This window comes from Dipodomys spectabilis, unplaced genomic scaffold, assembly GCF_019054845.1.
Source record: "Dipodomys spectabilis isolate Male_0828 unplaced genomic scaffold, ASM1905484v1 ptg000164l, whole genome shotgun sequence".
NCBI classification, from domain to species: domain Eukaryota; kingdom Metazoa; phylum Chordata; class Mammalia; order Rodentia; family Heteromyidae; genus Dipodomys; species Dipodomys spectabilis.
Genome location: NW_024870841.1, coordinates 237,268 through 309,356, shown reverse-complemented (window position 1 = coordinate 309,356; position 72,089 = coordinate 237,268).

Here is a 72,089-nt window from a genome sequence, read left to right as displayed (position 1 = left end):
CAGATAGAAGGGTCTTGTTTTTTAATCCAACTAGACAGTCTACATGCTTAATTGGAGAGTTCAGTCCATTAACATTAAGAGATAGGACTGAGAGGTATTTGGGAGTTCCTGCCATGTTATCTACCTTCTTGGGCGCTGTGAAAACTGGGTTCTTCCTATGGTTCTTGGATTCTCAGTTTGGGTGCAGTTTCTTGGCCTTTATTGCAGTCTTGTTGGTTTTCTATGTGTAGGACATCTTTAAGAATCTTTTGTAGGGCTGGTTTAGTGGAGATGTATTGTTTCAATTTTTCTTTGCCATGGAAGGTTTTTATTTGGCCTTCAGTTAGCTGGGTACAGTATTCTTGGTGGATAGTTGTTTCTTTTTAGGGCATGGCATACATCATTCCAGGCTCTTCTTCCTTTGATTGTCTCTGCTGAGAAACCTGAGCTGATTCTAATTGGTTTCCTTTTATAGGTGATTAATCTTTTCTCTTTGACAGCTTTAAGGATCTTTTCCTTGGTCTGAATTGATCCTGTGTGGATTATAATGTGATGGTGGGATGTCCTACTCTGGTCTGGTCTATTTGGAGTTCTAAAAGCTTCTTGTATCTGAATAGGCCTATCTTTTTGCATGTTTGGGAAGTTCTCTGCTAGGATCCTGTTAAACCAATTTCCTAGACCATTAACTTCTGTTTCTAGGTGCTCCTCTATATCCATTATCCTGAGATTAGGCCTGTTGATGGTGTCTTCCAAGTGTTGGATATATCTCTCATATTTCTTGTATTTGTCTTGGATGGTTGTATGTTCATTCTCTATAATATCTAGGCTGTCTTCAATCCCGAGATTCGATCTTCTGCATGGTATGTCCTGCTGTCGAGACTTTCTACGTTGTTTTTTACTTCTTTTTGTTCTAGTTGGTCAGCTTTGATGGCTTCAAATTCTTTGTTGCAGCTTTGTTTTAGATATTGTATGAACTTCTTTACTTCCACAATTTGGTGTTCATTGTTTATTCTCAAATCATTTAGTTGATTAGTTATGGTTTCCTTCTGTTGGGTTCCACTCAGCATTTCCTGGGTGGTCTCCCTGACTTCCTTCAGCTCTTTGTTAATGGTTTCCATAAATGCCTTTAGTGATCTTTGTGTATTCTCATCCTGCATTCTCAATTCCTATATTACTCTTTGATTAGCTTCCTCCCGTTGGTGGGATTCCTGTAGTTCTCTTTGAGTGTTCTCAGCCTGCTCACGCCATTGCTGCCTTTCTCTTTGAGTATTCTCAAGCTGCTCACACAAATCCTGTATTAATTTTTGAGTAGCTTCCTCATACTTATGATATTCCTGTATGAACTTTTGGATTGCCTCTTCTTTCTCCTTATCATGCTCATACAGAGTCCTTTGTATGTTTTCAATCTTTTCTTTTATCATATTTCCAGCAGTATTTGTAGCACTATTTGGGAACTCTCCTCTGGATTATTCATTATCTGTTCTGTCCCCTAGTTATCATGAGTGGGAGTTAAGATACCCGGACTTGCCATTTTTCTAGTGTTTTTCTGGCTTACTCTGCCCATTTAGGATGAAATTAACACCAGTTTTGTGCTAGAACACTATCTTAAGGCAAGCATCAACCAAAGTCTGTATTTGCACAGTCAATAGTCTGCAGATACAATCTAGCTCAACAGATACATCTATTAAACATCAAAAACTGTATATTAATGGGCTACAAACTGCAAAGAAGAATTTGGTAAACCAAAAATTATTAGGTTTAGGAAGAGATGTGGGTAAAAAATAGGAATAGAGTGATGTGGGAAGTCACAGGGTGTGTTAACTAAGTCCTAATCTCAAAGCAGGAAATAGGTTGGATAGAATGAAAGTAGAGAGAGAGAGAAAAAAGAAGGAAAAGAAAGGGAACAAAAATTAAAAATATTATACAAAACGAAAACAAACTATTCAGAGAAGAACATGAATATAATGAGAGAAGGGGAGAGAAATAAAGGAGATGTGAAAAACATAAATAAAAATACTTAAAATATTATATAGGTATAAAGAATTAATACTGCTATTAAGGAATAAATTTGTGGATTGAGTAATAAATTTGTGGATTAAGTGTGTACACAAAGGGGGATAATGTCTAATTATTGACTATGGGTTTATCTGAGGATGTGCAGAACAGCAATTAAGTCACATGAAGAACGGAAGAGAAGAACAGGTGAAAAAGATAAGAAAAAAAAGATCAGAAGTTCAGTAGAGCTTAAAAAAACAAAACAAAACAAAAACAAAAAAGGAAGAAAAACGCACACACACTTATACCCCTAAAATAAAATTCTAAGAGGAAAAAAAATTACTAGAAAACAATTTTTTTTCAAAAAAGGCAAAAATTAAAGATTAAAAAAATTTAGAAAAATCATATTTTTTTTAATAAAAGGTACAACAAAAAAAAAGTTCTTTGATTTTTTTGGAAGGGTTGGTAAAAATCCTGTGTCTCCCTTGTATCCGTAACCAGCCTCTTGTTGGAGTCTCTGGTTTGCTTGTGTGCCTGTGGCTTGGTTGGTTACTTAAGTTAGTTTCTTTGAACAGGCAGAAATAAGCTCTGCAATCCTCCTCCCAGTTTAGTTCAATGGGAGGAGATGGCTTTTTCCTCGAGTGTGGAGATGGTGTAATGAGGCTAGGTTCAGGGTAGAGTTGAGACCTTTCAGCAAACAGTAGCTTTTCCCGGGGGCTGGTTTGTGAGAAACTCACAGAGCCCAGCCTGAAGCCACTCTCAGGGTTTCTGTTTACTGAATTTCAGTTGATTGTCCAGGCTGCTAAAGGGAGGGGCGGCCTCTGGCTCTGATTACTCGATGAAGAAAGCCACTCCTGGGGCTGGTGCCCAAGGTGGGTGTCTTTTCCCTGGGTGGAGATGAGTCTGGCAGGTCAGGTTAGGCTCTTGTGACTGCTAGATAACTCTAGATTTATTTCAGGGCCTGAGTTGGAGCTAGCAGCTCTGCCGAGCTTTGTCGGTATCCAAGTTGGAGATCTTCGGTACTGGTGGGTGGAGGGGTGGCCTTCCCTCCTCTGCTCCCTGAGGAGTGAGGACATCAGGCTTCTACTCATGCTGAGTCTTGGTTCCTGGGTCGTCTCTGGTCTGTGAACTGCATGATGAAGATGTCTGCTCCTTGTCAGTTCTTGCTGGTGTTGAGTGGAATCTGCCCGCCCGCCATGTCTGGCTCCTTCGTCCTGGACTCTCTGTGATTCAGGTATGGTGCCTGCAGTCATCACAGCCACCGCTGCCACTGCCGTGCCGGCTGCTGGCAAGTGCTCAGGGCTGTCTCCATGCCTGTATTTTCTCTCTGTGGCCTAACTCTCTGTCCTGTGAAGGTACACTTGATGTGATTCTCTGGCTTAGGACTGTTCACTGGAACTCTAAAACTGCTTTCTATGCGAGAGCTTGTTTAACCTCCAGCTTCTCCTCCACCATCTTTCCAAAACTTCTCTGTGAATGCCTATTATGTAATTCATTCTATTTCAAATGTGGCATATGTGTTATGGAAAACCTATTGTGACCTAGTAACTATTCATCACCAGGGAGACATCACTTTGTGGCATCAAAATATTATGATATGATATTGGAAATCCCACCATTATTTTTCCCAATCCTATTATGACACCATATTAGAAAACTCATGGCCTTTGGGACTTCAAGGTCCATCTGTGAACCCATAGCCTCAGTGTGAATAATTAGCCATTGTTTTCAGATATGTGATTGTGATATTACAAAATCTTTGTCACATTATTGACACATTGTGACATCATATTCCAATGTGACATAACAATCACATTGGGACATCCCAAAGCTCTTATGATTTCTTAGGTCCTTTGAAAAAAACACTTGGCCTTTATGACATCACAGTTCTTTGTATACACATATCCTCATTGTAATCTAATGACAATGGAAATCAGATATGCCACTGTAACACCACCAGACATTTGACACATCATTGTCAACATCAAAGGTGTTAGGATCACTAGGTAAGGGTAATGAAATCACCAGGACACAGGGGAGGCAGAGTGCAAACAGCAATTGCTACTGCATCCTGTGCTTTATTGCTAGTGCATATTTAATGACAAGTAAGCATTGCCTTTGCCAAGATTTAGTCAGAAGACATTCACACAAAGAATTCCAACGGATACAATTTTGCTTAAACTATGAGACAATGTCTTTGTATATTTTTATCTCAATTGTTTTAGAGCAAGCTCAAACTACTTCCCTGTACTCAGAAAATGCTTGATTAGCTGTTTCTCTATGCTTAAGTAAGCAGAAGAGTTCCTTCCTCAGCTCCCAGGAGTCTGTGACATGTACTTTGAGATAGGGAGAGACAACAAGTTCCCTCTCTAGCCCGGCATGCCAAGAGCTTTCCACATACACAAACACAGTCCTCAGATAATCCTGAGGCTGGAGCCTGCATCATTTTGCCCCTCCAACACAGATGCTGAGTGTTCACAATTTCCTTCTTTTTTCTTTTAAAAGTATAGCTTTCCACAGGTTCATAGAAGCTTGCATTCATTTCATAAAAATCAAATACAACAGTACAAGTACAGACAAAATAATAATGATAATTTCCATACCACTAGCAGTATGTGAAATACATTGTAGTATTCATTTTGCATCCAGCCCTTCCAACAGTTTAATAAATGCAACAGCAATATTACCAGCATCATCATTTGCAAATTGTTTACCAAAATATCATGTACATTAAATTATAACTGAGCAATCAATTAAGAAGCAGTAGAATGTCCAATAAATACTGTTGTATTACATTCCAATCATGAATAGATTCATTATTAATAATGCAAAATTAGTAGAATTCCAATCACATTTCAATAATAACTGTTTTTCCACAACCAATAACTTTTTTCTAACAATCACACTGTCTGTTTAAAAACATTAATCTGTGTTTGTAACCAAGCATCAATTTTTTTCAAAAATAACTGTTTTTCCACAAGCAATGACTTTTTTTCCTAACAATCACACTGTCTAACAACATTAATCTATTTTTGTAACTGAGCATCAATTTCTACCTGTGAGACCCACAATTCATGTGAATCCGGGTGTCAATCTTCCACAATGTGTTTAGTTTATAAGGAAGTGTATAGGGCAATTCCAGACATCCCAGCAACAGTGGTAATAGAAATTAAGCTTCAAATCCCAGCTACAATGGCTCCAATCATATGTTTTTTACATTTTAGCAGTTTGGTAAAAAATTCAATAACAACACTATCCAAGGGATTTTGGGACCACTATCTTCCTAATTTAACAGACAGCAAAACATGAGTTCTTTGTTGTAAAATCACAATACTATTACTGTCATTAAAATCAAGAGAGGAATTAACACAAGAATACAGGTGATAAAACAAGAAATAGTAGGAGAAAATGTAAAATTTCCTTCTAAAAATACATAAGGCAGAGGTTCACAAGCAGTTAGATCATAAGATTTCTACAGAGTAAAAGTATAAGTGGATGCAGAGTTCACCATTCCCAAGAATGATCCATTTGAAAGCATCACGGGTTTCAGTGCAACTGCAACTTTCCAAAGATGCGTCTGAAAAGCAGTAGGTAGAGCTATGAAAGCCCATCGATCATCTGCAATGCCTCCATTTCCTGAGGTCATCAATCGAGTTCCAGTAAGCAATCCATAATGGCATCCAGCATTCTAGTAACATTAGATAAATCACATCTGGCAATATTTCATTCTGAATATGTGTTAATAAACTGTCCAAAAGATCCCCAATCAATAAAATTATTGAACATTTTTCCAAATGGTCCTCTACACTCTTGTCACACAAAAGGCTGATATTTTAAATCAATATAAGTAAAATCAGGGCACAAAGGTAAGGATAATTGCCATCAAAGGTGATGCTTTCCCAGCTACTATTAATGGACCAAGTAGTTAATCCCTGCAGCTGTGTTCTAGAATTGGAAGTGCCTTTTCCAGATAAGACCCAATGTTGCCAATTCATAACTAAACACGGAGGAGGCCCCAGACAAACAGGCAAGGAATAAGGATAAGTAAGTAAAATTTCAAAACTACCATCATCCTTATTGTTAAATGTCAAATTATTCCAAGGAGGAGATAAAACAGCAGGAATGGTATAGACGGTTATATCCATGTCTCCCCAAACAACGGTTTCCAATAAAGGAGGGTTAGGAACAAAGACCCAATAACTTACATTGGCATGGGCAGTTTTTATAGCAAGCAGGGTGCACATGGCCAGGAACAAGTTCTCAGCCGTGACAGTTTTACCAGTGTGTTATAACATCTTTGTCCTTCTCCAGTCAATTTTTTAACCTGCCCCAAGGTGGGCAGCCAGGCAGCCAACTGATGCTGACGGTGACGTCATCCCAAAGCCAAGTGACCCATGGCCTGCATGGGGATTTCTTCTTCCTCAACTGGTGCCTGATTCCTTATAGGCTATGGGGCTGTCCTCTCTGGGCCGTGTCTATATCCATCAAGCTGGAAGCCAGTATTGTCTGCCATCCTGTGTAGACACAAAGCCGTATCATTGCCCTTTATGCAATAATGTTTCTGTTTGCCGTTCTGCGTTCAATGCAATCTTAATCCATACAGGAGCATTTAAATAAGGTGCTCCACTCTAGTTAAAATATCTCCTTGTGGTAAGTTTAAAAGTAAGAACAAAAAGAGCCTGATGTATAATTATTTTAAGATTTTGCATGGAAAACCACAAAATATCGATACCTTCATCCAATCCGTCCTTCCTTTTAATATTTTTAGTTTGCTGTTTTAATGTGCCATGAACTCATTCAATAACGGCTTCTCCTTGGGGGTTATATTCTATTTCTGTAATAAGTACCACATCATAAAGTTCACAATATCTTTTAAATTTGATACTTTTATAGGCTGGTCCGTTATCAGTCTTTATTTTGGAAGGTACTCCCATGATGGGAAAAGCTTCTAATAAGTGTTTTATTACATTGTTAACAGTTTTTTGTTTGTTTGTTTGTTTGTTTTTGGTAAGGGCAGAAGCCCAAGCAAATTTGGAATAAGTATCTATTGTAACATGTACAAAAGAAAAATGGTCAAAGCTTGTACATGGGTTATATCTATTTGCCAAAACTCGTTTGGTTGTAATCCTCGAGGATTTATTCCAGCAGGCACAATTTTCAGATGTATTGGTCTGCAAATAGACATTTTTTTAATAATTTGTTTAGCTTGAAAATGTTATTTTATGTATAAAGCCAGCATTTGAATGTAAATGAGCATGATCCAGTTCAGCAGAAACAAAACTTACTAAAAAAGTGAGCCCTAATATGAGTTACAAACACTTTGGTATTACATTGTTGCAGTACTGCTTGTAATTGTTCAAATAATTTGTTTACATGGAGTTTAGATGAATACATAATAGCAGTGACTCTATTAGTCACAACTCATACAGCATAGGTAGAATCAGTAACAATACAAATATCTCCCACAAAATCTTGCAACAACTTAATAATAGCAAAAAGTTCATTTTGTTGAACTGATGCTAAAATAGTTGTTTGAACCCAATATTTATTTGTCGTCCAATAAACACTCTTTGTTTTGGAGCCATCTGTAAAAACGGTAAGAGCGGTGGGAATAGGGACCTTGGTATTTATATCATTAATGACACATTGTTGTTTCCACAAGCAATCCCACAATCTACCTTTGGGAAAATGATAGGAAAATTGCACAGTAAAATTTATTAATGTTATTTGTAGATTTCAGGCATGTATAACAAATATTCTACTTGATCTTTTGGTAAAGGAAAAATGATTTCAAATAAATGATACCCCAATAGAGTATATACTCATTGCCTGGCCTGTGGAATAATTATTGCCAACTGTTGTTCATAAGGCATAATATTTTTTGTAAATCTATGCCGTGTATAAATCCACTCTAATGGTAGCCCATTTTGTCCGACAATTCCTGTTGTGTATTTCCATTTGTCCAGAATATATAATTTTTTAATTTTTTTTATTGTGAAAATACTGTATAGAGGGGTTACAATTATATTCCTTATCAAGCATTGTAGTCTCCTCCTTTGTTTCCCCTTCACTTCCCATCATTCCCCCACCCCTCACCTAACCCTCCTCCCCCTACTACCAAAGTTGTAAAGTTCATTTTCGACATACGACTTGTATGTCTCATTGTTGCAAAGGGTCCACCTCTATCCCTATTTAAACCATTTGTTTTTTTCCCTTCCGCTCCACAAATTATAAAAACATCAAATACAGGGAAAGCAATGGTTATACCGTGGAGGAGGGACATACAAAGCAACAAAGAAATAATCTTATAAATGTATTATAAACAAACTCATGAAAGAAAAAAAATAAACATTTGAATACATACCTTAGGGTTCATTTCCCTAACATCAACTTATCTGAATTTTTCTCCTTGTCTCAGACATATACTAGTAATTGCAAATAAGGGAAACCATGGAACCCATGTTTCTTTGGGCCTGACTTACTTCACTTAATATAATTTTTTCCAAGTCTTTCTATTTCCAGAATATGTAAATTTATGGGTTGATCCAGACTTACTTGATGTAAAACATTTCTTTTATTCTTGTTCTACAAATTGTAATTCTCTTTCAACCTGTTTAATTAAAATTCTTTTGCTATGTAAATCAGGCTCCCCTAGTAACAATGAAAATAAATTATGTAATTGATAAGTAGGAATTCCTAAGGCCTTCACATCCAATTAATATATTCTAGTAACTTTTGAAAATCATTTAATGTATGTAATTTATCACATTGTAAAGATATTTTTTGAGGTGCCACTGTTTGTCTAGAAACAACATATCGTAAATATTTTACCACTGTATCTTTTTGTATTTTTCAGGTCCTGTTATTAATCCAAAATCTTTAAATAAAGAAGGTAAGCACTGTAACACCATTTCTAATTCTGCCATATTTGGTCCTGCAAATAAAATATCATCCATATAATGAGAAATATATATGTGAGGCTATTCTTTTGTCTAATAAGTTTTAAGGCCTTATCAACATATATCTAACACATGTTTGAAGAGTTCATCATTCCCTCGGGCAACCCCTTCCATTGGAAGCGCTGATGAGGGGCTTGATGATTTATTTGTGGTAAAGAAAAGGCAAATCTTTTACAACCTTTTACATGTAGAGGAATGGTAAAAATAAAAAAAAAAAGCAATCTTGTAAATCTGTTACTATTATTGGCCAGTTTTTAGGAAGCATGACAGGCGATGGTATACCAGGTTGTAAAGCCCCCATAGGGTACATGGATGAATTAACTCCTTGTAAATCAATCAGCAATCTCCATTTCTCTGCGTTATTTTTAATAACAAATATTGGAGAATTCCATGATGACATAGTTGCCTCAAAAAGTACTTTGGTTAACTGTTCTTCAACTAATTGATGAGCTGCATCTAATTTCTCTTTTGATAAAGATCATTGTTCAATCCAAAGAGGTTCCTCAGATTTCCATAATATCTTTTGGGGCTCCATCTAAAAATGTTAAAATTGAATATGAACTTCCCATTGTTCCAGTACGTCTCTACCAATTATGTTAACTGGAACTTCCATAATATAAGGTTTAAGGACAGGTGTCTGTCCATCTTCTGAGGTTATAGTAACATACAACACTGCTTGTCCTATAGAATTTACGGGAGTATTGCTAACTCCTTTAATATTACAGGGGATTATTTCATATAATAAATTATTCGGCCATTCAAATGTGTTGATAATTTTAATATCTGAGCCGGTATTTATTAGTCCTGTAAATATCTTTCCCTGAATATTAATTTTAATCTTAGGCTGCATTTTAGTAATATGAGTAGTCCAAAACATATTTTGTTGGTTAGTACTTCCAATTCCACCAATGCGGTATGTAAATAACTTTCAATAGATATATATGGTGATAACAAAATTTGAGCAATTCATTCTCCCTTTTTAAAGGAAATATCTGCAGCAGTTGATATTAAATTTTTATTTCTCCAATATAGTCAGCATCGATAATTCCTAAATGTACTAAAACTCCTTGCATTAAGACTGGATCTGCCAGTCAATGGGCCAAATGTTCCTTCAGGTAAAGGCCCATAAATTCTGGTAGGAATATTTTGTGGCTTATCACCAACTTTCAAAGTAAAAATCTTCTAAGGCTGGTATGTCCACTGCGGCGCTGTGGGCTGTGGCAGGCACGATGGAGAAAATGATTGCCTGCTCTTGTTATTAATCCTGGGCCCTGGGGCTGGCCCCATGGAGAGTTTCCCTGCATAGGGTAAGCATTTTTTATAGGAATTCCTTTATTGTCTATTTTTGATCTATACTCTCTTGCCAAGTGCTTTTCTTTTTTACAGTTAGGGCAAATTCCTGGTCCTCTCTTGTTAACATTAGTGGCCTCTTTCAATTCTTCTTTATATGTCCCAGTTGACCATATCCAAAACATTTAGATTAGAGGGTTTGGTTTGTAAAGCATGCCAGGTAGTGGCCATAGTTTCAGCAAACAACTGCTTAAGCCGGGATTTGGATGTGATGTCTTTACACACCCTTAAGTATGTATTTACTTCCCTAGATTCTTTAATATGCAATAGGGCTCATCTACAGTCCTCATTAGCATTTTCATAAGTCAACATGTGCAGCAGTTGTTGCCTTGCAGCCTCTCCCACAACAGTATATTCCAAGGTCAATTTCAATCGTGATAAAAATTCAAAATAGGGCTCATTAGGTTTTTGAATTACTTTAGTCTAGGAGCCATAATGATCTCCTACCAGCCTAATCCTCTCCTATGCCTCAATACCTATGTCTCCTAACTTCTCATGGATCTCTTCAGGAGAGTTCACTTGCATATGAGCATCTGCATATTGTTCTGTTCCACTCAACATGGGAAAATTATGATCTGCAGGTGTGGAGTATTTCCCTGTGCATTTTGTCTAGTCCTTTCTGTACATAACTCTTTGCCATAGTATGTATTCATGTTCCTTAAGCAAGGCTCTACAAAGCATCTTCCAATCCTTGGGAGCAAAATTATTGTAATGTCTGGCAAGCCCATTAAGCAATTCCTTAACATAATGAGACCGAGGACCACACAATGTCTCTGCCTACTTAGGTTTACCAATATCATCGACAGCAACAACCTCATATCTGGCTGGTTGAGCTGTACTATTCATAGGGGGTGGTCTCATTACAGGATAAGATAGGCATTTCATCATCAGACTCATTGTTTGAGCCCTCTGTTTTGTAAGGAAGTGACACCGTAAAAATTGAATCCGCAAGGGGAGGAGCCAAAGGCTGTTTTACTTTCACTCAGATTCTCTATTCACTCTGCTATTTCTAACTCCATATGCTGTAATCTTGATAAAAATCAATTCCATTTGCTCAGACATTCTAATTACCCTTTGAGTTTGTTCCTTTTCAGCCTTCTTTACCTCTTATTTTTTCTCTGTTAATTGCGATGTATCCTTATCTATTGCGTCCTTAACCTCAGAGTCCAATTGTAAATCTACAATAGAAGGGGAAGCCACTTTCTTTAAGTCTGCTACTAATCTTTCCTAATTTAAAGCTTTAAAATGGATATATAAAATAGTCCAAATGGACCAAAATCTAAAAGGAATCTTTTTCCCTTCTCGAACATTATATTTTACTTGTTTCCAATTATCAACATCTAATGTCCCTTCATCGGGGAACCGAGGATTTCATTCCCTAACTACATTAATAGTTACAAGTAGCAAGTAAATGTTTTAGCATATGTAAGTACAACTTGGACTTAGCTTCTCCTATCACCCTGTAATTAAAAGTATTTATCAGAATATCCCTTCCTGAATTCAACACTGCAGGATCCCTATTTGAGAACAATTGTCAACGTCTAAGGCACTGGGGTCCCTGGCTAGGGGTCGTGAAATTACCAGGACACAGAGGATGCAGAGTGCAAACAGCAATTGCCACTGTATGCTGTGCTTTATTGCTAGTGCATATTTAAAGACAAGTAAGCATTGCCTTTGCCAAGATTTAGTCAGAAGATATCCACACAAAGAATTTCACAGATACAATTTTACTTAAACTATGAGACAACATCCTTGTATATTTTTATCTAAACGATTTTAGAGCAAGCTCAAACCACTTCCACATACTCAGGAAAATGCTTGACTAGCTGTCCCTCTATGCTTAAGTCAGCAGAAGTGCTCCTTCCTCAGCTTCCAGGAGTCTGTGACATGTGCTTTCAGACAGGGAGAGGGAACATGTTCTAGCCTGGCATGCCAAGAGCTTTTCACATACAAAAACACAGTCCTCAGATAATCCTGAGGCTGGAGCCTGCATCATTCTACCCTCCAACATAGATGCTGAGTCTTCCACACATCATCACCAGTGCGATGTCATATTGACCTTCTGACATGATCAGCTCATTGTGACATTATAAAAAGAGATAGCATTATGACATCACATGGCCATTGTGACATCATAGACACATTGTGATTACCTAGTATATGATTTAGTTCTATTTAAATTGTGGCATGTTTGTTGATATCAGACACATAATGGGACCTCATAACCTCTGTGATGTCACAGTGGCAATCATAATGGCAATTATATTGCCATTATCCTATCATTAACACACTTACATTACAAACCTGTCCTCTTCCATAACGTTTTTGTGTCTCAGTCATGGTGCTGGAATGCTGGGCCTCGGTGCTGTCCCTCAGATCTTCAGTTCAAGCCTACTCTCTCCCACTTGAGCAAAAGCACTACTTCCATTTTTTTTTGGTGGTTTATTGGAAAGAACAATCTCACAGACTTTACTGCCCAGGCTGGCTTGGAACTGCAATCCTCAGAACTCAGTATCCTGACTAGCTAGCATTAGAGGCAGGAGCCACTGGCTGCTCCCAAGTTTTGTAACACAACCCATTGTTACAGCACAAACTATTGTGACCTCATCACTAATACGGCATCACCAACTAATTGTGACATCTAAACATTAATATTACATGATATTTGTTATCACATTGCCACTGTGATATCACAGTCCCCTTGTGTTTTAACAAATGACCATTGAAAATTGGTAACATTTGGGAATTCAAATTCTTTCTCTGAACTCATATCTTCTTTGTCTACTAGTAGCAATTGAAATTGGATATGTGACTGTCGTATGGAGAACTTGTGATATCACTATCCCATGGTGATCTTGGCATTACAATGACATCAAAAACCCATTGTGACTTCACATTGCTTTTGTGACATCATGATCACATTATGATATCCAAGTCTTGTTATGTTCTCTTAGCACGCTTGTTAGAACCCAAGGCAGTTGTGACATCACAATCCCTTTGGGTAACCATGTCACCATTGTGAACTAAAGACAGTTGAGTTCAGATTTGCCATTTTAACGTCACAAAACCTTAGTGACCTCATGACTAGTGTGATATCACATTGTCATTATGACATCATTCACTTACTGTGACATAACCAAACTACAATTATATCATAGCATTATGATATTACATCGCCATTATGCTATTGTGGAAATATCTTGAATGCCTATTCTCTGATTTCGTTCCTTTTCAAATGTGACATGTGGATGGCAGAAACTCACGGAGACTTCATAAACATTGTGAAATCACATTGCCATGGAGGTAACACTAACCCGCTGTGACATCATATTCCTGTCCTCTCCTCCTAACTTTTGTGATATCATAGTCCTTTTATGAGGTCAAAATATGTTTTCAACCTCATAATATTTCAGGTATAATGAGATATGGGAAATACACTGTGATACAATGACCATTGTAACATCAAACTGCCAGATAACATGATCATTGTGTCACTTTGTGACATCACATATATGTTAGGACTTCATCACCTTTGTGACAACACATGCCTGTGGATTCACCATAGTTCAATTGTGGCCTCATATATTCATTGTGAGTTAATGAAAATTGATATCCCCATGCCATTGTAACATCCTAAACCCATTTTGATATCAGAAAGTTATTGTGAATTCAGCATGTTTGGCATAACCAAATATGATAACAAAACATTATGATAACATGGCATTCTGACTTCACATTGCCATTGTGACATCATATTGCCATTGTGTTTTCAAAATCCTATTATGTCATAATGTTTTAAAAAATGCAAGCACGTTGGGAAGAGAAGCTCCATTTGTGAAATTGTATCCTCATGATTTAGTAGCAATTGAAATTATACAAATCATTGTGATATTATGAACTCATTTTGACATGCCAAACACATTGTGGCATCATGAACTCTGACTACACAAATCTATTAAGATATCACATTGCCATTGTGACATCAACATCCAAATGTGACATACCAAACCTATTTGAACTCTTAACACCTTTGAAAATAACATTGCCTTTGTGACATCAGAGGCCCTGCATGTACCTGGTTAAACTCGTTATGAATTAATAGCAATTGAGATCCAGCATGTCATTGTGACATCACAAACATATTGTGACTTCATCACCAGTATGGCATCACCAACTAATAGTGATATCCTAAAATTATTATGTCAAAATATTTTGGCATCAGATTGCCATTAGATTTTCACAAACCAATTATGATTTTATAATATTTTAGACAATTCATGATCTTTAGGATTTCAAGCTCCTTCTGTGAACTCGTATCCTCATTCTGAACTAATAACAATTGAAATTCGACAGGTCATTGGGTTAATTCATACATGAGCATCACCTCCAGTTCTCAAATATTTTGCCATAACTACCCTATCAAAATATTTCAGTATCTATTAGTAGACATGTCCTATCATTTCAACCTACCCTTCCCTTGAGCAACCACTATTTCACATTCTACAGATGTGCCTATTTTTAAAAGCTCACATAATTGGAAAATGTAGTCTACTTTATACATTTCTCCTGTGTAATAGTAGCGTTTTGAAAGTATATATATATATATATATATATATATATATATAATTTTTCTTATTAATACAACATATTGTGTAGTATACATGTGCATAATGGTACAACTTCCTCAATGGACATTTCAATATTTTATTATATGTTATTGTAAAAGATTTTGCAATGTATAGTCTGGTAAATGTTTGTCATTGGACATACTTTTAAATATATTTTATATATAAAGCTGTGACTCAAAATGCTGGATCATAGAGGCAACTATATTTGTAATAACTTAAAGAGTGCCAATGTATTTAACAAATTGAATATATCACATTAAGTGCCAAGTCCCAATGTATAAAGATTTCAATTTCTACATAGTGGTTTTGTGTGGTATTTTTATCATGAAAATGCTGAGTGGTTACATTTACATGGGGAAGGTAATGAGTGCATTTCTTAGCAAGCATTGTTGCCTCTTCCTTTTTTCCCTTCCCATCCCTTCCCATCTTCCCCCACCACCACTGCAACCCCTTCGGTACCAAAGATGTGTAGATCATTTTCGACAAAATATATTGTTTATCTTATTGTTGCAACGGGTCCACCTGTATCCCTATTTTAAAAAAAATGTGTTTTTCCCTTCCCTGCCACAAATTATACCAACATCAAATACAGTGAAATCACTGGTTATACCGTGGGGGAGGGGACATACAAAGCAACAAAGGAATAAGTTATGAATATGTTACACACAATATCAAGAATAAAAAAATGAGTCCTTAACTTGGTGTTCATTTTGCTTAACATCAAAATATCTGACCATATCTGCTTGTCTCAGACATGTACTAATTATTACAAATAAGGGAAACCACGGGGCCTATGCTTCTTTATTGTTGTTTATATTTCCAATAATATATATGTATGCAAAATCTAGGTGTGTTATCTTCTTTTCATATGTTCCTTGGTTATTGTTATATTCCTATAGAAATAGGAATTTGGATTTCTTTCATAATTTATTCAGGATGGTTAATGTTTTTCATTTGCATGAATATGCTCTTGATATATATACATATATATATATATATATGTTTCAAGTTTCTTCAAATAAATATATATGTATTCTCACTATGTGTACATTTGCACATATACCTACTTACATATGTATATATACAAATACCTGTATATATGTATACATATATATGAATATACACGTGTGTACCTATATGCATATAGACATATATGTATATTGATTTCACTTGACCATAAATTTTCATTTTACTTTATTTGCCAAATATTTAAGTCATTTACCTTTTTTATTGTTAAGATTTTGTACAGCGGGGTTACCGTTACACGAGTAAGACAATGAGCACATTACTTCCCTTCCTTGATTTGTCCCAGTATCCCGTCCCTCCCCCAGCTTCCAGACTCCTATCAACTCCTCATTTGAAGCATGAAGCATGAAGTGGTAAAGTTCATTTCCAATATATTGTCCTGTGGGTATCTTTGTTGCAATGGGTCTTCCTGTGTCCTTGTTTTAGCATTTTGTAATTCTCCTTTCCTTCCCCAGATTAGACATATGTATATATACAAGATGCAGCATATCAAAATCGAGTACAGTGATAACACAGCACTATGCCATAGGAGAAAGTACCTGCAAAGGAAAGAGCAACAACAAAAATAAATAAAATCACAGAGTACATTTAAAACATTAACAATAGAGAACATTCAAATATGTCCTTTATTACCAAGGTAATTGTTCCAATTCATGTCCTTATCATTTTTGAAAGTTTGATAAATTGCTTTGTATAATTCCATGTAGACGTATGTGTTCATTTCTTTCCTAAATCTATCTATCATAATATATCTGCGAAGTCAATTCTGGAGCAAAAAAGGCAGTATTCTATAGCTTGGTTCCAAACAATTTTATTTCTTCTTTGTACTAAGAATACTGATGCAAGCCAGGCACTTGTGGCTCACACTTATAATGGTAGCTACTCAGGTGGCTGAGATCTGAGGTTCACAGTTCCAAGCCAGGCAGGGCAAGAAAAGTCTGTGAGACTCTTATGTCCAATGGACCACCAGAAAACCGGAAGAGGCACTGTGGCTCAAGCGGTAGAGCCCTAGTCTTTAGCTGAAGAGATAAGGGAGAGTGTCCAGGCCCAGACAACAAGCCCATGACCACCACCACCACCACCACCACCACCACCAACAACAACAACAAAAACAAAAAGAATACTGACTCAAAAAGCAATAGCATTAAGCAGTCTTAAAGATCGGCTCAAGTCTAACATTTTACTATTTTCTTAGATACCAATAGTCTTCTAGTCTAATGAGCCATAAGCCTTCAGGATGTTCATTTCTTAGTTTACTTATACCATTATTATAGATATGTATTTTCTCATCTATCTTTCATTTCACCACAGAATGTGCATTTATCCTTTATGTCATGCTTGAATACCAATGCCTTTGGAAGATATTTATTAATTGGTGTATATTAATTATATGAACAAACCTTACAGAAATATTTTACACACTCATATATTGATCAAGTACCTGATCAACCTGTTTCTTTCTCCTTTCCCAAAGCCTCTTATTTTTCAACTATTTTCTGTTAATTTATTTGTGCTATCTTAACAACTCATCAAAATGTATTTCAATGTTGTTCACCCACCATCACTGAAAATTATACAATAATGAATATAAAAGAATAAATTGTAATAAATGGAGACATCATTTTTGTGGATTTGAGAATATAATTGAGCAAACATTAATTGTTCCCTTTGTTTTACTGTTCATTCATGTGGCTGGAACTCTGGCACTGGGTGCTGTCCCTCACCTCTTCAGCTCAAAGCGAGTGCTCTTCTCCTTGAGCCACTGTGCCATTTCCTGTTTTCTGGTGGTAAATTGGAGATCAGGGTCTCACGGACTTTACTGTTCAGGATGGCTTTGAAGAATGATCCTCAGATCTCAGCCTCCTATGCACTAGAATTACAAGCGTGAACCAACAGCACCAGACTCAGGGTTTAATTTATAAGTTTATGACAATTTCCAAAAACATCTGCATATCACTCTTTGACATATGAACAAAGGAAAATAGACGAGATTATATTTCTCTGTCCAATATCAAAACTGTTAGTGTAAAATTATCATATTTGTAGAGGAAAGAATATACAGCTCAGGGGCTGGGAAGTTGGCTCAGTGGTAGAGCGCTTGCCTTGCATGCATGAGGCCCTGGGTTCGATTCCTCAACACCACATAAGCAAAAAGAAAAAAAGCCAGAAGTGGCGCTGTGGCTCAAGTGGTAGAGCGCTAGCCTTGAGCTGAAGAGCTAAGGGACAGCGCCAAGGGCCAGAGTTCAGGCCCCACAACTGGACCTCCCCCCACCAAAAAAAAAGAATATACAGTTCAATGGGTTTGTAGGACTCCCGAGTAGATACACACAAATATTGTCAAGGGATATTTAATGAGTGTAAAATCAAACACTTGTGGAATGACATTCTCTTTAATAAGTAGTAATAGGTTAGACAATATTGTGGAGTGACACGTGAACGTTCACTTAGACCTAACAATTTATTCAAATATTAATTTCAAGCAGGATTTAAAGATGGCATATAAAACAGAAAGTGATGTAAATGTAAAATAAAGGAAGATGTCTTAACAGTTTTGGAGTCAGAAACCTTAAATTTGGCGATAACATTATAAGAAAGTAAAACTTGATAAAGTAGAACTCAATAAAAGTGTACAATAAGTTGTTCTGTGAAAGTTCATATACAAGTAGTGAATAGAAACTAGGGGCAGGTGACTTATGTATCTCATATTAGCTACTTGTGAAGCTGAGATTTGAATAGTGTTCTTTGAAACCAACCCAGATTATAAGTTCCTGAGAATCTTACATCTGCTTAATCTTCAAAAAGCCAGAAGTGAGGCATCACTCAAATAGTAAATTGTTAACAAATAGCAACAAATCTCAGGGACCCTGAGTTCAAGCCTCAGGACCATACATACATGTACAAATGTAATTGTGTAATAATAATAGTGATGATGATGATGATCATGATGATGATGAGTACCCATAGTGAAGGATAAAATATTTTCAAATCATATACCTGAGGAATGCTTCAAATCTAGATTCTACATAGAACTCTGCAAACCTAATGTTAAAAAAACTTTAATTAGAAAAACAACAAAATATATCTTGTGAAAAATAAGCACAAGAAAAGCATCATCTTAAGGCTCTCATCTGTAAGTTTGCTTCCCAACAAATCTGTGCTACTCAATCCTGTTATTTTCTCCATGGCTTTTGAATCTAACAAATGGTTGATTTGGTTTGATGTAATCCCATTTATCCAGATATACTTTGAGTTGTTGTGATTCAGAATGTTTGGAAGTTTTGACATGTGCCTAGGAGCCCTCGTGCTTCCCCTAACAATTCCTGTAATATGTTCAAGGCATCTGGTCTTAAATTAAGATCTTTGATATATTTGGAATTTTCTGGTACAGGCGGATGTGCAATGTTCTAACTTCAGTTTTCTGCGTAAAGCCAATTCTACCAATACAATTTTGAAAAGTCTGTATTTCTTCCATCCTGTTTTTTTTGGCTCCCTTATCAAACATTATGTGCCTACAGGAGTGAATTCATCTCTGGGTCTTCAAATCTGTTTTATGGGTAGAATTTTGTGCTTCCATCAGAAAGAATAGCATTACCCCATTCCTGAGGAAATGGAAAGATTTGAAAAAACATTAAGTGCAATAAGCCACAGCCAAAGAAATATATGCTGTATGGTTTTCCTCATTTGTAATAACTAGAATATGTTCATGAATCTACAAGTTAATCCAATAGCTTGTAAAAGACAATTAAATACAATTGGACATGGTTAACTAACAGCACTCTAAGCATTCACATGCTGAGAACAAGGGAAACTATTCTTAGGAAAGGATCACAATGGCTCAATACCTATGTGCATATGACCATATATATTCATAGTTATTGCAATGAACTCTAAGAATCAAACATACATGTAATATATATATATATATACATATATATATATACATATATGTATATAATTTTTAAAATGTAATTTATTATATTTTTGAATTTTATAAATTCAAAAGCAAAATTCTAAGTTTAAAAGATAAAATTGAGGAAACTTTTCAACACATAAACTAAAATAACTCGAGGAAAAAGTGGGAGAGAAATGATGAAAAGTAGAATAGCTAACTATGAAGAATTCATAAACAATTTCCAAAACTATACCAAGAGCTTGGATAAAGCTTAGTTGTAGAACTAGACTAATATGTACAAAGCCATGGGTTCAATCCCAAAGTAGGCCAAATAATCAGTGAAGAAATAGTAAGAAAAAATAAAATAATTACTTGGAATAAATGCTTTCATATTAGAGAGGCCTGAATCCTAAAACAGTAAACAAAATAAATATCAACTCCCTTTTATTACTAAGGTATTTATAGTGTATTTATATAAATATAAGTGTTTTCTGGTGGTGATTACTAAGAAAACAACTGATGCGAAGACAAAGGTAACATGTAAAATGATTTATAGCTGGAGAAAGAAGGGATTAAGGCAGGCGGTGAAGTTCAATGCCATGCTGGGTGCCAGCTAAGGAATGTATAGCTACAGAAGGGAAAGGCAGGAGTGGTTATCAACAAAAGCACTGGTCTGAAGCCTCAAAATAAGGATCCCAGTCTATGTGGACTGGACAGTCTCTAACATGATGTTTCATTTAAATTAAGAAGCATGATTTTAGATTTTTGCAGAGTGGGAAGGTGCATAGTCACAGGCAATTTCTGCTGTGTCAGTTAATCCAATCTACTCATTCATGTGTAACCCAATAGCCAGGTTTCAACACAAAACAGTAAAATAAGATTGTACAAATGAGACTGTGACTTTTCCTCCCCTGAATGAAAATTCTGTGAAAAGATTTGTCTTCTAGAAGTTTACAAAATATTTCTCATGATCTTTTTTTATTATTTTGTCTTCATTGTTGATGTTCATAGTACATTTTGTATTGCTGTCTTGTGTATTTACCATTTGTGGAGCTTAAGTATGCAGTTATCAAATACAAGTTTGAGTCAACTTGTTATAATGTAACTGTTACCAATTTTAACTGTTAAATCAATGAATATTACACATTCCCACAGAAATAAAATTGAAAACAAAAGGCCTATTTGTTTTCTTAAAACAAGTAATGGAACCATGAATTTGTTTCACTTTATGATTCATGTTTTATATCTTTAATTAGCAGACTTCCATGAATAAAAGTAAATATATTAATTGTATACCTCAATAAGCAAATGGATTATAGGTAAGAATAGATATTTCAACACAGCCAAAAGATGTTTTTCAGCAGTCTCACTAAAAATAATATTACAAAAACAACTAATAGATATGATATAGTTTGATCATTACACAACGTATAAATGTACAGGCCTACCACTCAATTCTTCATAAATATGTAAAAAATAATTATGTAGCTAGGGGCCAGTTGCTAATGTTTGTAAACCTAGCTACTATAGAGGCTGAAATCTGAAAATCATGGTTCAAATAAATCCCAGAAAGTCCATAAGACTCTTATCTCCAATGAACCACCAAAACACTGGCAGTAGCTCTGGTGGTAGAGCACTAGCCTTGAGCTGAAGAGCTGAGGGAGAGCATCCAGGCAGAGATTTCAAGCCCTGCACCTAATAAAAAGTAGAATTAAACAGTTAAAAATAAAATGATATTTTGACATGAATGTTAAAATATATATTCTAAAAAATTTAAATCCTCACTGTATATACTAGTTTATATATTTGTAGATATGTGTTTTACTGGTTTTTGTTGTCAGTGAATTGTATAAACCAAGTAGTTCTCACTCAGTTCATATTTATATGTTTATATGCCATAAGTATAATTGTTAAGTGATAGGCAGTGTTGTTTAGGAACCTCCCGTGGCTTTCTAACATTAACCCTTCTAAACAAAAATCGATATACCCTCCAACCTTGTCAGGGTTTTCATTGACAATAAAATCACTCATCTCATTGGAGTAGAAAAGTATAAGCCAAAATCATTGTTTTAAACAACTGTCACATTTTACATGCATTTCACTCAGTTTAAGATCTAAAACACTGAAGTCATCTTAACCATGCCAGTAATAACAAAATGTCTTCTGAGAGTTTCAATCTCTTGAGATGAAACTCTTTAGTTTCATGTATTTTTTTCTCCCTAACATCCTATTCCTTGGGAAAATCTTTTTATGTAACCCTGTGTTCCTAATTAGAGACTGCAACAAAGGCAATAATGAAAATAGCCAATGAAATACTTGAAAACAATTAAAAAGCTATCACAGACCCTCCTGATTTCACTGACAATATACGGTAAAATGTCACATTTTTGTTATCATTTAAAGAACAACAAAAAAAGTTTAATAACCAGTGAAGATGGGAAGAGAAAACTTTTTGAAGACATCAGGACTTTGAAAAATTTAACATAAGCATAATGGATTTATCTTGTTTTTCTATCTAATTGCCAACATAATTGACAGCAGCATCCAAAGGGACGAAAACACCCAAATCATAGCATTAAACTCTTGTCCAATAAATAACTGTGAGGGTGTGACTCTTTCAAAGTCAGGCTTACAAAGAGGAAAAGCGTATTTGCTTTAATGTAAACAATAAAAATATAAAAATCCTTTATTAAGGAGAAGAAGGAAATGAAGGAGAAATCTAGACATTTTGTTCCTCCTTATCTCAATCACAATGTCTGGGTAATGTTTGTGGATATTAGATACCATGCTCTAGAGTGATTAAACTCATCTATAAAAAACATAACTCCACCTGCGAGTGATCAGATGGAGAATGCTTATTGATAGAAAAAAATGTAATAGCATCAAATAGGAAATATTATGTTTTCTTCTTGTTTAGTATTTGTTACATTCTGGTGTGCTATAGTCATCTCTCATGAAGGTATTCAAGGATTGTAAGAAACTAATATTTTAATATCATGTTCTAATATTAGCCTAGTTTTTGCTGTGTTATATGTATGAGGATGTATTTCAGTTTTGCCTCTATTTCAAATGGTTTATTCTTCCAGAATATAATTGAAGGAAGACACCCTCTGGAAATATGCTATTTTTATTGGTAAGGGAAAATAATCAGCGGTCTGTTAGGCACAGATAATGGGATAGAAAACTTCCCTTAGAAATAATCTTTCATCATTTCTGGTTTATTTGTGTAAGCTGAAGTAAATCCCACGACCTATCTTGACATTGCAGATTCAAGGGAAATCTCCCTAACAGGAAGCTGATGCATGTCATACAGTAATGTGTCAAGATATGCAACACTTGAGAAAAAGAGAAAAACGAAGAGAACAATACTACAATCAATGATAGTTGCCATCACATGTGTCTTCAGGAAGGAAGCTATTATATAACTTTGTTCATAAAACTACGGAGAATTTCAAATCAAGTTTTTATGCCTTGGGTGTTATAGGAAGTAGAGAATATTTTTATACTGAGAAAGCATAAAATCTCAAAGAAAGCTGGAGTAATCCTTTCAATAATAGGAAAATAAAACATTTTATAGAGTATTCTTTGTAACATAGTATCTTTTTTCCTATAAATATATTTTGTCAACTATATGTGACTATCCGCCAGAATAAATGTCGACCTTTATCTGCATCTTGTGCAGATAGCATAGTCAATTAGATATAAATATGAGTTAATCAGTAGCACTTTTTTGAAAAGCAAAAAATTTGCAGAGTAAGCTAATATACATATTTTTCCACTATCAACTTCTACATCCTCCTTCTTCCTTCCCAGGAAACACACCCAATCAAAAAAAGGGTTAGGTATTTAGCTCTTGACCTTGAAAGTGGAAGCAGAATGTTATGGATGTTGGAGCTGACTTTTTATGCTATTTTACATAATAATGTCACATGCAACAGTTCTATGAGTCCTGTAGGTATTAACTGTACTTCCTTAATGATGTGATAGGAATGTCAGCCTTTCTGGACTTAGTATTGTTTTCTCCTTCCTTTTCAGCACCTGGCCAAAATTGTGATACTTTGTAATGAAATGAAAATGTAATACTATCTTAAGAAAGTCATTTAGGGCTCTGGAAATGTGGCTTCATGGTACAGTGATTGCCTAGCATGCATGAAACCCTGAATTCAATTCCTCAGTACCACAGAAACAGAAAAAAGAAATTCTGGAAGTGGTGCTGTGGCTCAAGTGGTAGGTTGCTAGCCTTAAGGGTAAAAAGTCTTGAATTCAAACCCCAGTTCTGGCCAAAAAAAGGTCATTTAGTTAGCAAATGCAAAATTAAGGATCCATATTTGGAACATATAATTGCTCCATCCATACTGATACCTGACAAGCGTCCCTAATTCATGTACTTTACGTATATTAGTATACTGTGCTAGTTCTTAACCTATGTGTACCAAGTTATATCTCCTTCTATGCTGTTCTTTCATACCTGATTTCCTTTGCTTTCTAAAAATCTGTCTTAATAAATATTAAATTGTTATGATGTCACCACAGGTTTGTGAAGTCACAATGGGATACTGAAGTCAAAATGGCATGGTAGATCTCAATTATCATTGATTCACGTTAGCAAAGGTATTGTGATGTCTCCAAATGCGTATCTCAACACAAATGCAATAAAGTCTAAAGAGGTTTGTGATGTAACTATGTGACACAAATTTCATGAGGTCTGGTAGTGTGGTATTACAGTGGTCATCTTCTCAGTGGTTTTCTGATATCACATGTCATACATGTTTTATTAGGATGTAGAAAACAGTTTATGATCTCAAAATGGCCTAAGATATCTCAATGGTAACATTTTACCAAAATTATGAGAACAGAAGTTTATGATGTCACGATGGATTAGTGATATCACAATGGTAATGCAGTCACAAAGGGTTTCTGATTACAAGACACATGTCACCTTTGAAATAGAAGGAATTCATATGATACATATTCAAAATGGATGTACGATGTAACAATGCATATGTAATATCATAATACTATTATGATATTATAATATCCATTTTCCTATACTTAAATGAACTATATTTCATTTCAATTGTACTAAAATTCAGTACATTTGATCTCTAGATCACATTGTCCCTGTTTCTGAACTGCATGCAACCTCATCCTGATTCTCATCCTTTCTGATAAGCCACTGGTGTTTTCTATTTCTTGCATTGTTTTCCAGTAGGCTATGACACAAAAATGACATTTTTAACAACATTTTCAATGCAACTAATAGAGATTCATATAGATACTATGTTTGAAAGAATTAAGCACATTGTCCAGATGAAGAATACTTTGATTGCTTTTCTTCATAGTTGCTGCCTAATGATAATGACAACTACAATTAGTGCACATTGTACGCATTGGGAAATTACAACTTGATATGGCAGTGTGAGTAATGAAGAAATAGAAAAAAATCACTGAAGTTGTACTCTAGACAGTGACCTATAAAGATTTATGAACATTTAGAATTTGTGCTAAGAAAATTTGTGCAAAATGTGCACACAAGCTTAGTGACAGGATAAATGATTTAATGAACCTTTGCTTTTGTGGAAAGGATAGAGTCAGAATGACAGGGGACTAGCTGAATATCTGTCTCAAAATGGATTCTCAAAAATCCCAGTTTTCTGAAGTAAACATCGTTGGCAATAGAAAATGTATGATCTCTCAAAAATCTATTAGTACATATATTTCTCAGCAATTATACTCAATTTCTGATTCTTGTACATTAGTTTGTTCCTGGACAACAGCCTAGCACAGTAAGAAAATGTCATTCATATTTGCTCTACTCATCACATACAAGATTCCATTTTCCAGGCATGAACACGTATGGAAAATTCTTGAAATTGAAACCAAAGATATGTTCCTTTTTGGTGTTGGTCTCAGTCTGGAAGGACAGAAATAATTAAACTTTTTATATTGTCATATATTTCCATTTTAATATGCCATGCGATAGGTTTCTCTTTACATTGAGTCCTTGAGGCTCCTATAAACTCTACGTAATCCAGCACGTATAGAAAATGCTTAGGTTGAGAAGAGTTCCGGGAAGATGGCGGAGGAGAAGCTGGAATCTGAACAAGCTCTTGCATAGAAAACAGTTTCAGAGTTCCAGTGAACAGTCCCAAGCCAGAGAATCACACCAAGTGTGCCATCACAGGACAGAGAGTTAGTCAAGAGAGGGGAAGCCAAGCAGACACATCTGAGCAGCTGCCGCTGCGGCGGCAGGGTCGCAGCGGCGACCACCGCCGCGGAGGCATACCTGAGACGCAGTCCGGGATGAAGGAGCCAGACGCAGCGGGCGAGCGGATTCTACTCAACACCAGCAAGAACCGACAAGGAGCGGACAACTTCATCCTGCACTTTGCAGACCAGAGACGACCCGGGATCCAAGACTTCGTGTGAGTAGAAGCCCCACTTCCTCACTCCTTCTCTGGGAGAAGAGGAGGGAAGGCCACCCCTCCCCCCCAGCACCGGTGATCTCCATCTTGGATACCGACAAAGCTCGGAGGAGCGGCTAGCTCCAGCTCAGGCCTTGGAATAAAACTAGTCATTTAGCAGATCACAAGAACTTAACAGCGAAGAGACCTCACAGACTCAGTTCCATCCAGGGAAAAGTCACCCAGCTCAGGCGCCAGCCATTGGAGTGGCTCTCCTCACCGGGTAACCAGAGCCAGAGGCTGCCCCGCCCTCTAGCAGCCACCACAATCAATTGAAAAACAGAAACCCTGAGAATGGCTCCAGGCTGGGTGCTGTGAGTTTTTTTTTCACAAAATAGCCCCAGGGAAAAGCTACTGTTCGTTGAAAGGCCTCAACTCTACCCAGAACCTAGCCTCATCACTGCATCCCCCTCTTTTGTGATTCTCAAAGCAGATCACCCTCCCAGTAAACTAACCTGGGAGGGGGATCTCAAAAACTTGGGTAAAGCAGAGCGTTTTTCTGCTTGTTCCAACAAACTGACTTAAGAAACCAATCAAGCCACAGGACCACAAGCTGACCAGAGACTCCAAGCAGACTCTGGTTACAGACAAAAGGGAGATACAGGACTCTTCCCACCCCTCCCAAAAAAAAAAAAATCAAAGAACTTTTTTTTTTCTTCTTCTTCTTTTCTTTTTTTTTCTTTTCCTTGTTTTGTTTTTTTTTTCATTTTTTGTTACCTTATATATATATAAATTTTTTTTTTTGCTTTTCTAAAACTTTTATTAATCTTTAATTTTTGCCTCTTCTGAAAAAATAATTGTTTTCCATTAACTTTTTCTTTCTCCTCTTATAATTTTTATTTTAGGAATACGTGAATGTGTGTTTTCTTTTCTTTTCTTGTCTTCTTTCTCTTTTTCTTTCATTCTTAATTATCTTTCTGTTTTTTTTTTCTAGCTCTACTGAACTTCTGATCTTTTCTTCTCACTTTCCTATCCTTTCCATCTTTTCCTCTTTGTTCATCTTTATGTGACTTAACTCTTGTCCTGCACATCCTCAGATAAACCCGTAGTTAAACAGTAGACCTTATCCCCCACTGTGTACACACTTAATCCACAAACTTATTACTCAATTCAAAACCTCTGAGACTTAAATTCATTAATAGCAGTACTACCTCTTTATACCTATATAATATTTTAAGCATTTTTTTAAAGTTTTTCTCATCTCCTCTATGTCCCTCCCTTTCTCTCAACATATTCATATTCCTCTATAAATAGATGGTCTTTTAATCTCTAAAATAACATTAATTTTTACGTTTCTATTTTATTTTCTGGTCTATTTTCATTCCCCTTTCCCTTTCTTTTTCTCTCTCTCTCTACTTACATCCTACCCAACCTATTTCCTGCATTGTGATTAGGACATAGTTAACTCCCCCTGTGCCTCCCCACATCAATCTATTCCTATATTTTACCCACATCTCTCCCTAACCCTAATAATTTCTGGTTTTCCAAATTCTTCTCTGCGGTTCGAAGTCCTTTAACATATAGTTGTTTGATGTCGAATAGATGTATCTGTTGAACTAGATTGTATCTGTAGACTATTGACTGTACAAATGCAAACTTTGCTTGATGGTTGCCTTAAGATAGTGTTCTAGCACAAAACTGGTGCTATCTTCATCTCAAATGGGCAGAGTAAGCCGGAAAAACACAAGAAAAATGGCAAATTCGGGTATCTTAATTCCCAATCCTGATAATCAGGGGTTAGAACAGATAATGAATAATCCAGAGGAGAGTTCCCAAACAGCTCTACAAACACTGCTGGCAAACATGATAAATGAGAAGTTTGACAACGTACAAAGGACTCTGTATGAGCGTGATAGGGAGAGAGAGGAGGCATCCCAGAAGTTTATACAGAAAAATCATAAGCGTGAGGAAGCTACTCAAAAACTGATACAGGATTTGCGTGAACAACTTGAGAATACTCAAAGAGAAAGAGAGGAATGGCGTGAGCAGGCTGAGAACACTCAAAGAGATCTGCAGGAATCCCATGAACGGGAGGAAGCTAATCAAAGAGTAATACAGGAATTGAGAGACCAGGTAGAGAACACACAAAGATCACTAAAGGCATTCATGGAATCCATTAACAAAGAGCTGAAGGAAGTCAGGGAGACCACAAAGGGAATGCTGAATGGAACCCAACAGAAGGAATGGGAGCCCAAAGAAACCATAACCAATCAACTAAGTGATTTGAGGACAAACACTGAACACCAAATTAAGGAAGTAAAGAAATTCATACAAGACCTAAAACAGAGCTTCAACAAAGAACTTGAAGCCATCAAAGCTGACCAACTAGAAGGAAAAGAGATAAAAAACCAAGTAGAGAGTCTTGACAGCAGGTTAGACCATGCAGAAGATCGAATCTCAGGGATTGAAGACAGCCTAGATATTATAGAGAAAGAACATACAACCATCCAAGACAAGTCCAAGAAATATGATAGATCTATCCAACACCTGGAAGACACCATCAGAAGGCCTAATCTAAGGATAATGGGTGTAGAGGAGCACCTAGAAACAGAAGTTAATGGTCTAGGAAATCTGTTTAACAGGATCCTAGCAGAGAACTTCCCAAACATGCAAAAAGATAGGCCTGTCCAGATACAAGAAGCCTTTAGAACCCCAAATAGACCAGACCAGAATAGGACATCCCACCGTCACATTATAATCCACACAGGATCAACTCAGAACAAGGAAAAGATCCTTAAAGCTGTCAGAGAGAAAAGGGTAATCACTTATAAAGGGAAACCAATTAGAATCACCTCAGATTTCTCAGCAGAGACAATCAAAGCAAGAAGAGCCTGGAATGATGTATGCCATGCCCTAAAAACAAACAACTATCAACCAAGAATACTGTACCCAGCTAAACTCTCCTTCATAACTGAAGGCCAAATAAAAACCTTCCATAGCAAAGAAAAATTGAAACAATACATCTCCACCAAACCAGCCCTACAAAAGATTCTTAAAGATGTCCTACACATAGAAAACCAACAAGACCGCAATAAAGGCCAAGAAACTGCACCCAAACTGAGAAGCCAAGAACCATAGGAAGAACCCAGTTTTCGCAGCCCCCTAGAAGGTAGATAACATGGCAGGAACTCCCAAATACCTCTCAGTCCTATCTCTTAATGTTAACGGACTGAACTCTCCAATTAAGCGACATAGACAGTCTAGTTGGATTAAAAAACAAGACCCTTCTATCTGCTGCCTGCAGGAGTCACATCTTGCCCGTAAAAACAAACACATTTTCAATGTTAAAGGCTGGAACAAAATCTACCAAGCAAACGGACCGCATAAACAGGCGGGAGTTGCAATCCTAATATCAGATAAAATAGACTTCAAATTAAAATTCGTGAAAAGAGATAAAGAAGGTCGCTACATACTAATTAAAGGATCTCTCCTTCAGGAGGATATTACAATTCTAAATATCTATTCGCCAAACAATGGAGCACCCAAATTTATCAAAGAAACACTACTTTCCCTCAAATCCCATATAGATCCAAAGACATTAATTGTTGGGGATTTTAACACACCACTCTCCCCACTAGATAGATCAACTCGGCAAAAACTCAACAGAGAAACCGCAGATCTAAACAGCTGCATAGATCAACTAGCCTTAACAGACATTTACCGAACATTTCACCCAGCAGCATCACAATACACGTTTTTCTCAGCAGCACATGGAACGTTTTCTAAAATAGACCACATTTTAGGCCACAAAGCAAACTTGTCTAAATTCAGAAACATTGAAGTTATACCTTGCATTCTCTCTGACCACAAGGGAATAAGGTTAGAACTCAACACCAAAAGCCACCAAAGAAAGTCCGGTATCACATGGAGGCTGAACAACACACTGCTGAATCATGAGTGGGTCATGGAAGAGATTAGAAAGGAAATTCAAATGTTCATGCTATTCAACAAAAATGAACACACAAAATACCAGCTCCTCTGGGACACAGCAAAGGCAGTACTCAGAGGCAAGTTTATAGCACTGAGCTCCTACATCAACAAATTGGAGAGATCTGAAACTAACAATTTAATGACACATCTAAACCTCCTTGAAAAAGAGCAGCAAGATAAACCCCAATCCAGTAGACGGAAAGAAATAATAAAAATTAAATCAGAATTAAATGAATTAGAATCCAAAAAAACTATAGAAAGAATCAACAAAACAAAGAGTTGGTTCTTCGAAAAACTTAACAAAATTGACAGACCCTTAGCAAATCTTATCAGAAAAAGAAGAGAACACACCCAAATTAATAAACTCAGAGATGAGAATGGAAACATCACCACGGAAACAACCAAGATTCAGAACATTATAAGGGAATACTTCTCAAAACTTTATGCTAATAAGTTTGAGAACGTGACAGAAATGGACCTCTTCCTAGCAAATATTGACATGCCAAAACTAAACCAAGATGAGGCAAACTATCTTAACAGGCCCATATCAAGCATTGAAATAGAAACAGCAATAAGAGACCTCCCAGCTAAGAAAAGTCCAGGACCAGATGGTTTCACAGCGGAATTTTACAAGGCCTTCAAAGCAGAGCTCACACCAATTCTCCTCCAACTCTTCAATGAAATTGAAAGAGAAAGCTCACTACCGAACACATTCTATGAAGCCATCATAACCCTCATCCCAAAACCAGGCAGGGACTCATCAAAGAAAGAGAACTATAGACCCATTTCTTTGATGAACATTGATGCAAAACTTCTCAACAAAATTTTGGCCAACCGACTTCAACAATTCATCCAAAAAATCATACACCACGATCAAACAGGATTCATTTCAGGGATGCAAAGCTGGTTCAATATACGCAAATCAATTAATATTATTCATCACATCAACAGGAGCAAGAATAAGAACCACATGGTTATCTCAATAGACGCAGAAAAAGCATTCGACAAGATCCAACACCCCTTTATGATGAAGGTTTTGGAAAAATTAGGAATCCATGGAACATTCCTCAATACAATAAAGGCTGTATATGACAAACCTACGGCCAGCATTATACTCAATGGTGAAAAACTAAAGCCATTTCCTCTTAACTCAGGGACAAGTCAAGGATGCCCACTCTCTCCACTTCTCTTCAATCTAGTATTAGAATGCCTAGCTACAGCAATAAGACAAGATGCAGACATAAAGGGGATCCAAATAGGGAAAGAAGAAATAAAACTCTCCCTCTTTGCAGATGACATGATCTTGTATTTAAAGAATCCCATAGACTCCACTCCCAAATTACTCAAGCTGATTCAAAACTTTGGCAAAGTAGCAGGTTATAAAATTAACCCCCAAAAATCAATGGCTTTTCTGTATGCCAACAATGAGAAAACTGTGGCTGAAGTTAGGAAAGCAACTCCATTTGTAATAGCCCCACAAAAAATAAAATACTTCGGAATTAACTTAACTAAAGAAGTGAAGGACCTCTATGATGAAAACTTTAAAATCTTGAAAAAGGAAATCAACACAGAACTTAAAAATTGGCAAAACCTCCCATGCTCCTGGATTGGAAAGATTAACATCGTGAAAATGGCAATACTTCCCAAGGCTATCTACAAATTCAACGCAATACCTATCAAAATTCCACCCTCATTCTTCAAGGAAATAGAAGAGGCAATCCAAAAATTCATATGGAACAATAAAAGACCCCGAATAGCAAAAACGCTCCTCAATGGAAAGAACACAGCTGGAGGAATATCAATACCAAATTTCAAACTCTACTATAAAGCCATAGTAATCAAAACAGCTTGGTATTGGCATAAGAACAGACCTCAGGACCAATGGAATAGAATTGAAAACCCAGAAATGAACCTACAGACCTATAGCCATCTAATCTTCGATAAGGGAGCTAAAACAATAGAATGGAAGACAGACAGCCTCTTCAGTAAATGGTGCTGGCAAAACTGGTTAACTACATGTAGAAAACTAAAGCTAGATCCTTATATATCACCCTGCACCAGAATCAACTCCAAATGGATCAAAGACCTTGAACTCAAAGCAGACACTCTGGAAACATTACAGGATGGAATAGGAGAAACCCTGGGTCTCCTTGGCTCAGGCCGAAATTTTCTGAATAGAGACCCGGAAACACAACAAATCAAAGAAAGGCTGGACAAATGGGATTGTATAAGGTTGCAGAGCTTCTGCAGGGCAAATGACATAGCTAGCAAGATCAATAGAAAGCCCACGGACTGGGAGAAGAACTTTACTAGCCATACAACGGACAAGGGTCTCATATCTAAAATATACTTGGAACTCAAAAAATTAAACCACCCAACAACAAATCCTCAAAGAAACAACTGCCCAATAAGTAAGTGGGCGAAAGACTTAAAGAGAAGCTTCTCTGAAGAAGAAAGAGGGATGGCCAATAGACACATGAAGAAATGTTCAACATCCCTAGCCATAAAAGAAATGCAAATCAAAACAACATTGAAATATCACCTCACTCCAGTTAGAACAGCAAAAATCAAGAACTCTAACAACAACAGATGCTGGAGGGGATGTGGACAGAAAGGAACCTTACTTCATTGTTGGTGGGAAGGTAAACTTGTTCAACCACTTTGGAAAGCAGTATGGAGGTTCCTCAAAAGACTCCACATAGAGCTCCCCAATGACCCAGCAATCCCACTTTTGGGCATTTATCCAAATGATCACAAACAAGGCCACACTAAAGCTACCAGCACAACTATGTTTATTGCAGCATTATTTACCATAGCTAAGATATGGAACCAACCCAGATGCCCCTCAGTAGATGAATGGATCAAGAAGATGTGGTATATATACACAATGGAATTTTATGCCTCCATCAGAAAGAATGACATTGCCCCATTTGTTAGGAAATGGAAAGGCTTGGAAAAAATTATATTAAGTGAAGTAAGCCAGGCCCAAAGAAACATAGGTCCCATGTTTTCCCTTATTTGCAATATCTAGTATAGGTATGTCAAGCGGAAAAAGTCAGATAATGTGATGTTAGGAAAACGAAACCTCAAATATGTATTTTAATGTTTTTGTTTCTTTCATGCATGTGTTTCTAACGCATTTATAAGATTATTTCTTTGTTGCTTTGTATGTCCCTCCCCCACAGTGTAACCCCCGCTTTCACTATATTTGATGTCAGTATAACATGTGGAGGAGACGGGGACAAACAAGTCGTTTAAGGATTCAGGTGGACCTGTTGCAACAATGAGAAGTACAAAATGTCATGTCAAAACCAGCTTTACAATGTCGGAGGGGGGGAGGGGGGGTATGACTGGGTGGGGGGGGAGGGGGGAGGCTGGGAAGGGAGGTGAAGGGTAAACCAAGGAGGAGGCTGCAATGCTTGGTAAGAAATGTATGCATTATCCTGACCATGTAATTGTAACCCCTCTGTACAGTATGTTCTCAAATAAAATAAAATAAAATTTAAAAAAAAAAAAAAAGAAAAAAAGAATAAAAAAAAAAAAAAAGAAAAAAAAAGAAAATGCTTAGGTTTAACCTTAGTCTCTTGGTGTCCAGGATTTCATATAAGTATTAGTCTTAATTTAATCTCAAAAATTGTAATCATGTTCAAATGATTCTACAAAATTGCACTTAATATTTAATAGAATTCAACAGGAAAAACACCACTGTCTTAATATGCACAACATCATAAACAACCTGATTTCAAAACGACCATATCTGATGATCACCTTCTGAATTCACAGGTCTAACTTATATTCCAATTATAGTTCCAACTTTCTTTCACAACTTAGATATTCATAAATTTTACTTATAAACCAGTATATGTAGCAGCCTGAATGTTTGCAGTGTATTATTCTTTCATGAGCAATACAGGCTACAACTGAATTGCAATTTTACAAAAAAAGATATGCATAACACTGGTATGTATGAGCAATGAAAGACTTTATGGGAAAAAGCAAGTATTAAAGATTTCCTTCATTTGTAAAATCGATTATTTGTAAATCGATTGGGAAGTGCTTATGGCACATCAGTACTTTCAAAAAGTGCAGTAATAGAGTTCTTAGCATTTATCCTAGTTGTATATTAGAAGATACTAATTTGTCTTTTGTCGCGACCACCTCGACCAGCAAGGAAGAGAGGACCCGGGATTATTCTCAATGCGGTTTATTCAGGAACCTTGTCTACAAGCTTCTCTCCTGCTGGCTTCTTCCCGCTTCTCCTTTTCCCCCTCCCCCGCGCTCCGGTTATAAGCCTCCTGGATGGCCAATCCCCAAGCTCCACGTGGCATATACCGATAAGGCTGCAAACACGGAAGCAAACTAGGAGCCAAGTCATAGCCATATAAGGAGTTGTTTTTCTTACAGAGAGCACTCCTCACCGGGAAGATGGAAGGCGGGACCCAGGACCATCTTTGGTCTCAGCCCTGCCATGAACCAAGGAGCTACAATGTTGCTTTTTCGGCTGTGCCTTGGCCGCGCTGTCTTTGGGCGGGACTCCCGCAGCTCTCCACAATCTTTGACACAGGGTAGAAAGAATGATCAAAAACATAATTCAAAATTATCATGAAGAAGCATTTTTAAAAACCGATCATTACACTTATCTTAAACTGATGTCAAATATTTATGGTTCCCGTTGCTGTGAAAGAAATAGAAAGTTAGAGAACCTTCCTTTATGCTCTTTCTTCTTCAGATTTCATGTATTTTGCTTGTTGGCAATTTCCATTCCATTTTCATCCTTTTGTTACTATGGGTGGAAATCTCAAAATATTGGTGAGGATAATTCATCTGAAACTAAGCATAACAAAAAAAAAATTGAAAGAAGAATTTGAACTATTAATAAATGTCTTTCCATTCAAATTCATGCCTGTCTTTACACTGTAGAATTCATTATCTCAAACTACTATCAATCAGTCAAACAATATTTGTGTCATTTTAGTCAATTGTTTTTGAACCAAACATATTTGAGTGAAATTTCATGTCTTCAATATTATTCATCCAACATACAGGAAAGAAATGATATAAAAATACATGAAAATATGGCAAAATGAGTGACTTACACTCTTCAAGAAAATTGCATGACGGTTGTATTTGGGCAGGTAGTAATTTACATGCAGTAACTATGCCTCAGTAGGATCTACTGAACCTATTCCTTGAGGCAAGTTTTTACCCTTCCAGTGTAACTCAGGTAATAAGTTACAGAATCATGTTCCTGTCTCCTCTGTTAAGGTTTATACAATTGTTTTCAAATAAGTGATCAATACTCAAAAAATCATAACTGACCATTGGGGGTGGGAAGGTGGCTCATTGGTAGAGCGCTTGCCTTGCATGCACCTCATAAGCAAAAAGAAAAAAGCCAGAAATGGCACTGTGGCTCAAGTGGTAGAGCACTAGCCTTGAGCTGAAGAGCTGAAGGACAGTGCCCCAGCCCAGAGTTCAGGCCCCATGAAGGGACCCAAAAACAAACAAAAAAAACCAACTGACCATTGTGTACAAATGTCTGATTACCCTGTATATGGTAGAGATAGTTGTTATCATATATAACAATTTTTCCATTACAAATTACTTGTTCCCTTAAGTACTCAAATGAGAATATACTGAAAAATTGAGTAGGATGTAAGAGTTGATATATAGACTATGTCATTGGACATTTGCCAGTGGTACTTCCTAAATGCTAAGTCAAACACACTGTGTTAAAGAATTATTACCTGTTTTCTTGTGTGAAGGCTGGGATTGCATTGCTTCATGCAGAAAGTGAAGAGCAATTAAACTGAAATAAAATTTTAATGTTTACCTCATGTTAATTGATATCTAAAATGACTTCTTAGTGCCAGAACAAAATTCTTGTCAAAAATCATTCTGGTTTGAAAAGTGAGAAGAAAAATCATGAAATTAGAGGTCTGGAGAAAAATGGTGGATGATCAGCTGGGAATTAACAAGCTCTCGCATAGAAACCAGGTTTAGGTTTCTAGTGAAAAGCCCAAGTCTAGAGAGTCACAACAAGTGTGTCATCAAAGTACAGCGATGAAATATCCAAGTGCTCATATCCAGATTTGAATAGTTGCAGTGTGGTGGTGGTAGCTCCTACCACTGCTACCATATCAACAGAGAGAGTGCCAGAAAAAGGTGCCAGAAGTGGACTGGAAGTGGATTCTACTCACTGCCATCAAGAACCAACAAGGAGTGGAAATCTCCATCCTACTGACCACAGACAGTAGCTGATTGAAGACAACTCTGAAAGCAAGGGAAAGATGTGTGTACCCACACAACTTCCTAACTACTCAAGTTGCAGTAGTGGGAATGTAGTCCTTCACCCATCAATGGAGAAGATCTCAATATTTGATACTGATAAAGACCTGCAAGAGCAGCCAGCACATAACTCAGCCTTTGGATGAAGACAATAGGAGCCATTCAACAGGTCAAAATAACTTCAACTACATGGGTCAGTTGCCCCAGGCAGAGAGAGCTCAGGCCATGGAGAAGTGACTTTCTTTACTGGGTAAACAAATCCAGAGGATACCACTCAGTAGCATAGGCAGCAGACCTGGTGGCAGAAGGCATAAAAGAAAGGTAATTCAAACTCAGGAAACAAAATTCCTCAGAATGGCTCCAACCTGGGCTGTATGAGTGTCTCACGAACTAGATCCTCAGGGAAAAGCTACTGATTGCTGAAAGATCACAACCTAGCCCCACCACAGAAACTCCAAGTTAGAGGAAACAGGCATCTTCCTCTTTTGTGATGATCAAAGTAGATTTACCTCCCATTGAACTGCTGTTGATGGAGGGTCATAAAGTCTCTGAGAAGGCAAAGTTTCTTTGTGTATGCTCAAACTGATTTAAGAAACCAGTCAAGCCACGAGACATTCAAATACAACAAGAAACCAGAGACTCCACCAAGAGACTGGTTACAAAAACAGGGTACACACAGGTAACCCCCCCTCCACTGAAAAATTCGAGTAACTCTTTTCTACCTAATTTTAAAAAATATTATCGTTTTCTTTTTTCTTTTAATCATTTTATTTTAGGTATGTGTTTTTAAAATTGTTTTTATATATTTCTCTTTTGTTTAACTAGATTATATCTGTTGAAATAGATTGTATCTGTACTCATATTGACTGCATCAAAAAATCTGGGCAACTACAGGTCTATGGTTGATACTTGCCTTAAAATAGTGTTCTAGCATGGAATTGATTTCCTTTTCATACAAAGAAGAAGAACGAATCAGAGGATCACAAGAAAAATGTTCAGGAAACTCAACTCCTCTCATGATAATCAGCAACAGAACTCTAAATGAATAATCCAGACAAGAGTTCCCAAAGTGCTCTACAAATACTTCTGGTAAAGATGCTGAAAGAAAAAATTGCAAGCTTGCAAAAGCTGTTTGCATAATGAACCTAACCAAAGATTATTACAGGAATTATTAGAGCGTGATGAGGCTAATTAAATATTAATAAAAAATTTCATAAGAATGAGGAAGTTAATCAAAGATAAAAAACAGGAATTCCATGAGAAGGATTAGAATAAGCAACGATTAATAGAGGCATTCACGGAATCCACAAACAGAAGACTAGGAAAATGCATAGAGGCTACAAAAAGAATGCTGAATGGAGCCCAATGTAAGGAAAGGGAGTCCAATGAAACTATAAGAACTGAACTAAGGAATTGGAGAATGAACACTAAAAGCAAATCAAGTAATAAAAGAGTCCATTCAAGATTTTAAACAAATCTGCAGTAAAGAATTCAAAGTGATGGAATATGAATGTTTAGAAGGAAAGAAAATTTAAAAATAAAGAGAAAAATAAAAAAGCCTTGACAGTAGGTTAGCTAATAGACCAAATTCCTGGGATTGAAAGAGCCTAGACATTACAAAGAACAGCCAAGTATTCAAGACAAATCCAAGAAAAGTGAGAGATCTATTTCATATTGAGAAGACATCATTACAAGACCTAATTTATGAATTATGGGTGTGGATAAAGGATTATAGGCAGAAGTTAAAGGTCTAGGAAGTTTAGTTAATAGGACCCTAGCAGTGAACTTCCCAAATTTGCTAAAGGATAGGGCCTTCTAACACTCGAAGCTTTTAAAACCACAAATAGACTGGTCCAGAACAGGACATCCCATTATCACATTTCAATCTGCACAGGATCAAATGAGACCCAGGAAAGGATCCTTAAAGCTGTTACAGAATAAAGATCAATCACTATGAAGAGAAAACTATCAGAATATCTTCAGATTTCTAGTCAGAGTTAATTAAAGCAAGAACAGACTGGAATGATATATGCAATGTCCTACAAACAAACAACTAGGAACCAGGAATACTATATCCAGCTAAGTCTCCTTCAATGAAAAGGTCAAATAAAATATATACACAGCGAGTTCCGGGAAGATGGCGGAGGAGAAGCTGGAATCTGAACAAGCTCTTGCATAGAAAACAGTTTCAGAGTTCCAGTGAACAGTCCCAAGCCAGAGAATCACACCAAGTGTGCCATCACAGGACAGAGAGTTAGTCAAGAGAGGGGAAGCCAAGCAGACACATCTGAGCAGCTGCCGCTGCGGCGGCAGGGTCGCAGCGGCGACCACCGCCGCGGAGGCATACCTGAGACGCAGTCCGGGACGAAGGAGCCAGACGCAGCGGGCGAGCGGATTCTACTCAACACCAGCAAGAACCGACAAGGAGCGGACAACTTCATCCTGCACTTTGCAGACCAGAGACGACCCGGGATCCAAGACTCCGCGTGAGTAGAAGCCCCACTTCCTCACTCCTTCTCTGGGAGAAGAGGAGGGAAGGCCACCCCTCCCCCCCAGCACCGGTGATCTCCATCTTGGATACCGACAAAGCTCGGAGGAGCGGCTAGCTCCAGCTCAGGCCTTGGAATAAAACTAGTCATTTAGCAGATCACAAGAACTTAACAGAGAAGAGACCTCACAGACTCAGTTCCATCCAGGGAAAAGTCACCCAGCTCAGGCGCCAGCCATTGGAGTGGCTCTCCTCACCGGGTAACCAGAGCCAGAGGCTGCCCCGCCCTCTAGCAGCCACCACAATCAATTGAAAAACAGAAACCCTGAGAATGGCTCCAGGCTGGGTGCTGTGAGTTTTTTTTTCACAAAATAGCCCCAGGGAAAAGCTACTGTTCGTTGAAAGGCCTCAACTCTACCCAGAACCTAGCCTCATCACTGCATCCCCCTCTTTTGTGATTCTCAAAGCAGATCACCCTCCCAGTAAACTAACCTGGGAGGGGGATCTCAAAAACTTGGGTAAAGCAGAGCGTTTTTCTGCTTGTTCCAACAAACTGACTTAAGAAACCAATCAAGCCACAGGACCACAAGCTGACCAGAGACTCCAAGCAGACTCTGGTTACAGACAAAAGGGAGATACAGGACTCTTCCCACCCCTCCCAAAAAAAAAAAAATCAAAGAACTTTTTTTTTTCTTCTTCTTCTTTTCTTTTTTTTTCTTTTCCTTGTTTTGTTTTTTTTTTCATTTTTTGTTACCTTATATATATATAAATTTTTTTTTTTGCTTTTCTAAAACTTTTATTAATCTTTAATTTTTGCCTCTTCTGAAAAAATAATTGTTTTCCATTAACTTTTTTTTTCTCCTCTTATAATTTTTATTTTAGGAATACGTGAATGTGTGTTTTCTTTTCTTTTCTTGTCTTCTTTCTCTTTTTCTTTCATTCTTAATTATCTTTCTGTTTTTTTTTTCTAGCTCTACTGAACTTCTGATCTTTTCTTCTCACTTTCCTATCCTTTCCATCTTTTCCTCTTTGTTCATCTTTATGTGACTTAACTCTTGTCCTGCACATCCTCAGATAAACCCGTAGTTAAACAGTAGACCCTATCCCCCACTGTGTACACACTTAATCCACAAACTTATTACTCAATTCAAAACCTCTGAGACTTAAATTCATTAATAGCAGTACTACCTCTTTATACCTATATAATATTTTAAGCATTTTTTAAAAGTTTTTCTCATCTCCTCTATGTCCCTCCCTTTCTCTCAACATATTCATATCCCTCTATAAATAGATGGTCTTTTAATCTCTAAAATAACATTAATTTTTACGTCTCTATTTTTTTTCTGGTCTATTTTCATTCCCCTTTCCCTTTCTTCCCTTTTCTCTCTCTCTCTACTTACATCCTACCCAACCTATTTCCTGCATTGTGATTAGGACATAGTTAACTCTCCCTGTGCCTTCCCACACCAATCTATTCCTATTTTTTACCCACATCTCTCCCTAACCCTAATAATTTCTGGTTTTCCAAATTCTTCTCTGCGGTTCGAAGTCCTTTAACATATAGTTGTTTGATGTCGAATAGATGTATCTGTTGAACTAGATTGTATCTGTAGACTATTGACTGTACAAATGCAAACTTTGCTTGATGGTTGCCTTAAGATAGTGTTCTAGCACAAAACTGGTGCTATCTTCATCTCAAATGGGCAGAGTAAGCCGGAAAAACACAAGAAAAATGGCAAATTCGGGTATCTCAATTCCCAATCCTGATAATCAGGGGTTAGAACAGATAATGAATAATCCAGAGGAGAGTTCCCAAACAGCTCTACAAACACTGCTGGCAAACATGATAAATGAAAAGTTTGACAACGTACAAAGGACTCTGTATGAGCGTGATAGGGAGAGAGAGGAGGCATCCCAGAAGTTTATACAGGAATATCATAAGCGTGAGGAAGCTACTCAAAAACTGATACAGGATTTGCGTGAACAACTTGAGAATACTCAAAGAGAAAGGGAGGAATGGTGTGAGCAGGCTGAGAACACTCAAAGAGATCTGCAGGAATCCCATGAACGGGAGGAAGCTAATCAAAGAGTAATACAGGAATTGAGAGACCAGGTAGAGAACACACAAAGATCACTAAAGGCATTCATGGAATCCATTAACAAAGAGATGAAGGAAGTCAGGGAGACCACAAAGGGAATGCTGAATGGAACCCAACAGAAGGAATGGGAGCCCAAAGAAACCATAACCAATCAACTAAGTGATTTGAGAACAAACACTGAACACCAAATTAAGGAAGTAAAGAAATTCATACAAGACCTAAAACAGAGCTTCAACAAAGAACTTGAAGCCATCAAAGCTGACCAACTAGAAGGAAAAGAGATAAAAAACCAAGTAGAGAGTCTTGACAGCAGGTTAGACCATGCAGAAGATCGAATCTCAGGGATTGAAGACAGCCTAGATATTATAGAGAAAGAACATACAACCATCCAAGACAAGTCCAAGAAATATGATAGATCTATCCAACACCTGGAAGACACCATCAGAAGGCCTAATCTAAGGATAATGGGTGTAGAGGAGCACCTAGAAACAGAAGTTAATGGTCTAGGAAATCTGTTTAACAGGATCCTAGCAGAGAACTTCCCAAACATGCAAAAAGAGAGGCCTGTCCAGATACAAGAAGCCTTTAGAACCCCAAATAGACCAGACCAGAATAGGACATCCCACCGTCACATTATAATCCACACAGGATCAACTCAGAACAAGGAAAAGATCCTTAAAGCTGTCAGAGAGAAAAGGGTAATCACTTATAAAGGGAAACCAATTAGAATCACCTCAGATTTCTCAGCAGAGACAATCAAAGTAAGAAGAGCCTGGAATGATGTATGCCATGCCCTAAAAACAAACAACTATCAACCAAGAATACTGTACCCAGCTAAACTCTCCTTCATAACTGAAGGCCAAATAAAAACCTTCCATAGCAAAGAAAAATTGAAACAATACATCTCCACCAAACCAGCCCTACAAAAGATTCTTAAAGATGTCCTACACATAGAAAACCAACAAGACCGCAATAAAGGCCAAGAAACTGCACCCAAACTGAGAAGCCAAGAACCATAGGAAGAACCCAGATTTTGGAGCCCCCAAGAAGGTAGATAACATGGCAGGAACTCCCAAATACCTCTCAGTCCTATCTCTTAATGTTAACGGACTGAACTCTCCAATTAAGCGACATAGACTGTCTAGTTGGATTAAAAAACAAGACCCTTCTATCTGCTGCCTGCAGGAGTCACATCTTGCCCGTAAAAACAAACACATTTTCAATGTTAAAGGCTGGAACAAAATCTACCAAGCAAACGGACCGCATAAACAGGCGGGAGTTGCAATCCTAATATCAGATAAAATAGACTTCAAATTAAAATTCGTGAAAAGAGATAAAGAAGGTCGCTACATACTAATTAAAGGATCTCTCCTTCAGGAAGATATTACAATTCTAAATATCTATTCGCCAAACAATGGAGCACCCAAATTTATCAAAGAAACACTACTTTCCCTCAAATCCCATATAGATCCAAAGACATTAATCGTTGGGGATTTTAACACACCACTCTCCCCACTAGATAGATCAACTCGGCAAAAACTCAACAGAGAAACCGCAGATCTAAACAGCTGCATAGATCAACTAGCCTTAACAGACATTTACCGAACATTTCACCCAGCAGCATCACAATACACGTTTTTCTCAGCAGCACATGGAACGTTTTCTAAAATAGACCACATTTTAGGCCACAAAGCAAACCTGTCTAAATTCAGAAACATTGAAGTTATACCTTGCATTCTCTCTGACCACAAGGGAATAAGGTTAGAACTCAACACCAAAAGCCACCAAAGAAAGTCCGGTATCACATGGAGGCTGAACAACACACTGCTGAATCATGAGTGGGTCATGGAAGAGATTAGAAAGGAAATTCAAATGTTCATGCTATTCAACAAAAATGAACACACAAAATACCAGCTCCTCTGGGACACAGCAAAGGCAGTACTCAGAGGCAAGTTTATAGCACTGAGCTCCTACATCAACAAATTGGAGAGATCTGAAACTAACAATTTAATGACACATCTAAACCTCCTTGAAAAAGAGCAGCAAGATAAACCCCAATCCAGTAGACGGAAAGAAATAATCAAAATTAAATCAGAATTAAATGAATTAGAATCCAAAAAAACTATAGAAAGAATCAACAAAACAAAGAGTTGGTTCTTCGAAAAACTCAACAAAATTGACAGACCCTTAGCAAATCTTATCAGAAAAAGAAGAGAACACACCCAAATTAATAAACTCAGAGATGAGAATGGAAACATCACCACGGAAACAAGCAAGATTCAGAACATTATAAGGGAATACTTCTCAAAACTTTATGCTAATAAGTTTGAGAACTTGACAGAAATGGACCTCTTCCTAGCAAATATTGACATGCCAAAACTAAACCAAGATGAGGTAAACTATCTTAACAGGCCCATATCAAGCATTGAAATAGAAACAGCAATAAGAGACCTCCCAGCTAAGAAAAGTCCAGGACCAGATGGTTTTACAGCGGAATTTTACAAGGCCTTCAAAGCAGAGCTCACACCAATTCTCCTCCAACTCTTCAATGAAATTGAAAGAGAAAGCTCACTACCGAACACATTCTATGAAGCCATCATAACCCTCATCCCAAAACCTGGCAGGGACTCATCAAAGAAAGAGAACTATAGACCCATTTCTTTGATGAACATTGATGCAAAACTTCTCAACAAAATTTTGGCCAACCGACTTCAACAATTCATCCAAAAAATCATACACCACGATCAAACAGGATTCATTTCAGGGATGCAAAGCTGGTTCAATATATGCAAATCAATTAATATTATTCATCACATCAACAGGAGCAAGAATAAGAACCACATGGTTATCTCAATAGACGCAGAAAAAGCATTCGACAAGATCCAACACCCCTTTATGATGAAGGTTTTGAAAAAATTAGGAATCCATGGAACATTCCTCAATACAATAAAGGCTGTATATGACAAACCTACAGCCAACATTATACTCAATGGTGAAAAACTAAAGCCATTTCCTCTTAACTCAGGAACAAGACAAGGATGCCCACTCTCTCCACTTCTCTTCAATCTAGTATTAGAATGCCTAGCTACAGCAATAAGACAAGATGCAGACATAAAGGGGATCCAAATAGGGAAAGAAGAAATAAAACTCTCCCTCTTTGCAGATGACATGATCTTGTATTTAAAGAATCCCATAGACTCCACTCCCAAATTACTCAAGCTGATTCAAAACTTTGGCAAAGTAGCAGGTTATAAAATTAACCCCCAAAAATCCATGGCTTTTCTGTATGCCAACAATGAGAAAAGTGTGGCTGAAATTAGGAAAGCAACTCCATTTGTAATAGCCCCACAAAAAATAAAATACCTAGGAATTAACTTAACTAAAGAAGTGAAGGACCTCTATGATGAAAACTTTAAAATCTTGAAAAAGGAAATCAACACAGAACTTAAAAAATGGCAAAACCTCCCATGCTCCTGGATTGGAAAGATTAACATCGTGAAAATGGCAATACTCCCCAAGGCTATCTACAAATTCAACGCAATACCTATCAAAATTCCACCCTCATTCTTCAAGGAAATAGAAGAGGCAATCCAAAAATTCATATGGAACAATAAAAGACCCCGAATAGCAAAAACGCTCCTCAACGGAAAGAACACTGCTGGAGGAATATCAGTACCAAATTTCAAACTCTACTATAAAGCCATAGTAATCAAAACAGCTTGGTATTGGCATAAGAACAGACCTCAGGACCAATGGAATAGAATTGAAAACCCAGAAATGAACCTACAGACCTATAGCCATCTAATCTTCGATAAGGGAGCTAAAACAATAGAATGGAAGACAGACAGCCTCTTCAGTAAATGGTGCTGGCAAAACTGGTTAACTACATGTAGAAAACTAAAGCTAGATCCTTATATATCACCCTGCACCAGAATCAACTCCAAATGGATCAAAGACCTTGAACTCAAAGCAGACACTCTGGAAACATTACAGGATGGAATAGGAGAAACCCTGGGTCTCCTTGGCACAGGCCGAAATTTTCTGAATAAAGACCCGGAAACACAACAAATCAAAGAAAGGCTGGACAAATGGGATTGTATAAGGTTGCAGAGCTTCTGCAGGGCAAATGACATAGCTAGCAAGATCAATAGAAAGCCCACGGACTGGGAGAAGAACTTTACTAGCCATACAACGGACAAGGGTCTCATATCTAAAATATACTTGGAACTCAAAAAATTAAACCACCCAACAACAAATCCTCAAAGAAACAACTGCCCAATAAGTAAGTGGGCGAAAGACTTAAAGAGAAGCTTCTCTGAAGAAGAAAGAAGGATGGCCAATAGACACATGAAGAAATGTTCAACATCCCTAGCCATAAAAGAAATGCAAATCAAAACAACATTGAGATATCACCTCACTCCAGTTAGAACAGCAAAAATCAAGAACTCTAACAACAACAGATGCTGGAGGGGATGTGGACAGAAAGGAACCTTACTTCATTGTTGGTGGGAATGTAAACTTGTTCAACCACTTTGGAAAGCAGTATGGAGGTTCCTCAAAAGACTCCACATAGAGCTCCCCAATGACCCAGCACTCCCACTTTTGGGCATTTACCCAAATGATCACAAACAAGGCCACACTAAAGCTACCAGCACAACTATGTTTATTGCAGCATTATTTACCATAGCTAAGACATGGAACCAACCCAGATGCCCCTCAGTAGATGAATGGATCAAGAAGATGTGGTATATATACACAATGGAATTCTATGCCTCCATCAGAAAGAATGACATTTCCCCATTTGTTAGGAAATGGAAAGGCTTGGAAAAAATTATATTAAGTGAAGTAAGCCAGACCCAAAGAAACATAGGTCCCATGGTTTCCCTTATTTGCAATATCTAGTATAGGTATGAGTCAAGCGGAAAAAGTCAAATAATGTGATGTTAGGAAAACGAAACCTCAAATATGTATTTTAATGTTTTTGTTTCTTTCATGCATGTGTTTCTAACGCATTTATAATATTATCTCTTTGTTGCTTTGTATGTCCCTCCCCCACAGTGTAACCCCCGCTTTCACTATATTTGATGTCAGTATAACATGTGGAGGAGATGGGGACAAACAAGTCGTTTAAGGACTCAGGTGGACCTGTTGCAACAATGAGAAGTACAAAATGTCATGTCAAAACCAGCTTTACAATGTCGGGGGGGGGAGGGGTGGTATGATTGGGTGGGAGGGAGGGGGGAGGCTGGGAAGGGAGGTGAAGGGTAAACAAAGGAGGAGGCTGCAATGCTTGGTAAGAAATGTATGCATTATCCTGACCATGTAATTGTAACCCCTCTGTACAGTATGTTCTCAAATAAAATAAAATAAAATTTAAAAAAAAAAAAAAAGAAAAAAAGAATAAAAAAAAAAAAAAAGAAAAAAAAAGAAAATGCTTAGGTTTAACCTTAGTCTCTTGGTGTCCAGGATTTCATATAAGTATTAGTCTTAATTTAATCTCAAAAATTGTAATCATGTTCAAATGATTCTACAAAATTGCACTTAATATTTAATAGAATTCAACAGGAAAAATACCACTGTCTTAATATGCACAACATCATAAACAACCTGATTTCAAAACGACCATATCTGATGATCACCTTCTGAATTCACAGGTCTAACTTATATTCCAATTATAGTTCCAACTTTCTTTCACAACTTAGATATTCATAAATTTTACTTATAAACCAGTATATGTAGCAGCCTGAATGTTTGCAGTGTATTATTCTTTCATGAGCAATACAGGCTACAACTGAATTGCAATTTTACAAAAAAAGATATGCATAACACTGGTATGTATGAGCAATGAAAGACTTTATGGGAAAAAGCAAGTATTAAAGATTTCCTTCATTTGTAAAATCAATTATTTGTAAATCGATTGGGAAGTGCTTATGGCACATCAGTACTTTCAAAAAGTGCAGTAATAGAGTTCTTAGCATTTATCCTAGTTGTATATTAGAAGATACTAATTTGTCTTTTGTCGCGACCACCTCGACCAGCAAGGAAGAGAGGACCCGGGATTATTCTCAATGCGGTTTATTCAGGAACCTTGTCTACAAGCTTCTCTCCTGCTGGCTTCTTCCCGCTTCTCCTTTTCCCCCTCCCCCGCGCTCCGGTTATAAGCCTCCTGGATGGCCAATCCCCAAGCTCCACGTGGCATATACCGATAAGGCTGCAAACACGGAAGCAAACTAGGAGCCAAGTCATAGCCATATAAGGAGTTGTTTTTCTTACAGAGAGCACTCCTCACCGGGAAGATGGAAGGCGGGACCCAGGACCATCTTTGGTCTCAGCCCTGCCATGAACCAAGGAGCTACAATGTTGCTTTTTCGGCTGTGCCTTGGCCGCGCTGTCTTTGGGCGGGACTCCCGCAGCTCTCCACAATCTTTGACACAGGGTAGAAAGAATGATCAAAAACATAATTCAAAATTATCATGAAGAAGCATTTTTAAAAACCGATCATTACACTTATCTTAAACTGATGTCAAATATTTATGGTTCCCGTTGCTGTGAAAGAAATAGAAAGTTAGAGAACCTTCCTTTATGCTCTTTCTTCTTCAGATTTCATGTATTTTGCTTGTTGGCAATTTCCATTCCATTTTCATCCTTTTGTTACTATGGGTGGAAATCTCAAAATATTGGTGAGGATAATTCATCTGAAACTAAGCATAACAAAAAAAAAATTGAAAGAAGAATTTGAACTATTAATAAATGTCTTTCCATTCAAATTCATGCCTGTCTTTACACTGTAGAATTCATTATCTCAAACTACTATCAATCAGTCAAACAATATTTGTGTCATTTTAGTCAATTGTTTTTGAACCAAACATATTTGAGTGAAATTTCATGTCTTCAATATTATTCATCCAACATACAGGAAAGAAATGATATAAAAATACATGAAAATATGGCAAAATGAGTGACTTACACTCTTCAAGAAAATTGCATGACGGTTGTATTTGGGCAGGTAGTAATTTACATGCAGTAACTATGCCTCAGTAGGATCTACTGAACCTATTCCTTGAGGCAAGTTTTTACCCTTCCAGTGTAACTCAGGTAATAAGTTACAGAATCATGTTCCTGTCTCCTCTGTTAAGGTTTATACAATTGTTTTCAAATAAGTGATCAATACTCAAAAAATCATAACTGACCATTGGGGGTGGGAAGGTGGCTCATTGGTAGAGCGCTTGCCTTGCATGCACCTCATAAGCAAAAAGAAAAAAGCCAGAAATGGCACTGTGGCTCAAGTGGTAGAGCACTAGCCTTGAGCTGAAGAGCTGAAGGACAGTGCCCCAGCCCAGAGTTCAGGCCCCATGAAGGGACCCAAAAACAAACAAAAAAAACCAACTGACCATTGTGTACAAATGTCTGATTACCCTGTATATGGTAGAGATAGTTGTTATCATATATAACAATTTTTCCATTACAAATTACTTGTTCCCTTAAGTACTCAAATGAGAATATACTGAAAAATTGAGTAGGATGTAAGAGTTGATATATAGACTATGTCATTGGACATTTGCCAGTGGTACTTCCTAAATGCTAAGTCAAACACACTGTGTTAAAGAATTATTACCTGTTTTCTTGTGTGAAGGCTGGGATTGCATTGCTTCATGCAGAAAGTGAAGAGCAATTAAACTGAAATAAAATTTAATGTTTACCTCATGTTAATTGATATCTAAAATGACTTCTTAGTGCCAGAACAAAATTCTTGTCAAAAATCATTCTGGTTTGAAAAGTGAGAAGAAAAATCATGAAATTAGAGGTCTGGAGAAAAATGGTGGATGATCAGCTGGGAATTAACAAGCTCTCGCATAGAAACCAGGTTTAGGTTTCTAGTGAAAAGCCCAAGTCTAGAGAGTCACAACAAGTGTGTCATCAAAGTACAGCGATGAAATATCCAAGTGCTCATATCCAGATTTGAATAGTTGCAGTGTGGTGGTGGTAGCTCCTACCACTGCTACCATATCAACAGAGAGAGTGCCAGAAAAAGGTGCCAGAAGTGGACTGGAAGTGGATTCTACTCACTGCCATCAAGAACCAACAAGGAGTGGAAATCTCCATCCTACTGACCACAGACAGTAGCTGATTGAAGACAACTCTGAAAGCAAGGGAAAGATGTGTGTACCCACACAACTTCCTAACTACTCAAGTTGCAGTAGTGGGAATGTAGTCCTTCACCCATCAATGGAGAAGATCTCAATATTTGATACTGATAAAGACCTGCAAGAGCAGCCAGCACATAACTCAGCCTTTGGATGAAGACAATAGGAGCCATTCAACAGGTCAAAATAACTTCAACTACATGGGTCAGTTGCCCCAGGCAGAGAGAGCTCAGGCCATGGAGAAGTGACTTTCTTTACTGGGTAAACAAATCCAGAGGATACCACTCAGTAGCATAGGCAGCAGACCTGGTGGCAGAAGGCATAAAAGAAAGGTAATTCAAACTCAGGAAACAAAATTCCTCAGAATGGCTCCAACCTGGGCTGTATGAGTGTCTCACGAACTAGATCCTCAGGGAAAAGCTACTGATTGCTGAAAGATCACAACCTAGCCCCACCACAGAAACTCCAAGTTAGAGGAAACAGGCATCTTCCTCTTTTGTGATGATCAAAGTAGATTTACCTCCCATTGAACTGCTGTTGATGGAGGGTCATAAAGTCTCTGAGAAGGCAAAGTTTCTTTGTGTATGCTCAAACTGATTTAAGAAACCAGTCAAGCCACGAGACATTCAAATACAACAAGAAACCAGAGACTCCACCAAGAGACTGGTTACAAAAACAGGGTACACACAGGTAACCCCCCCTCCACTGAAAAATTCGAGTAACTCTTTTCTACCTAATTTTAAAAAATATTATCGTTTTCTTTTTTCTTTTAATCATTTTATTTTAGGTATGTGTTTTTAAAATTGTTTTTATATATTTCTCTTTTGTTTAACTAGATTATATCTGTTGAAATAGATTGTATCTGTACTCATATTGACTGCATCAAAAAATCTGGGCAACTACAGGTCTATGGTTGATACTTGCCTTAAAATAGTGTTCTAGCATGGAATTGATTTCCTTTTCATACAAAGAAGAAGAACGAATCAGAGGATCACAAGAAAAATGTTCAGGAAACTCAACTCCTCTCATGATAATCAGCAACAGAACTCTAAATGAATAATCCAGACAAGAGTTCCCAAAGTGCTCTACAAATACTTCTGGTAAAGATGCTGAAAGAAAAAATTGCAAGCTTGCAAAAGCTGTTTGCATAATGAACCTAACCAAAGATTATTACAGGAATTATTAGAGCGTGATGAGGCTAATTAAATATTAATAAAAAATTTCATAAGAATGAGGAAGTTAATCAAAGATAAAAAACAGGAATTCCATGAGAAGGATTAGAATAAGCAACGATTAATAGAGGCATTCACGGAATCCACAAACAGAAGACTAGGAAAATGCATAGAGGCTACAAAAAGAATGCTGAATGGAGCCCAATGTAAGGAAAGGGAGTCCAATGAAACTATAAGAACTGAACTAAGGAATTGGAGAATGAACACTAAAAGCAAATCAAGTAATAAAAGAGTCCATTCAAGATTTTAAACAAATCTGCAGTAAAGAATTCAAAGTGATGGAATATGAATGTTTAGAAGGAAAGAAAATTTAAAAATAAAGAGAAAAATAAAAAAGCCTTGACAGTAGGTTAGCTAATAGACCAAATTCCTGGGATTGAAAGAGCCTAGACATTACAAAGAACAGCCAAGTATTCAAGACAAATCCAAGAAAAGTGAGAGATCTATTTCATATTGAGAAGACATCATTACAAGACCTAATTTATGAATTATGGGTGTGGATAAAGGATTATAGGCAGAAGTTAAAGGTCTAGGAAGTTTAGTTAATAGGACCCTAGCAGTGAACTTCCCAAATTTGCTAAAGGATAGGGCCTTCTAACACTCGAAGCTTTTAAAACCACAAATAGACTGGTCCAGAACAGGACATCCCATTATCACATTTCAATCTGCACAGGATCAAATGAGACCCAGGAAAGGATCCTTAAAGCTGTTACAGAATAAAGATCAATCACTATGAAGAGAAAACTATCAGAATATCTTCAGATTTCTAGTCAGAGTTAATTAAAGCAAGAACAGACTGGAATGATATATGCAATGTCCTACAAACAAACAACTAGGAACCAGGAATACTATATCCAGCTAAGTCTCCTTCAATGAAAAGGTCAAATAAAATATATACACAGCGAGTTCCGGGAAGATGGCGGAGGAGAAGCTGGAATCTGAACAAGCTCTTGCATAGAAAACAGTTTCAGAGTTCCAGTGAACAGTCCCAAGCCAGAGAATCACACCAAGTGTGCCATCACAGGACAGAGAGTTAGTCAAGAGAGGGGAAGCCAAGCAGACACATCTGAGCAGCTGCCGCTGCGGCGGCAGGGTCGCAGCGGCGACCACCGCCGCGGAGGCATACCTGAGACGCAGTCCGGGACGAAGGAGCCAGACGCAGCGGGCGAGCGGATTCTACTCAACACCAGCAAGAACCGACAAGGAGCGGACAACTTCATCCTGCACTTTGCAGACCAGAGACGACCCGAGATCCATGGCTCCGCGTGAGTAGAAGCCCCACTTCCTCACTCCTCTGGGAGCAGAGGAGGGAAGGCCACCCCTCCCCCCACCAGCACCGGTGATCTCCATCTTGGATACCAACAAAGCTCGGAGGAGCGGCTAGCTCCAGCTCAGGCCTTGGAATAGAGCTAGTCATTTGGCAGTTCACGGGAACTTGGCGGCGAGGTGACCTCACAGACTCAGTTCCATCCAGGGAGGGGTCGCCCAGCTCAGGCACCAGGCATTGGAGTGGCTCTCCTCGCTGGGTGGCCAGAGCCAGAGGCTGCCCCTCCCTCTAGCAGCCACCACAATCAATTGAAAAACAGAAACCCTGAGAATGGCTGCAGGCTGGGTGCTGTGAGTTTTTTTTTTCACAAAATAGCCCCAGGGAAAAGCTACTGTTCCTTGAAAGGCCTCAACTCTACCCAGAACCTAGCCTCATCACTGCATCCCCCTCTTTTGTGATTCTCAAAGCAGATCACCCTCCCAGTAAACTAACCTGGGAGGGGGATCTCAAAATCTTGGGTAAAGCAGAGCATTTTTCTGCCTGTTCCAACAAACTGACTTAAGAAACCAATCAAGCCACAGGACCTCAAGCTGACCAGAGACTCCAACCAGACTCTGGTTACAGACAAAAGGGAGATACAGGACTCTTCCCACCCCTCCCAAAAAAAAAAAAATCAAAGAACTTTTTTTTTCTTCTTCTTCTTCTTTTCTTTTTTTCTTTTTCTTGTTTTGTTTTTTTTTCGTTTTTTGTTACCTTATATATATATAAAAAAAATTTTTTTTTGCTTTTCTAAAACTTTTATTAATCTTTAATTTTTGCCTCTTCTGAAAAAATAATTGTTTTCCATTAATTTTTTTTTTCTCCTCTTATAATTTTTATTTTAGGAATACGTGAATGTGTGTTTTCTTTTCTTTTCTTGTCTTCTTTCTCTTTTTCATTCATTCTTAATTATCTTTTTGTTTTTGTTTTTTTTCTAGCTCTACTGAACTTCTGATCTTTTCTCCTCACTTTCCTATCCTTTCCAACTTTTCCTCTTTGTTCACCTTTATGTGACTTAACTCTTGTCCTGCACATCCTCAGATAAACCCGTAGTTAACCAGTAGACCCTATCCCCCATTGTGTACACACTTAATCCACAAACTTATTACTCAATTCAAAACCTCTGAGACTTAAATTCATTAATAACAGTACTACCTCTTTATACCTATATAATATTTTAAGCATTTTTTAAAAGTTTTTCTCATCTCCTCTATGTCCCTCCCTTTCTCTCAACATATTCATATCCCTCTATAAATAGATGGTCTTTTAATCTCTAAAATAACATTAATTTTTACGTCTCTATTTTTTGTCTCGTCTCTTTTCATTCCCCTTTCCCTTTCTTCCCTTTTCTCTCTCTCTCTACTTACATCCTACCCAACCTATTTCCTGCATTGTGATTAGGACATAGTTAACTCTCCCTGTGCCTTCCCACACCAATCTATTCCTATTTTTTACCCACAACTCTCCCTAACCCTAATAATTTCTGGTTTTCCAAATTCTTCTCTGCGGTTCAAAGTCCTTTAACATATAGTTGTTTGATGTCGAATAGATGTATCTGTTGAACTAGATTGTATCTGTAGACTATTGACTGTACAAATGCAAACTTTGGTTGATGGTTGCCTTAACATAGTGTTCTAGCACAAAACTGGTGCTATCTTCATCTCAAATGGGCAGAGTAAGCCGGAAAAACACAAGAAAAATGGCAAATTCGGGTATCTCAATTCCCAATCCTGATAATCAGGAGTTAGAACAGATAATGAATAATCCAGAGGAGAGTTCCCAAACAGCTCTACAAACACTGCTGGCAAACATGATAAATGAAAAGTTTGACAACGTACAAAGGACTCTGTATGAGCGTGATAGGGAGAGAGAGGAGGCATCCCAGAAGTTTATACAGGAATATCATAAGCGTGAGGAAGCTACTCAAAAACTGATACAGGATTTGCGTGAACAACTTGAGAATACTCAAAGAGAAAGGGAGGAATGGCGTGAGCAGGCTGAGAACACTCAAAGAGATCTGCAGGAATCCCACGAACGGGAGGAAGCTAATCAAAGAGTAATACAGGAATTGAGAGACCAGGTAGAGAACACACAAAGATCACTAAAGGCATTCATGGAATCCATTAACAAAGAGATGAAGGAAGTCAGGGAGACCACAAAGGGAATGCTGAATGGAACCCAACAGAAGGAATGGGAGCCCAAAGAAACCATAACCAATCAACTAAGTGATTTGAGAACAAACACTGAACACCAAATTAAGGAAGTAAAGAAATTCATACAAGACCTAAAACAGAGCTTCAACAAAGAACTTGAAGCCATCAAAGCTGACCAACTAGAAGGAAAAGAGATAAAAAACCAAGTAGAGAGTCTTGACAGCAGGTTAGACCATGCAGAAGATCGAATCTCAGGGATTGAAGACAGCCTAGATATTATAGAGAAAGAACATACAACCATCCAAGACAAGTCCAAGAAATATGATAGATCTATCCAACACCTGGAAGACACCATCAGAAGGCCTAATCTAAGGATAATGGGTGTAGAGGAGCACCTAGAAACAGAAGTTAATGGTCTAGGAAATCTGTTTAACAGGATCCTAGCAGAGAACTTCCCAAACATGCAAAAAGAGAGGCCTGTCCAGATACAAGAAGCCTTTAGAACCCCAAATAGACCAGACCAGAATAGGACATCCCACCGTCACATTATAATCCACACAGGATCAACTCAGAACAAGGAAAAGATCCTTAAAGCTGTCAGAGAGAAAAGGGTAATCACTTATAAAGGGAAACCAATTAGAATCACCTCAGATTTCTCAGCAGAGACAATCAAAGCAAGAAGAGCCTGGAATGATGTATGCCATGCCCTAAAAACAAACAACTATCAACCAAGAATACTGTACCCAGCTAAACTCTCCTTCATAACTGAAGGCCAAATAAAAACCTTCCATAGCAAAGAAAAATTGAAACAATACATCTCCACCAAACCAGCCCTACAAAAGATTCTTAAAGATGTCCTACACATAGAAAACCAACAAGACCGCAATAAAGGCCAAGAAACTGCACCCAAACTGAGAATCCAAGAACCATAGGAAGAACCCAGATTTTGGAGCCCCCAAGAAGGTAGATAACATGGCAGGAACTCCCAAATACCTCTCAGTCCTATCTCTTAATGTTAACGGACTGAACTCTCCAATTAAGCGACATAGACTGTCTAGTTGGATTAAAAAACAAGACCCTTCTATCTGCTGCCTGCAGGAGTCACATCTTGCCCGTAAAAACAAACACATTTTCAATGTTAAAGGCTGGAACAAAATCTACCAAGCAAACGGACCGCATAAACAGGCGGGAGTTGCAATCCTAATATCAGATAAAATAGACTTCAAATTAAAATTCGTGAAAAGAGATAAAGAAGGTCGCTACATACTAATTAAAGGATCTCTCCTTCAGGAGGATATTACAATTCTAAATATCTATTCGCCAAACAATGGAGCACCCAAATTTATCAAAGAAACACTACTTTCCCTCAAATCCCATATAGATCCAAAGACATTAATCGTTGGGGATTTTAACACACCACTCTCCCCACTAGATAGATCAACTCGGCAAAAACTCAACAGAGAAACCGCAGATCTAAACAGCTGCATAGATCAACTAGCCTTAACAGACATTTACCGAACATTTCACCCAGCAGCATCAGAATACACGTTTTTCTCAGCAGCACATGGAACGTTTTCTAAAATAGACCACATTTTAGGCCACAAAGCAAACTTGTCTAAATTCAGAAACATTGAAGTTATACCTTGCATTCTCTCTGACCACAAGGGAATAAAGTTAGAACTCAACACCAAAAGCCACCAAAGAAAGTCCGGTATCACATGGAGGCTGAACAACACACTGCTGAATCATGAGTGGGTCATGGAAGAGATTAGAAAGGAAATTCAAATGTTCATGCTATTCAACAAAAATGAACACACAAAATACCAGCTCCTCTGGGACACAGCAAAGGCAGTACTCAGAGGGAAGTTTATAGCTCTGAGCTCCTACATCAACAAATTGGAAAGATCTGAAACTAACAATTTAATGACACATCTAAACCTCCTTGAAAAAGAGCAGCAAGATAAACCCCAATCCAGTAGACGGAAAGAAATAATCAAAATTAAATCAGAATTAAATGAATTAGAATCCAAAAAAACTATAGAAAGAATCAACAAAACAAAGAGTTGGTTCTTCGAAAAACTCAACAAAATTGACAGACCCTTAGCAAATCTTATCAGAAAAAGAAGAGAACACACCCAAATTAATAAACTCAGAGATGAGAATGGAAACATCACCACGGAAACAAGCAAGATTCAGAACATTATAAGGGAATACTTCTCAAAACTTTATGCTGATAAGTTTGAGAACTTGACAGAAATGGACCTCTTCCTAGCAAATATTGACATGCCAAAACTAAACCAAGATGAGGTAAACTATCTTAACAGGCCCATATCAAGCATTGAAATAGAAACAGCAATAAGAGACCTCCCAGCTAAGAAAAGTCCAGGACCAGATGGTTTTACAGCGGAATTTTACAAGGCCTTCAAAGCAGAGCTCACACCAATTCTCCTCCAACTCTTCAATGAAATTGAAAGAGAAAGCTCACTACCGAACACATTCTATGAAGCCATCATAACCCTCATCCCAAAACCTGGCAGGGACTCATCAAAGAAAGAGAACTATAGACCCATTTCTTTGATGAACATTGATGCAAAACTTCTCAACAAAATTTTGGCCAACCGACTTCAACAATTCATCCAAAAAATCATACACCACGATCAAACAGGATTCATTTCAGGGATGCAAAGCTGGTTCAATATACGCAAATCAATTAATATTATTCATCACATCAACAGGAGCAAGAATAAGAACCACATGGTTATCTCAATAGACGCAGAAAAAGCATTCGACAAGATCCAACACCCCTTTATGATGAAGGTTTTGAAAAAATTAGGAATCCATGGAACATTCCTCAATACAATAAAGGCTGTATATGACAAACCTACAGCCAACATTATACTCAATGGTGAAAAACTAAAGCCATTTCCTCTTAACTCAGGAACAAGACAAGGATGCCCACTCTCTCCACTTCTCTTCAATCTAGTATTAGAATGCCTAGCTACAGCAATAAGACAAGATGCAGACATAAAGGGGATCCAAATAGGGAAAGAAGAAATAAAACTCTCCCTCTTTGCAGATGACATGATCTTGTATTTAAAGAATCCCATAGACTCCACTCCCAAATTACTCAAGCTGATTCAAAACTTTGGCAAATTAGCAGGTTATAAAATTAACCCCCAAAAATCCATGGCTTTTCTGTATGCCAACAATGAGAAAAGTGTGGCTGAAATTAGGAAAGCAACTCCATTTGTAATAGCCCCACAAAAAATAAAATACCTAGGAATTAACTTAACTAAAGAAGTGAAGGACCTCTATGATGAAAACTTTAAAATCTTGAAAAAGGAAATCAACACAGAACTTAAAAAATGGCAAAACCTCCCATGCTCCTGGATTGGAAAGATTAACATCGTGAAAATGGCAATACTCCCCAAGGCTATCTACAAATTCAACGCAATACCTATCAAAATTCCACCCTCATTCTTCAAGGAAATAGAAGAGGCAATCCAAAAATTCATATGGAACAATAAAAGACCCCGAATAGCAAAAACGCTCCTCAACGGAAAGAACAGTGCTGGAGGAATATCAGTACCAAATTTCAAACTCTACTATAAAGCCATAGTAATCAAAACAGCTTGGTATTGGCATAAGAACAGACCTCAGGACCAATGGAATAGAATTGAAAACCCAGAAATGAACCTACAGACCTATAGCCATCTAATCTTCGATAAGGGAGCTAAAACAATAGAATGGAAGACAGACAGCCTCTTCAGTAAATGGTGCTGGCAAAACTGGTTAACTACATGTAGAAAACTAAAGCTAGATCCTTATATATCACCCTGCACCAGAATCAACTCCAAATGGATCAAAGACCTTGAACTCAAAGCAGACACTCTGAAAACATTACAGGATGGAATAGGAGAAACCCTGGGTCTCCTTGGCACAGGCCGAAATTTTCTGAATAAAGACCCGGAAACACAACAAATCAAAGAAAGGCTGGACAAATGGGATTGTATAAGGTTGCAGAGCTTCTGCAGGGCAAATGACATAGCTAGCAAGATCAATAGAAAGCCCACGGACTGGGAGAAGATCTTTACTAGCCATACAACGGACAAGGGTCTCATATTTAAAATATACTTGGAACTCAAAAAATTAAACCACCCAACAACAAATCCTCAAAGAAACAACTGCCCAATAAGTAAGTGGGCGAAAGACTTAAAGAGAAGCTTCTCTGAAGAAGAAAGAAGGATGGCCAATAGACACATGAAGAAATGTTCAACATCCCTAGCCATAAAAGAAATGCAAATCAAAACAACATTGAGATATCACCTCACTCCAGTTAGAACAGCAAAAATCAAGAACTCTAACAACAACAGATGCTGGAGGGGATGTGGACAGAAAGGAACCTTACTTCATTGTTGGTGGGAATGTAAACTTCTTCAACCACTTTGGAAAGCAGTATGGAGGTTCCTCAAAAGACTCCACATAGAGCTCCCCAATGACCCAGCACTCCCACTTTTGGGCATTTACCCAAATGATCACAAACAAGGCCACACTAAAGCTACCAGCACAACTATGTTTATTGCAGCATTATTTACCATAGCTAAGACATGGAACCAACCCAGATGCCCCTCAGTAGATGAATGGATCAAGAAGATGTGGTATATATACACAATGGAATTCTATGCCTCCATCAGAAAGAATGACATTTCCCCATTTGTTAGGAAATGGAAAGGCTTGGAAAAAATTATATTAAGTGAAGTAAGCCAGACCCAAAGAAACATAGGTCCCATGGTTTCCCTTATTTGCAATATCTAGTATAGGTATGAGTCAAGCGGAAAAAGTCAAATAATGTGATGTTAGGAAAACGAAACCTCAAATATGTATTTTAATGTTTTTGTTTCTTTCATGCATGTGTTTCTAACGCATTTATAATATTATCTCTTTGTTGCTTTGTATGTCCCTCCCCCACAGTGTAACCCCCGCTTTCACTATATTTGATGTCAGTATAACATGTGGAGGAGATGGGGACAAACAAGTCGTTTAAGGACTCAGGTGGACCTGTTGCAACAATGAGAAGTACAAAATGTCATGTCAAAACCAGCTTTACAATGTCGGGGGGGGGGGAGGGGTGGTATGATTGGGTGGGAGGGAGGGGGGAGGCTGGGAAGGGAGGTGAAGGGTAAACAAAGGAGGAGGCTGCAATGCTTGGTAAGAAATGTATGCATTATCCTGCCCATGTAATTGTAACCCCTCTGTACAGTATGTTCTCAAATAAAATAAAATTAAATTTAAAAAAAAATATATACACAGCAAAGAAAAATTCAAACAATATATCTCTACCAATCCAGCCCTACAAAAAATCCTTGAAATATCCCACATCTAGAAATCCAATAAGAACATGATAAGGCAATGAAATAACTCTGTAAGGGAGAATCTAAAAATCATAAGAAAAACCTAGTTAGGACAGGTCGCATGACAATGTATAACATGGCAGGAACTACCGAAAACCTCTCAGTTCTGATTCTCAATAATAGTGGATTGAATTCACCAAGTAAGCACCATAGATTGTCTAGTTAGATCAAAAACAAGATGCAAAAAACAAAAGCAAGATGCTTCTTTCTGCTGCCTTCAAGAGACCCTCCCTTCCCACAAAAATAAACATATTCAGAAAATAAAAGGCTGGAATAAAGAGGCCAAAGTTGCAATTCTAAATTGCAGATAAAATAGATTTCAAATTAAAATAAGCAAGAAGTGACAAAGAATGTTGCTACATACTAATTAATGAATCAATTCTTTCATAGGATACTACAAATATTAATATCTATTCAAACAACAGAACATCCAAATTCATCTGAGAAACACTATATTCCTTCAAGTCTCATATAATTCCAAAGATATTAATTCCTGTAGAATTTAACACATCACAATCCCTACTAGATAGATCATACCAGCAAAAACTCAACTGAGAAACCTCATATCTACCCAACTGCATAGATCAAATACACTTAGTAAACATCTACCAAATATTTCACCCAGCAGCACCAGAATACACATTCTTTTCAGCAGCACATGGAACAGGCTCAATAATAACCCACATTTTAGGTCACAAAGCAAATTTATCCAAATTCAGAAACTTTGAATTTCTGCCCTGCATTCTCTCAGACCAAAAGGGAACAAAATTAGTCTTCAACACCAAATGCCTCCAAAGAAAATCCTGTTACACATGGAAGCAGAACAACACAGTTGAACTACCAGTGGGTCATGGAAGAGATTAGAAAGGAAATTCAAATATTCAGGATATTTAACAAAAATAACACAAAAACACAAAAATAACAAGGTCTTCTTGGATACAGCAAAGGCAATAGTCAGAAGCAAGTTTATGGTTGTGAATTTCTACATAAACAAATTGGATAGATAAGAATCCAGCAATTTAATGAGGCACTTGAAGCTTTTTGAAAAAGAGCAACAAGTTAAACCCCAATCCACTAGATGAAAAGAAATTAGTAAAATTAAACTAGAATTAAATGAATTTGAGTCCAAAAATACCCTAGAAAGAATCAAGAACAAAGAGCTGGTTCTTTGAAAAAACTTAACAAAATTGACAGACCCTTAGCAAATCTTATGAGAAATAGAAGAGAACACAGCCATATAAACAAATTCAGAGATGAAATTGGAAACATCAACACAGAAATAACTAAGATTTAGCCATTATAAGGAAATACTTATAACTTTATGCTAATAAGTTTGAGAATCTGGAAAAAATGAACACATTTGTACCTAATATCGACCTGCCCCAGCTCAACAAGTTGATTTAAAGCAATGTAATCGACTCATAACAAGCATTGAATTAGAATCAGCAATAACAATCCTCTCACCGTAAGAAAGCACTAGACCAGATGAATTTACAAGGCCTGCAAAATAGAACTCACATGAATACTCCAACTGTTCAACAAAATTGAAAGTGAAAGTTCAGTACCAAACTCTATGAATCCATCATAACCCTCATCCCCAAACCAGTACAGGCTCATCAAAGAAAGGGAAATATAGAACCATTACTTTGATGACTATCGATGACAAACTCCTCAACAAAATTTTGGCCAATTGTCCTCTACAACTCACCAAATAATTATAGACCACTATCAACTGAATTAATTTCAGGGATCCAAAGCTGGTTCAACATATGCAAATCAATTTTTATAATACATCATGTCACGAAGAGAAAAGGTGAGAACCACAGGATTAGGTCAATAAATGCAGAAAAAGCATTTGACCCAGTCCAAACACTTCATTAAGATGAAAGTTCTGGAGAAACTTGGAATTCATTGAACATTCCTCTATGTAATAAACCTGTGTATGATTAAACTACAGCGATGATTATACTTACTAGCAAAAAGATACTCATTTCCTGTACATTCAGAAAGGAGACAAGGATGTCCACTCTCTCCACTTCTTGTTAATTACAAGGGATAGAAAGATGCATATATAAAGGGGATCTATACAGGGAAAAAAAAAGAGGTAAAACTCTCATTCTTTCCAGATGGCATGATCTTATATTTAAAGAATCCTATGGTATCTATTGCCAAGTTACATGAGTGGATCAGAAATTTTGGCAAAGTAGTGGGATACAAAATTAACCCTCAAAATCAATGGATTTTGTATATGCCAACAATGAGAAGAGTCCGGCTGAAATCAGGAAAAAATAAAACTCCTTTTGTAATAGCCCCTTGAAAATAAAGTACCTAGGAATTGAGTTAAATGAAGAAGTGAAGGACTTCTGCGATGAAAAGTTTAAAATCCTGAAAAAGGAAATTAAAGCAGAAGTAAGAATGTGGAAAAAAGCCTCTCATGCCCGAGAATTGGGAAGGTTAATGTGAAATGGCAATACTCTCAAAGGCAATCTACAAGTTACATGCAATATTGGTCACTGTTCCAAATTCAATTCATTCTTCAATGAAATAAAGGAAGCAACAAAAAAATTCATATGGAATAAAAAAAAAACCCCTGAATAGCAAAAACACTCCTTAGAAGAAACAAGAGTGCTGGAGGAATAACAATACCAAATATCAGACTTTACAACAATGGCATAATAATGAAAACAGATTGGTACTGGCACAAGAATCAACCTGAGGACCAATACAATAGACCTGAAGACCCAGAAATAAACTCACAGACCTATAGCTAACAAAATTTCCATAAGGGAGAAAAAAGTAGAATGGAAGAAAGACCGTCTCTTCTGTAAATGGTGCTGACAAAGTTGATTAAACACCTGTAGAAAACTAAAGCTAGATGCTTATATATTACCTTCAATAGAAACAAGTGCAAATGGTCAAAGACCTTGAAATCAAAGTGAACACTCTGAAACCTCTGTAAGAAATAGGAGAAATTCTAGGGCTCTTTAGCACAGGCTCAATTTTTTTTGAAAAAAAACCCAGAAACTCAAAAAATAAAAAATAAAAAAAAAGGTTGGACATGAAATTACAGGGCTTCTGTATGGCTGAGGACATAGTAGGAAAGATCAATAGAAAGCCCACGAACTAGAAGCTCTTCACTAGCTATACAACGGACAGGGGTCTCAATCCTAAAAACATACTTAGAAGCTAGGCGCCAGTGACTCAGACTTTATTCCTAGCTACTCAGGACGCTGTGATTTGAAGATCACAGTTCAAACCCAGCCCGGGCAGTAAAATCTGTGAGACTCATATCCAAAACAACTATAAAAATCGGCAGTGGCCCTGTTGCTCAAGTAGCCTGCCTTGAGCTGAAGAGCGCAGAGACATGGTCCAATCCCAGAGATAAAACCCCGTGACCAACCAATAAATAAATACATAAATGAATGAAATATATTCGAAGTCAAAAAATTAAAACCCCAACAAAGACCCTCAAAAAATAATTTCCTGATAAATAAGTGGTGTAAAGTCTGAAAGAGAAGCATCTCTTAAGCAGAAATAAGAATGGCCAATAGACACTGGAATAAATGCTCAATTTATCTAACTATGAAAGAAATACAAATCAAGACAACATTGAGATTCGACCTCATCCTAGATAGAATTTCTACAATGAATAAATCTAATAACAACAGATTCTGGAGGGGATTTGGCCAAAAGGGAAACCTACTGCATTGTTGTGAGTAAGTTTGTACAACCACTTTGAAAAACATTATTGAGGTTCCTCAAAAGATTACACATAGAATGCAATCCCACTTTTGGGCATTTAACCAAAAGTGCACAAACAAGGATATACTAAAGCTCCTAACAAACCAATGTAATCACACTATTATTTACCATACTTAAGATACGGTACCAACCCAGTAAATGAATGTCCCTAAGTAAATGAATCAATCAAGAAAAAAAAATTTGTATATATATATACATATATATATATATATATGTATATATATATATACATATATACATATATTATATCTCTCTCTCTCACACACACACACACACACAAACTGTAATTTTGCCTGTCAGAATTACATGACAAATGCTCCATTTGTTAGAAAAAGGAAAGTCTTTGGGAAAATTTATATTAAATGAAGTAGACCAGGAACAAAGAAACATAGATTCCATGTTGTCCTTTATTTTCAATAACTAGTATATGTCTAGGACAAGAAAAAATCTGAAAAGCTAAGTACATATGACCATATAGTATGCTGTTAAGAAATTATCCCCAAGAGAGGGACACAAGTGCATTTATTTTACTTGCTATTTTTTTTAATGGATTTATAATATACTATGCGATTGTTTTGTTTCTGTTCTATATTCTTCCCCTGGCATGTAAGTCCAATTTTGAATGAATTTGATGCCTTGCATCTTCTATATACATTTTTCTAATTTGGGGAGGGAATGGAAAATAAATTGCTTCAATAAGGATACATGTTGATCCAATTTATCATTGAGATGCACAATACACTATGTTGAAAAGGGACTTCACAACTTCAGGGGGAAGGAAGGAGTTGTGCAAGTGGGAAGGGAAGGGATGGTAGGGTAAAAACAAAGGAGGAGGTAACAACACTCAATAGGAAATGTACTGATTAACTTACTCATGTAACTGTAACCTCTCTGTACAGATTTTGAATAATAAAATTCATATATACAATATAATTGAAAGAGGGTGTTGTACTTGGTTAATCATACTTCTCAGCAACTATATTTGTACATAATCTTTTTTGGATAGTGTGTGTGTGTGTGTGTGTGTGTGTGTGTGTATGTGTTTGTGTGTGTAGTGGGTTACCTTGCCACTGGCTGAAACAGGCTGTGACAGGAGGCTTGCAAGTTCAGAGAAGGACTGGAGTGTATCAAAAGATAGAAGGAGGAAAGGAAGGAAAGTGAGAAAGAAGGAAGAAGGAAAGAAAGAATTCAGGAAGGGAGGAAGCAATTAAGATAGGAAGAAAGAAAAGAAACAAGGAGATCCAGATCCAGATGCTGATGGCTTGCAAATATATGTTATGTGAAAGTTAAAATAACAAAAACAAATATTAAGAAACCAGACATAGTGGTGATTGCCTATAATGCCAGCATTTGGGAATTAGGCAGGAGAATATTGGGTTTAAGGGAGTCTGAGCTACTTGGAAAGTTCAAGATGAACCTGGCATATGAAATGAAGAGCTTGTTACCCCAAAATTATACCTGAATACCCCTGACTGTTACATATAATCCGTTTCTTTGAAGGCACAGAATGGAAGAATCAAATTAAAATGCCAGTTCAGACAGAAATGTCCTTGAAACATTGTCTTGACCAAGGGAAACTGAAAGTGATGACCTGTGCCTTTCATCCCAGCAACAAATGGAAACCTACAAAATATAAAATTGTGGTCTCTAGGTGTGTGCCTGGATAGCAAACAGAATCCTCTCAAAAAATAAGTAGGAAAGCATAGCATGAGATCTACCTCAAAAATACCAGTGGACAAAGAGGCTGAAGATGTGACTGAGCACATACATATTAAAGGAAAGTGGGAGAGAACTTGTCAAGTAAGAGTGAGGATCTAAAATCACATGCCAGAAGTATCACACAAAAACAAAAGAAAGCTGAAACAGGCTGTGGAATATTTTATAAAACTGATGAATTTCACCATTTCTCAATGTAGTATAATTTTTTATATTGCTAGTTCCAATGGAGTTTTGAACAATCACGTTTTAAAATGTTTAGCATATTTCCTTTTTAGGTAGGTCCTTCAATATGAGTAACTACTGGAAAATAAATCTTTCATATTACTTGAGTCACTTTACTCAATGATCACCTCTGACACATTATTCTGTCACACCGCTGGACAGCAGTGTGTTCGTGACTAAAAATTTTCTTGAAAGTGCTCACTCAATTGTCATTGTGCACCTTGTGCATGGAGCATCCAGATCTCTATGAAAATTCTATATGATACCAAATTTTATAATGATTTATTTAGTATTAAAAATTATATGTATAGTGGTATATATAAACACTGATAAATCTAAACTAGCGAGGACATTATGATGATTTTTACTGCACAGTAAAGCATACATATATTGCAGTAATTTCATTGAAGATTCGTTATCAATACATTAAAATTCCTATGAACAATTAACTTATTGTGATTTTTTTCTTTGAAGCAATTATGAAGAACCATTTTCTGCCTCCCTGCAAATGAGAAGCATGTCCTTTCAAAAATTTGTTCAGATTGAACAGGAAGGAAAAAATAAAACTCTTTTGATCTTAATCATCACCTATTGATTTACTAAAACTCAGTTTTGGAAATGAGAAATGTTTCAAATCGACTAGAGGTGTTTATGTAAAAGATTATGACAAAATCATATTTATATATTTCCTAAGGAAAAGACCTTAACATACATCCTGTAACATGGAAATAATGAACAAGGATACTCAGTATTGATCTGGATATCAGAATTTTAGAGATAGCCTTGGCTAATTAGCCTAAAATTCTTTTGGTCTCTGTTTATTTTGTATCTCCAACAAGGAGCTAATTGTACCAGTAGTATTCAAAGAATTACTAACAAATATTATCATTCTTCAGCTGTTTCAAAGGAAGTTGAATATGGGATATGTACCACTAGTCATCCCATCTTTTGTAGGATTTAGGTCTACCTTTTCTTTTTTATTGTAATTTGATTGTCATGGTGAGGTAGAGAGGGGGTATAGTTACATAAGAAAGCTAATGAGCACAATTTTTGGTGAACATTTTACCCATGTCCTCATTATCTCTCTCTTTCTAATCTATAATCCCCTCCCCAAGATTTACAGGTCATATACAACATATTTTCTTATTAGTATTTCTCATACATATGTTCCTCCATTGTCGTTTCTTACCACTTTCTTGTTATGTGAATCATTGCACAAGTTCTATAGTTTCAGTCTACTTTTTCCAATTTAATGTTATGATAAACGCATAATCTCCACAAATTTTTGTAACACTTTTGGAAATACATCTCATTTATTAACTGTGTACTATTGGGAACTACAGATATTCAAAAATTATCACAGGATGTGATATAAAACACAATAAAATTTACTAACTTTGGAAGTAGTTTATTCTTGATTTTATATGAATTCATTACTTAGTCTGTTCTCTGCTTCTGTTTTTCTAAACTCTTGAATCTCACAGGGTCATGTGATATGCCTTGTTCTGTTGTGAAGAGTAACATGAATTAACTAAAAAAATTAGAGCCATATATGCACAATATCATAGCGATGAAATAATCTTCAGTACAATTACAAAAGAAGTGCCATAGAGAAAAGACCTATGTTCAAACACATAATAGTTTTGATTACATTAGGAAGTGTGAAATATGCAAATGTTTGCAACATAATAACTGTCACAGTAGGTAGTGTTGTTAGGGACAGATTCATAACTATCTGAATGATTCATGTATGTGTGAATAATTTAATTCTACACATCAATAGTAGGAGATTCTAAACACAGACTCCCATTAAAATTGCTTTATCATATCTATATTGAGAACTCTAGTGTTGGGGGACATCAATATTTGCTATCTGTGCAGATGATAGAGCACTTTGTGTTTATCCAAATTAGGTGATAGGAAAGCAATCATTTAGAATGGTGTGGGGTAAAAATAATTTATTTTAACTAGTATTGCCAGGTGCCATATTACACTTATCTATGTTTAGGTTAATCCCGTTAAAATAACGGCACCACCAATGGTTCCCTAATTAATATAAGAAAATTTTTTGCTTTTGCAAGTGTGGAAGTATAAAGTGACACAAGACTGCACCATGTCAAAACAGATATTTCAGATGCATGCATGTGAAATAAATTGGCATGAACATAGAAAGGCTTAAGCATACACATATTAACACAGTTCATCACTAAGAAGCAAAACAGTGATTTAAACAGTATTTTGAGACAAAACAGAAAGTATTGATTTGATCTCAATATTTTCAAATGTTCTCTCAAGACAAATCTCTAAAATATTGTAATTTTCCCACCCAGAAAAATTATAATTTAAACAGCAAATCATATTCACTGTGAGGTGTAAAGCTTTGAATTTTCATGGAGTAATTAAATGGTGTTGCCTAAGTTTATAACTTGGAAATATCCTATATTGATGCGAAGAAAATTGCAATATTATCTCAGGATATCGTACATGAGTAAAAGTCCTAAATTTCTTTGAAGCCCTATTTTAGATATGAAGAATTCACAGAATTTCCTCAATATATATTTTGACCTTAAAAGTGAGTAGTGTTTCCAGAATTAAGCCAGTGTTATTGTTTATATGAAGGATAAACAGACAAGTTCACAGAAATATTAAGATGGTGTTTACAACCAAATTTAGTATAAAATTTATTTCAATATATGTATTTTCTTTACTGAATTTCATAATGCTTTTATACATTGTGGATCATAGTTCAAAATTATGCCTGAAAATTCTCTAGAAACTACTGAAAATATATTTTCATAAGAAAGTTCATTTGGCCGGATAACGTCATTTTTTCCAAAGTATACTTTAATACTTACCTGCCTTCTATTAAGAACTGCTAGGAAATATTGCTGAAGAGCATTCTAGCAAAGACTACAGTGTAAATTTCCTGAGTTGATAGACTATTGGGGCAGAATTTAGTAATTGGTGCTATCATTCTATGATACAAAAATGCTTCTGAGAGTAGTGTCCTGGCATTTCAATTAAACCTAGAAAACTCGACATGACAAATAAGACAACAGCTGATATTCAGAAAAGCTCTGAATATGAGTTATGTTTAGATCTAAGTATAAAAGCCGAAACAGAAATGGGAAGAATGAAAAGAAGTGTGTGCACATTAAAGTATCTGCTAAAGATAAGTAGACCACGAAAGACAACAGCAAGCCCTTCCATCAAATAGAAATATCATTTGCAGTGGTCACTTCCAATGTCTCCTCTATTTGGTTCCATTCTTAATGTAACAATAACGTAATCATTTCACGGTGAGGACTTCGGGTCCTTCATCATCGTGCCAGCTGTCTCAATTGAAATGTTCTCTTCTGGCCCAAAGACCGAAGAAGATTCCATTTCTGAGTGCTATGATTTTCATCATAGAATTCACTGGAATTGTGCTAGGCTTTGATAGAAGTGTGCTGCTGGTGTCTTCTTAGTACTTAACTCACCAGAACAATGACCAAACTTTCTATAACTATATAGAATTTTTTGACTTATTGTGTTTTTCATTTTCATTTAACAAATACTTCATTCTATTGAACATTATGCTGCATTGGACAACAACAACAACAACAACAAAAACACCATTGCTAATTACCCATAAAGTAGAGTTATTCTTATTGGCCTAAGAATAGAAGTACAGCACTCAGGATCTTCACTATAATAAATCTGAACACTAAGAAATTATATTCTGCTTTATAATGTTTACTTTTTTATTAATTCAAATACTAAAGTATTGGTACATTTGTGCTATGTTTTATTTGAATTTTAAAAATTTAGCTACTTTATATGTAGAGTCCTAGAGATTTAACCCAGGAACTTGCACATACTAAGCATCATACAATACTACATCAACCACACTGTAGTCCTTTCGTTTGAGCTTTGTTTTTGGCGTAAGGTCTTGTTAATTTTTACCCATGTGGGCCTGGGAGTCATTATCTCTCTGCTTCTAATTCTTGTTCTTTGGGAAGCATGTGTGTGTGTGTGTGTGTGTGTGTGTGTGTGTGTGTGTGTGTGTGTGTGTGTGTGTGTTCTCCATACCCACTGTAGAATATTTTTTGTATATTCTACAGTATGTCTCATGGAATAATGCTTAAACTATTTATAATTGTTTTGGCTCATAGTAAAGATTTTAAAGCTCTACTCTATAGGATTGTATCATAAAAATTAATATTAGTTTAAATTATATCGTTTGAAATGCAATGTGTATAGACCTCAGAGACAGCTGTTGTAAATTTTGAATCTAATATTTCAATGAATTTCCTAGGTAATTAAAAAAATTAGGTTAGAAATAGCTTTCAATTTTTCTTTTTCTTTTCTATTCTTTTTTATTGTGAGAATACCATACAGAGGAGTTACGATTACATAGGCAAGATAAAGAGTACATCAAGCATTGTTGCCTCCTCGTTATTTCCCCTTCCCTTCCTTTCTAATACTCCTCCCCTCCCCGCACCCAATCTTCCCAAAAAAACCATCAAAGTTGTTAAGTTCGTGTTTTGACAAAACAAATTGTACAATTTATTGCTGCAATGTGTCCACTTATATCATATTTAAACGATTTGGTTTTTTCCCTTCCTCTCCACAAATTATACCAACATCAAATACAGTGAAAGCAGAGTTATACTGTGGGGGAGGGACATACAAAGCAACATAGAAATCATCTTATAAATATGATAGAACAATTACATGAAAGAAAAAAAAAGAAAAAAAATAATATTTGAATACTTATCTTGGGGTTGATTCCCCTGACATCAACTTATCTGAAGTTTTCTGCTTGACTCAGACATATACTACTTATTGCAAATAAGGGAAACCATGAGACCAATGTTTCTTTGGGCCTGGCTTACTTCACTTAATATAATTTCTTCCAAGTTTTTCCATTTCCTAACACATGGGGCAATTGTAATTCTTTCTGATGAAGTCATAGAATTCCTTTGTGTATATATACCACATTTTCTTGATCCATTCATCTTTTGAGGGGCATCTGGGTTGGTTCCATATCTTAGTTATGGTAAACCAGGCTGCAAAAAACATAGTAGTCCTGGCAGCTTTAGTGTGGTGTAGTTTGGGATCATTTGGGTAAATACCCAAAAGTGGGATTGCCAGGTCATAGGGGAGCTCTATGTGGAGTCTTTTGAGGAACTTCCATACTGCTTTCCAAAGTGGTTGAACAAGATTACACTCCCACCATCAATGCAGTAAGCTTCCCTTCTGACCGCATCCCCTCCAACATCTGTTATTACTAGAGTTCTTGATTATAGCCATTCTAATTGGGGTGAGGTGGTATCTCAATGTTGTTTTGATTTGCATTTCTTTAATGACTAGGGAATTTGAGCATTTCTTCATGTGTCTATTGGCCATCCCTCTTTCTCTTCAGAGAAGTTTCTCTTTAAGATTTTATCCCACGTATTAATTGGGAAGTTGTTTCTTTGAAGATTAGTTGTTGGGGGATTTAATTTTTTAAGTTACAGGTATATTTTAAATATGAGACCCTTATTTGTTGCATGGCTACTGAAGATGTTCTCGCAATCCGTGGGCTTTATGTTGATCTTGGGAGCTATGTCCTTTCCCATGCAGAAGCTCTGCAATTTCATGCAATCCCATTTGTACAAACTAACTTTTATTTGTTGTGATTGTGGGTCTCTATTAAGAAAATTTCAGCCTGTGCTAGGGAGTCCTAGGGTTTCTCCTATTCCATCCTGTAATGTTTTCAGTGTCTGCTTTGACTCCAAGGTCTTTGATCCATTTGGAGTTGATTCTAAATTTTGTTTTGATTTCCTTCATCAACTTTTTAAAGTTTTCATCATAGAGGTCCTTCACTTCTTTGGTTAATTCATAGGTATTTTATTTTTTTGTGGGGCTATTGGGAATGGAGTGGCTTTCCTGATTTCAGTCCCACTTTTATCATTGTTGACATACAAAAAAGTTTAGAGGGTTAATTTATACCCTGTGACTTTGCCAAAGTTTGAATCACCTTGAATAATTTCGGATCAGAGTCCATGGGAGGATTCTTTAAATACAAGATCATGTCATCTGCAAAGATGGAGTTTTATTTCTTCTTTCCCTATTTGGATCCCCTTTATGTTTGCAACTTCTATTACCTGTAAGAGAAGTTAGGCATTCTAATATTAGATTGAAGAGGAGTGGAGAGAGTGGGCATTCTTGTCTCATTCTTGAGTTTAGAGGAAATGGTTTTAGTTTTACCCCATTGAGTATAATACTGGCGATAGGTTTGTCATATACAGCCTTTATTATATTGAGGAAGGTTCCATGTATTCCGAGTTTTTCAAGAACCTTCATCATAAAGGGGTGTTGGATTTTGTCAAGTGGTTTTTCTTCATTTAATGAGATATCCATGTGGTTCTTAGACTTGCTTTTGTTGATGTGATAAATTATGTTAATTTATTTGCGTATATATTGAACCAGCTTAGCATCCCTGAAATGAATCCTCTTTGATTGTGGTGTATGCTTTTTTGGATGAATTGTTGAAGTCGATTGGCCAAAATTTTGTTGAGAAGTTTTTCATCAATGTTCATCAAACAAATGAGTCTATAGTTCTCTTTTTTGATGAGTCCCTGCCTGGAATTGGGATGAGGGTTATGATGGCTTCATAGAATGTGTTCGGTGTGAACTTTCTCTATCAATTTCATTGAAGAGTTGGATGAGTATTGGTTTGAGGTCTGCTTTGAAGACCTTGTAGAATTCTGCTGTAAAACCATCTGGTCCTGGACTTTTCTTAGCTGGGAGGTCTCTTATTGCTGTTTCTATTTCAATCCTTGATATGGGCCTGTTAAGATGAGTTAACTCATCTTGGTTTAGTTTTGGCATGTCAATATTTGCTAGGAAAAGATCCATTTCTGTCAAGTTCTCAAACTTATTAGCATAATGATTTGAGAAGTATTCCCTTATAATGTTTCTGAATCTTGGTTGTTTCCGTGGTGATGTTTCCATTCTCACCTCTGAGTGTATTTATTTGAGTGTGTTCTCTTCTTTTTCGGATAAGATTTGTTAAGGG